At 42.3% G+C, this 72,089-nt stretch overlaps 1 protein-coding gene and 3 pseudogenes across 4 annotated transcripts; 3 read left to right on the top strand and 1 right to left on the bottom strand.

The window, feature by feature from the left end:
- Window positions 1-13,017: 13,017 nt before the first annotated feature.
- TMEM41B (transmembrane protein 41B) lies at window positions 13,018-51,750 on the bottom strand. 4 transcript variants are annotated; one of them, XM_053561358.1, is made up of 7 exons: window positions 51,429-51,750; window positions 33,460-33,577; window positions 29,722-29,850; window positions 23,399-23,492; window positions 22,379-22,483; window positions 19,104-19,242; window positions 13,018-15,280 (listed from the first exon to the last, which is right to left on the bottom strand). In XM_053561358.1, exons 1-7 carry the CDS (start codon window positions 51,547-51,549, stop codon window positions 15,111-15,113), a joined length of 876 nt encoding a protein of 291 aa, XP_053417333.1. In that variant the 5' UTR covers window positions 51,550-51,750; the 3' UTR covers window positions 13,018-15,110. The 4 variants fall into 4 exon arrangements, with proteins under 4 accessions (XP_053417333.1, XP_053417334.1, XP_053417335.1 ...); XM_053561359.1 differs by lacking the exon at window positions 22,379-22,483; XM_053561360.1 differs by lacking the exon at window positions 13,018-15,280 and having other exon boundaries at window positions 23,399-23,499.
- On the top strand, window positions 38,372-39,579 carry LOC128565101 (tubulin alpha-1C chain-like; annotated as a pseudogene).
- A 2,523-nt stretch (window positions 51,751-54,273) lies between the features above and the next one.
- Window positions 54,274-55,991, top strand: LOC128565102 (obg-like ATPase 1; annotated as a pseudogene).
- A 15,676-nt stretch (window positions 55,992-71,667) lies between these two features.
- Window positions 71,668-72,020, top strand: LOC128565104 (60S ribosomal protein L22-like 1; annotated as a pseudogene).
- Window positions 72,021-72,089: the final 69 nt, after the last annotated feature.

The raw sequence follows: 72,089 nt of genomic DNA, 5'->3' as shown, positions 1-72,089 counted from the left end.
AAGAAAAGAAAAATCTTTATACCTTTAATGGCACCTTTATTCCTGTTTTTTGAAGAAAAGGCTCTGCATTTTCTTTTTTTCTTGGCCAGGGCTGGGTTTGAACCTGCCACCTCTAGCATATGGGGCCAGTGCCCTACCCCTTTGAGCCACAGGTGCTGCCCTGCATTTCCATTTTGCATGGGGCCCTGCATGGTCTATAGATGGCCCTGACATTCTTTTCTGTATTGCGGAGGTTGAAAAGCTACAAAGTTTAAAAAACTGGCATTCTGGATGTAAAACAGGTTTCACAAATTAGAAGCACTTGCAAGAGATTTGAAAGAAAAAGAGCAACAGAGGCCATTTTCCTGCTACCTTTGGCAGCATTCCACGGGCACGTAGGGCTGTAGAGATACCAGTGTTGGTCTTCAGGTTTTGTGGATGACCTAATAGAGCTGCAATGGCGGAGATAGCAAGCAAACTCTGTCTATCAGGGCCCAAGAAGCAGTTGTAGCTGCTGTGGAAGCTTAGATCCTGTCCTGAGCACTGGATCTAAGATATAGTGGTGAGTTCTTGAACACAATTACTGAGACTCCAGTTTTCTAGGGGTCATTCTAGGATCTCCAGCCTGAAGTCTGCTTCTCCAAACTTTCTGGTGATTTTTGTAAACACCAAAGATTCCCTATATTAAGTCCTTTCCTGCTTAACATACCTGGAATGCATTTACACATACTATAATGTCACATACTATAATGGATTGTCCTTCTACCATATCACCATTAATAACAGTGAAACTAAGCTAGAGAGCATCTTAAAAAACTATGACATACTGGGCGGTGGCTGTGGCTCAAAGGAATAGGGCGCTGGCCCCATATACCACAGGTAGCGGGTTCAAACCAGACCCCAGCCAAAAATAAAAATTAGGGAAGTTAAAAAAAACAAAAAAACTATGAAACACAAGTTATTGAGTATGTACCAGGGGTGCAAAGAAAATATACACACATTTTAAGAGATGTTATCAATGTATTACTTTTCAAAGTTGAATTGAATTATGGTAGCAATGTGCAGTATGATGTTCTCAAGGAGTGCAAGGCCATATTGAAGTGGTATTTGAAATTTGAGAACATTATGGAAGTACAGTGACAATGGAGGCATGAGTATGCAACAGAACCTCCAACACACCTAACAATTGCATGCATTTGTGATAAGTTTGAGGGACATGATACTTTGTGATGTGCACAAGGGAAGACTCAGGAGGCCTCACACAATCAAGTCCTTTGATCAGCATGGCTCAAGCAGTAGTTCACCATAATCAGAAGTCTCTGCATGCTGATGATAACCACTTTGAGCACCTCTTTTAATTGCAGAAGCCAAATTTAACTTGTATTCATCTTTCATTATTGATATATTGAGAGTATTATAATTTTAATAGTTTCTTCCTTTCTTAAAATATGTATACTTTCTATTGGCAACTTCTGTATTCATAAAAAAAAATTGGGGGTGGGAGGCTGGGCACAGTGGCTCATGCCTATAATCCTAGCACTCTGGGAGGCTGAGGCCAGTGGATTGCCTGAGCTCACAAGTTCAAGATCAGCCTGAGCAAGAGGGAGACCCTGTCTGTAAAAATAGCTGGGTGTTGTGGCGGGTGCCTGTAGTCCAGCTACTTGGGAGGCCGAGGCAAGAGAATTGCTTGAGCCCAAGAGTTTGAGGTTGCTGTGAGCTGTGACATCACAGCACTCTACCCAGGGTGACAGTTGAGGCTCTGTCTCAACAACAACAAAATTTCTTTTTTTTTTTTTTTTTTATAGAGACAGAGTCTCACTGTACTGCCCTCGGGTAGAGTGCCATGGCGTCACATGGCTCACAGCAACCTCTAACTCTCAGGCTTACGCGATTCTCTTGCCTCAGCCTCCCGGGCAGCTGGGACTACAGACGCCCGCCACAACGCCCAGCTATTTTTTTTTTTTTTTGTTGTTGTTGTTGTTGCAGTTTGGCCGGGGCTGGGTTTGAACCCGCCACCCTCGGCATATGGGGCCGGCGCCCTACTCACTGAGCCACAGGCGCTGCCCAACAACAAAATTTCTCTTATGCATTCAGCCATTTCTCTTCTTCAGTCTCCCTTTTATTTACACATTTTCTTTTCTTTCTTTCTTCTTTTTTTTTTTGCAGTTTTTGGCCGGGGCTGAGTTTGAACCCACCACCTCCGGCATATGGGACCAGCGTCCTACCCCTTTGAGCCACAGGCACTGCCCTCTTCTTTTTTTTTATTGGTGTTAATTAGCTTAATTTACTCACCATAAATTTGCACATTCTCTTTTCATCTTGATCAGTAGTCTTGCCAAATATGTAAAACTTTTTTTTTATTGTTTGGGATTCACTGAGGGTACAAAGAATTAGGTTGCACTGATTGCATTTGTTAGATAAACTCCCTCTTTTTTTTTTTTTTTTGTAGAGACAGAGTCTCACTGTACCGCCCTCGGGTAGAGTGCCGTGGCGTCACACGGCTCACAGCAACCTCTTAACTCTTGGGCTTACGCGATTCTCCTGCCTCAGCCTCCCGAGCAGCTGGGACTACAGGCGCCCGCCACAACGCCCGGCTATTTTTTGGTTGCAGTTTGGCCGGGGCTGGGTTTGAACCCGCCATCCTCGGCATATGGGGCTGGCGCCCTACTCACTGAGCCACAGGCGCCGCCCGATAAACTCCCTCTTATACTTGTGTCCCACCCCCAAGAGGTGCACCATACACCGTGCCCCTCCATTCTCCCTCCTCCCCTCTCCCTGCTCCCCCATTCCCCTACTCCATCCATCCCTTGTATTAGCTTGTCTACTGCCTTCATATTAAAATTGAGTACATTGGGGAGGCATTGGTGGCTCAAAGGAGTAGGGTGCTGGCCCCATAGGCTGGAGGTGGCGAGTTCAAACCCAGTCCCGGCTGAAAAAAACTGCAAAAAAAATAAGTAAATAAAATTGAGTACAATTGGATTCTTACTTCTCCTTTTTTTTCTTGCAGTTTTGGGCTGGGGCCGGGTTTGAACCTGCCACCTTCGGTATATGGCACTGGCACCCTACTCCATGAGCCACAGGTGCTGCCCTGCTTTTCTGTTCTTATGATGTTTTACTAGGGTTTTTTTTTGTTGTTGTTTATTAATTTGAGTTCTCTATAGATCAGCGGTTCTCAACCTGTGGGTTGAGACCCACAGGAACTATATTAAAGGCTCGTGGCGTTAGGAAGATTGAGAACCACTGCTGTAGATCCTAGTTATCAAGACTTTGAACAATTCATAATATGCAAATATCTTTTCCTATTCTTTAAGGTTGTCTATTTGCTTTGGTTGTTGTCAAATATGTTAAACTTAGTCTTTTCAAAGTACCCACTTTTGTTAAATTTCTCTATTGCTTCTTTTGTTCTTCACTAATCCGTAATCATCTCTTTTATTGCCCTTTCTTTTTTTTATTTTGCTGCTTTAACTTGCTCTATTTCTGAGTTTTGCATTGAGTATTTATATAATTAGCTTTAGTTTTAACCAAATGTTTTTATTTTGAGATAATGTAGATTTATATGTATTTATAAGAAATAATACAGAGAAATCCCATGCACCCTTTACCCAGTTTTCAATGGTAATAACTTACAAAGCTATAGTACAATATAATAAGAGCTCACTGCAACCTCAGACTCCAGGGCTCAAGTGATCCTCCTGCCTCAGCTTCTGGAGTAGCTGCCACTTCAGGCACCCACCACCACATCTAGTTAATTTTTTCTACTTTTGGTGGGGTAATTTTTGCTTTTGTTCGGGATGCTCTCCAACTCCTGGTCTCAAATAATCTTCCTGCCTCGGCCCCCAAAGTGCTGGGATTACAGCTATGAGCCATTGTACACGGCTTAAAGCTGTGTTTTTTTGTTTTGTTTTGTTTTTTTTTCTTTTTTTTTGTAGAGACAGAGTCTCACTGTACCGCCCTCGGGTAGAGTGCTGTGGCATCACAGGGCTCACAGCAACCTCTTAACTCTTGGGCTTATGCGATTCTCTTGCCTCAGCCTCCCAAGCAGCTGGGACTACAGGCGCCCGCCACAACGCCCAGCTATTTTTTTTGTTGTTGCAGTTTGGCCGGGGCTGGGTTTAGAACCCGCCACCCTCGGCATATGGGGCCGGCGCCCTACTCACTGAGCCACAGGTGCCGCCCTTAAAGCTGTGTTTTCTATGCATGTATGAGTTAAATCCCCAAAATCATCCTAGAAAAAGTAATGAAATCACTAATAAAACGTAGTGCTACGTGCCCATAAGGTTCGTGTACAATTTAAAATAGTTTAAGGTAGTAATTGCACATGAACTTTAGGGACACCCTGTATACATTCATACACACACAGAAAAAGGGGAGAATAGAATAGCAGATACAATAATTATAAACATACCAGGTGTCACAATTAAGTTTGCAACTATTCAGCTACATAACTCACTGCTAAATATCACTATGATTACTTTCAAAGTACTCCCCTTAGGAAGCTATGCACCAACACCAGCGCCTGCCTAGTCCACCCTTGAAAGCAATTTTGGAACTCTTTTTCTGGAATGGCCATCAGAGCTATCATTCTACAACACACAAAAACAGGCAACAATAATGAATGCCACTCAGCAAGACACCACCATACCTCAACATGAACATAGCTGTGAGACACTGATATACCAAGGTTATAAAACCTTACTGAGTTGTGTGTACAATGCTGCCAATGTAGGCACACTGTGGCAAGTTCGCAAACTTGTCAGACCTTGTGAGACAACAGCTCAGATGCCCATTCCAGAAAAAGAGTTCCAAAATTGCTTTCAAGGGTGACTAGGCACTGGCATCAGTACATAGCTTCCCAAGGGGAGTACTTCAAAGGGGACCATAGTGATATTCAGCAATGAGATATGTAGCACTTGTTCTAGGATGAGTTTGCAAACTTAATTGTCACACCTTGTATGTTTATAATTATTGTATCTTCTACTTTATTCTCCCTTTTTCCTGTGTGGGTATGTATATATACAGGGTATCCATAAAGTTCATGTGCAATTACTATGTTAAACTATTTTAAATTGTACATGAACCTTATGGACAACTTGTGTGTGTGTGTGTTGCCACAGCACTATGTTTTATTAGGGATTTCATTATGGTTAAATTTCTAGGAATGATAAAGTCTTAGTTAGAGAACATAAATGATCACAAAGCTTCCTCAGATCTTTAGTGAACCACCAAGATCTTTGGTGGGACTGCTGCCTCATTCCAGATACAGATTATTATGAGGATACTGCATTGGCCTGGCAGGCTGGTAGGTGGAGTAATTCTCCTCCACCTGAATGTGAACTTTATGAAGGCCAGGAAACTGAAGAGCTGCTTACACATCATAATCCAAGAAACAGGTGAGGGGCATGTGTCCACAGGGCTTCTGACATTCCTGTCTAGGACCCAGGGCATCAGTTCAACTTGGTTCCACCTCAGGTCTGAGTGGTCCCAGTCATACCTGTGGATTCTTCTCCGTGAGCCGTCAGGGAGCTTCAGGTCTTCCATATGCTCATTACCCTTCTTGCCTGGGGCTGTTCTGTTCTTCAGGTGCTTTAGGGTAAGGAGGCCTTGTTAATTAACTATCTACTAGAGAAAGATAAACTATAGAACAGAAAGTAAGAGGAATAAACTCACATTATTGCCCCTTTAAAGAAAAGCTCACAGCACAACTGCTCTTTGATTAAATGCCTGGGATTCAACTCTGTTATCTTTAAGCCTGACTTGTTATCTCTTAAGAGTTTTCAGAGCCTTGGGTGGCGCCTGTGGCTCACTGAGTAGGGCACTGGCCCCATATACCAAGGGTCGCGGGTTCAAACCCAGCCCCGGCTGAACTGCAACAAAAAAATAGTCGGGCGTTGTGGCGGGCGTCTGTAGTCCCAGCTGCTCGGGAGGCTGAGGCAGGAGAATCGCCAAAGCCCAAGAGCTGGAGGTTGCTGTGAGTCCTGTGACATCATGGCACTCTACCGAGGGCGGTACAGTGAAACTCTGTCTCTACAAAAAAAAAAAAAAGAGTTTTCACAGCCTTGAAGAGTCCTAGGCAGGACAGCAGGACAAGCTCCTTCTCAGCTCTTACAGGACCAGATTCTGAGGACTCTGAAAAAGCTAGCATCACAGGAAAAAAAAAAAAAAAAAAAGAATAAAAAAAGCAAACACAGTCATGTCACAGTAATCTCTGGCATCAGTCAAGGGGGAAAAAGCCCTTTTTACCCTTTAAAAACTCTAAGCAGCTTTTCCTCAGCTGCAGTGCTACCCCTATCTTCTCAGCCATCTTCTTTCTCTTTTCTCCTTTGCTTTCTCGGGAAAGTCAAATAAACTTTTTACTATTAATACTTCCTATTCTAATCTTTGTATAGGAACTCTGCCCACCACGTGGGCCTCCCCACCACACACACACTCCCAATGCTTAGGACGGGGCCCAGCAACAGGTCTTTGGTAATGCAGGCTTCTTCACATTTTGCCCCACACATATGCAAAGGTCTGTTGTGCTGCTGAGTTGGGCCAAGTGCTCTGGTAATATACTTTTAATCTCCTATGATATTTTTATCTTTAAATCTATTTTGTCAGGCGTTAAGACTGCTACTCCAGGCTGGGGGCAGAGGCTCATGGCTATTAATCCTAGCACTCCAAGAGGGCAAGGTGGGTGGATTGCCTGAGCTCAGGAGATTAAAACCAGCCTGAGCAAGAGGGAAATTGTCTCTACTAAAAATAGAAAACGACCTGGTGTAGTGCTGGGAGCTTATAGTTCCAGCTACTCAGGAGGCTGAGGCAAGAGGATCGCTGGAGCCCAAAAGATAGAGATTCCTGTGAGCTATGATGATGCCATGGCATTCTACCCAGGGCTACAGAGTGTGATTCTGTCTCAAGAAAATAAAAAGGCTGGTGTCTCGTGCCTGTAATACTAGCACCCTGGGAGGCTGAGGCAGGTGGATAGCTTGAGCTCACGAATTCGAGACCAGCCCGAGCAAATACAAGACCCTGTCTATACTAAAAATAGAAAAACTGAGGCAAGAGGATTGCTTGAGCCCAAGAGTTGGAGGTTGCTTTGAGCTATGATGTCATAGCACTCTACCCAGGGAGACAGCTGAGACTCTGTCTCAAAAAAGAAAAGAGAAGATAAGAAAAAGGCCACAACTCCAGCCCTTCTGATTTATATGCCTGGCATTCCTTTTCAATCCTTTTATATGAAACTTTTGCTTAAGTATACATCTATCGTACTCCTTATTTCAATAATTATATATTTCATATTTTTATGTAGTTTTTTTTTCTCACACATTTCTTCGTTTATTTGTAGGATGAAACTTTATTTATTTTTGTTTTTTTATTTTTTTATCAAATCATAGCTGTATACATTGATATATTCATGGGGCATCATTCACTAGCTTCACAGGCCGTTTACCAAGTTTCACATATACCCTTGTAAGATGCACGGCAGGTGTAATCCTACCAATCCCCTTTTTATTTATTTATTTATTTATTTATTTATTATTATTTTTTTTTTTGTAGAGACAGAGTCTCACTGTACCGCCCTCGGGTAGAGTGCTGTGGCGTCACACGGCTCACAGCAACCACTAACTCTTGGGCTTACGTGATTCTCTTGCCTCAGCCTCCCGAGCAGCTGGGACTACAGGCGCCTGCCACAACACCCGGCTATCTTTTTGTTGCAGTTTGGCCGGGGCTGGGTTTGAACCCACCACCCTCGGCATATGGGACCGGCGCCCTACTCACTGAGCCACAGGTGCCGCCCCCAATCCCCTTTTTTATGTAGTTCTTTAATTTTTTTGTTCTTGCATCTTTTATCATCTTGAGTATATTTATGTTTATTTAAAAACCTTTCTGGTGATGCCTGTGGCTCAAAGGAGTAGGGCACCAGCCCCATATGCCAGAGGTGGTGGGTTCAAACCCAGCCCTGGCCAAAAACTGCAAAAAACAAAAAAAACCTTTCTGATCCAATAATTCTGCTTCAAGTGTTATATTTTGTTCAATTTGTTGTCTTTCTTCCATAGTGATTGTTTTTCCTGGTATCTAGTTATTTTGGTTTATAAGCTCATGTTCTGGTATTAGTTACTATGTCTATTTAGTATGTATTTAGGAGGGGCTGAAGACCAACCCTCGGAGCCTCTCTCAGAGAATTTACAGAGAAAGTTTAGAATAAGTCTCAGAGTAGAAATCCTCAGGCACCAAAGTTTTTTTTTTTTTTTTTTTTGTAGAGACAGAGTCTCACTTTATGGCCCTCAGTAGAGTGCCATGGCATCACACAGCTCACAGCAACCTCCAACTCCTGGGCTTAAGCGATTCTCTTGCCTCAGCCTCCCGAGTAGCTGGGACTACAGGCACCCGCCACAACACCCGGCTATTTTTTGGTTGCAGTTCAGCCGTGGCCGGGTATGAACCTGCCACCCTCGGTATATGGGGCCGGTGCCTTACTGACTGAGCCACAAGCGCCGCCCAGGCACCAAAGTTTTGATCATCTCTACCTTTGACTCCCATTTTTTTTTTGGCCGGGGCTGGGTTTGAACCCACCACCTCCGGCATATGGGACCGGCGCCCTACCCCTTGAGCCACAGGCGCAGCCCTTGACTCCCATTTTTTAGGCCACTCCTCTGGTCAGGAATTTACCTAAAAACTCCCATTGTAAGAGGCAGTCTTCTCAGTTTTTGATTCCCCATTCTTGGGTGGAGGAGGTGGGGAGAGAGAAGTGAACATTGAGGTTACTAGCACCTACATTCTTCAATTCCTTAGCCCAGTAGAGCTTTTTGTACTATTGTGGTGTAAAATTGGTAACACAAGTTCAATGCTAGAAGAAAAATTGAACTTTATTACTTTCTTTTTTATTTATTTATTTATTTTATTGGGGATTCATTGAGGGTACAATAAGCCAGGTTACACTGATTGCATTTGTTAGGTAAAGTCCCTCTTGCAATCATGTCTTTCCCCCAGAAGGTGTGGCACACACCAAGGCCCCACCCCCTCCTCCTTCCCTCTATTTTTCCTCCCCCCCATGACCTTAATTGTCATGAACTTTATTACTTTCTTTTTTTTTTTTTTTTTGTAGAGACAGAGTCTCACTTTATGGCCCTCGGTAGAGTGCTGTGGCCTCACACAGCTCACAGCAATCTCTAACTCCTGGGCTTAAGGGATTCTCTTGCCTCAGCCTCCCGAGTAGCTGGGACTACAGGCGCCCGCCACAACGCCCGCCTATTTTTTGGTTGCAGTTTGGCCGGGGCCGGGTTTAGAACCCGCCACCCTCGGTATATGGGGCCGGCGCCCCACCGACTGAGCCACAGGCGCCGCCCGAACTTTATTACTTTCAACCTGTTGTCTCAATGCTCTTTAGTTCCTCACCATGGTTGTAGCTACTAGTACTAGTGCATGTACACACAGTTACCTAGTTTCTATTGGGTTTTGTTCATTTCTCAGATCTATGCTTCTTTTTTGCTTCGATTCTACAGGGTTGATTTTAGAGAGGAAGTCAGCAAGGCTATGTTCATTCAAAATCTTTTTTTTTGAGACAGAGCCTCAAGCTGTCGCCCTGGGTAGAGTGCTGTGAAATCATAGCTCACAGCAACCTCCAACTTCTGGGCTCAAGCGATTCTCCTGCCTCCGCCTCCCAAGTAGCTGGGACTACAGGTGCCTGCCACAAGGCCCAGCTATTTTTTTTTTTTTTTTGGTTACAGCTGTCATTGTTGTTTGGTGGGCCCAGGCTGGATTCGAACCTGCCAGCTCAGGTGTATGTGGCTGGCACCTTAGACACTTGAGCCAGGTGCCGAGCTGAAAAAAAAAATTTTTTTGAGACAGTCTTACTATGTCGCCCTTAGTAGATTGCTGTGGCATCACAGCTCATAGCAACCTCAAACTCTTGGGCTTAAGTGATTCTCTTGCCTCAGCCTCCCAAGTAGCTGGGACTACGGGGGCCCGCCACACTGCCTGGCTATTATTTTTTGTTGTAGTTGTCATACTCCAGGTTAATGATAGACTGGGACTAGCCAGGATGCTAGCAATAAAGATGAAAGTAGTTGGATTCAGGCGTACTGGACGTACAATTAATAAATCTTGCTGTCTAGGTATGGTGGCTCACACCTATAGTCTCCCTTGCTTGGGATACTGAGATCCCAAGTATCCCAAGGATCACCTGAGCCTAGAAGTTTGAGGCTGCAGTAAGTCTTGACAGGCACCACTGCGCTCCAGGATTGGTGACAGAGCCAGACCCTACTAAAAAGTCTTGCTGATCACCGGTGCCTGTAGCTCAGTGGGTAGGGTGCCGGCCACATACACCAAGGCTGGTAAGGTTCCAACCCAGCCCCGGCCAGCTAAAGCAACAGTGACTACTGCAACAAAAAAACAGCGGGGCACGGTGGCACCTGTAGTCTCAACTACTTGGGAGGCTGAGGCAAGAGAATTGCTTAAGCCCAAGAGTTTGAGGTTGCTGTGAGCTGTGATGCCACGCACTCTACTGAGGGTAACATAATGAGACTCTGTTTCAAAAAAAAAAAAAGTCTTGCTGATTAATTGAATACTGGGCTGTGAAGAGGGAAATAAACGATGACTACTAGGTGTCTGGCATTAAAAACTAGACATACAGGGCGGCGCCTGTGGCTCAGTGAGTAGGGCGCCGGCCCCATATGCCGAGGGTGGCGGGTTCAAACCCAGCCCCGGCCAAACTGCAACCAAAAAATAGCCGGGCGTTGTGGCGGGCGCCTGTAGTCCCAGCTACTCGGGAGGCTGAGGCAAGAGAATCGCTTCAGCCCAGGAGTTGGAGGTTGCTGTGAGCTGTGTGACGCCACGGCACTCTACCCGAGGGCGGTACAGTGAGACTCTGTCTCTACAAAAAAAAAAAAAAAAATTAGACATACAAGTGGAGCCATTTCTTTTCTTTTTTTTTTTTTTTATAGTTTTGGCTGGGGCTAGGCTTAAACCCACCACCCCCGGTATATGGGGCTGGCACCCTACTCCTTGAGCCACAGGCACTGCCCAAGTGGAGCTATTTTAAAAATGAAAATTGAACTCAGGAGGCTGAGGCAGGAGGATCACTTGAGCCCCAGAGTCTGAGGTTACAGTGAGCTATGATGAACCCATTGCCCTGTATCCCTGGAAATAGAGCAAGATCCTGCTATCTCAAAAAACAAAAATAACCCCCTCAGAAGAAAGTCGGAGGTCTCTCCAGTTTAGAGTTGTTTCATTCTTTTCAGACAAAACATAGTACAATTCAGTGTTAAGGTAACTCCCAAATTAAGTGAATTCCTAGGCAGGGTCTTCTGCCACTCTTCCCACCCTCAGAACCAGGTCTCTCATCTTTTTCCCACATCAGAAAGGGGTTATCATTAGATGAGTTTCCTGTTTTATGCCTTATCTCAAGGCCTCTGCCACTGTTAAGGGGAAGAATATAGTGTAACTACCAAGGTTTCTGCTCACAGGAATCAACCATTCCAGTTTCTCTTGTTTTTATTTTGTTGCCATTTGGTTACCCTAAATCCATTCCCCCTTCCTATCAGCATTCCAATCTCTTTTTGCGTTAGTCTAGTGGGACTGTAATTGTGTCCTGCTCTTCCCTGGACGAGTGGCTGGCATGAGACCCCTGGTATGTTAAGGCTGAGAAAATGATGGTAAGATGAAGACAGCTGCACTTTAGTTTAGTAGCTTGATCTCCAACCTGCCACGAGGCCAGTGTTTCAGTCTTAGCCTTCAAAAGTGCCAATCAATACTGTTTTGCTTGAGTCACTTTTTGTAGGTAGCAATCAGTAATCTCCAACTGACAACAGCCACTTTATAGAGTACTGGGACACAAATGCAACCTGCTCCCGATACCCAGCTTCACAACCATGACAAAGGTGTTTCTGCCCCACCCCCTACTCAGGTAGCCCTTCCTTTTCCCAGAACCTTCCCCAAATATTTAAAGCCTCCTGTCTTATTTCTAAGCATACCTTCCCACACATTCACAGCTGAAGCTGATGCCCAAGGCTTGCTTTAGGCAGCACTTTGACCAAAAATGAGGAATGTGTTTATTCTCAATCTCCCAAAACCTTATTCACTGGGCCTCTGAACTCAATCTAGCTCTGCGAATCTGAACTGATGCCTACCTCCTTCATAACTCTTTAGAATTTTTCTTTTTTTTGAGACAAAGTTTGTCACCCTCAGTAGAGAGCCATGGCATCATAGCTCACAGCAACCTCAAACTCTTGGTTGCTCAAGCTATTCTCTTGCCTCGGCCTCCCTTGTAGCTGGGACTAGTCACCTGCCACAACGCGGTGTATGTATATGGTGTATATGGCCAGCTCTGTAACCACTGGGTAGGGGAACCAAGCCAACTTTTTTTTTCTTTTTGTAGAGACCATTTTACCTTATTGCCCTCAGTAGAGTGCCATGGCATCACACAGCTCACAGCAACCTCCAGCTCTTGGGCTTAGGCAATTCTCTTGCCTCACCCTCCCAAGTAGCTGGGACTACAGGCACCCGCCACAACGGCCAGCTATTTTTTTGTTGCAGTTTGGCCGGGGCTGGGTTTGAACCCTCCAGCCTCGATATATGGGGCGAGCACCCTACCCACTGAGCCACAGGCGCCGCCCTCTTTAAGAATTTTTATCTGGGGAGAGCAGAGAGAGAGAGGAGGAGGGAGGGGTGGGGAAAGGAAGAGCAGAGAGAGGGAAGGAGGGAGGGGGGTGGGGCCTTAGTGCCACACCTTTGGGGGCAAGACATGATTGCAGGAGGGACTTTACCCAACAAATGCAATCAGTGTAACCTAATTCTTTGTACCCTCAATGAATCCCCAATAATAAAAAAAAAAAGAATTTTTATCTGAAAATGATTAGTGTCTCATCCTGCTTATCATTCATTCAAGTTAGATTCATAAGGAAGTAAAGGTTTTAAAATTTTGTTTTTAGTGGTAAAAGTGTACATCAGAATTACAAGAGAATATACTTTTACTCAATGAAAGGCTTTTTTTTATTTTTTTAATGAAAGGCTTTTTAATGTAAGTATACCCATGAAATAAATCCCAAGTACAACATTTAAGTTTCTCCAGTACAATTTATTCTTATTCCATTTTAGTCTGCATTTAAGTGTTTTAGAAATATTAAACTCAAATGAACAGAGCTCCACAGAGACCATTAACTAAGAAGGGAACAGTCTCCCTTTCCTTCCACCACAGATACTTTATCCCTAGTGGTCAGTACTATATAAATGTCTTCAAGACACGGCTGAAGCTTGAATTTACATTTGGTATCAGTCCAAGTCTATGAATTTGTGCATAAAGGCCATCAACTGCGTTTAGGTACAGCCGCTGAAGGGTTCTTTTTCTGAGTCAATGATGATGAATCTGGAAAGACGAGCTATTTATTCTCTTGGGAAAAGAAAATATATCCCACCTAAAGTCGTAGCTACAGTTTTCTAACAAAAAAAATTAGCAAGGAAAAGAATCAATGGTAAGGACAGGAAAAATACTCTGAGAATAGAGTAAGTACTACATATATATACACACACACACACTGGAGTAAATAGTGAGGCTTCTCCTGAGTCCAAGCTTGCTCTTTTATTTTTTAAATTCTGATAAAAATTTACTCAATTACATTTTATACAGTAATATTTAGTGAATTTGTTCCAAAAGGCTATGTTTTAAGTTAATTTGTAAAAATAACAAAAGCTTCATCACTCAGTCTCTGGTCAATAAGAAAGAAAATCTTGCTAGAAATGACAATAAATAACTTTACACAAAAGGCCAGGTGACATAAGAATACTATAATAATCAATATATTTTCTTTGTATTTACAATAAACCCATTTGTTAATACTGTGATAGAAAAAATAATGAATCAGTCCACATTATGTAGTAGAAATAGGCTCTGAGGATGATTATATTTCTCACAATAAAAACATACAAAGATTTTTCACAGCTAAAGTACTTTTTAACATAATGACAATCTTGGAAAACTGACAATAGTACTTTAGATTGGGCTGTCATGGAATCAAGGAATCAGGGCATTTAATTAACCTGCAAAAAAGCAATTTACTTTTTCCAGAACTACTTAAATACAGTAGTTGCCATGTAAGAAATTAATTTTACTTTGTAAGTTAGAAAAAGTAAAAAGATTAAATAGGGAACTGCACTGATCAAAAGCAGCCCCAAACAAAAAATCGACCAATCAAAACAAAGAAAGGCATTCTTAGAGCTGTATCATGCATAAAAAGAATTGCATAATACATTCCTTAATGACCAAACTAATTAATAAATGAGGAAAATTTTACAATCATTGTAATAGACTATATTTAACTACTTATTACATATGTTGATACTGTTTGTTTCAAAACATAAAATAATCTAATATCTAAAAACTGCATATGGTGAGCATTTCCTTAGATCCCCTTTTGAGACATGAAAGGGCACTGTAACAAAGTATTATCTGAATATGAACTATTAACACCAAATATATGGTTATGTAATGCACATTTTGTAAATCCAAGGTGGAAATACTGTGAAAACTAGAAAAAAGGGATGAAAGACTGGCTAGATTTTATATTTCACACTAATTCATGATAAAATCTATAACAGAGAAACGTAAAAACAAAAAAAATTCACAAAACAGAGGTCTTGATATCCTTTCCATATACATGGTCTATTATGACCTTTAAATAAACCCATTAGCTCAAGGGTAAAAAGAGGAAGCAAATGTAAATCTCCTTTTAAGCTTCCGTTTTCCAGTTTTATGCTCTCAAAAAAGGCTAACATTAGCAAAAACAGCAATGCTACTTTAAAAAATCTAGAATTTTTAAGTATTTTAGATATTAGTAAGACATAAGAGAAAAAAAATTGGATGAATCAGCTGAATTTCCTACCATGCCACTATTATCTATAGCTACCCTTGATGTAATAATTTATAAGATGTCTATGGAAGATTTCTACTCTATTGATGGCACTTTTCATAGTACACCAATTTTTCATTTTTATTCCTTCTCCCCCTTGTATTTAAATGTATGATTTTATTATCTGAGAGGAAATTTTACTTTACAAGTTCCTTGTTTCAATTACTGGTGATTTAAAAAAGAAATGGATGCACCTGCTAATCCTGAGATGATGATGATGATAGCAAAAATAAAAATCAGATGATTTTTTTACTCAAATTTCTGCTTCAGTTTCTTTTGGAAGATGGCTGGCAAAATAGAAAGAACAGCCAAAATCATCAGAATAAATACTGAGTTCCAGGAAACGGCTTCCCCTGCTGTTGTAAGCTGGTACAATGTTGTTCCTGCCTTAATCGCTACAAAAGAGGGAGGTGCGACACCTAAAATAAAAAGCAAACAAGAACAGTAAAAAACCATCAATGATTTTTATATATATATAGAGAGAGAGAGAGAGAGAGAGACAGAATCTCACTTTGTTGCCCTGGGTAGAGTGCCATTGTGTCAGAGCTCACAGCAACCTTCAACTCTTGGGCTCAAGAGATCCTTTTGTTTCAGCCTCCCTAGTAGCTGGGACTATAGACACCCACCACCCACCCGGATTTTTTTTTTTTTTCTTAAGACAGAGTCTCACTTTGTCACCCTCGATAGAGTGCAGTAGCATCACAGCTCACGGTAGCCTCAAACTCTTAGGCTCAAGTGATTCTCTTGCCTCAGCCTCCCCAGTAGCTGGGACTACAAGTGTCTGCCACAATACCTGACTATTTTTTGTTGAGGTTGTCGTCATTGTTTAGCTGGCTCGGGCCGGGTTCGAACTCGCCAGTCTCAGTGCATATGGCTGGCGCCGTAACCACTATGCTACGGGCGCTGAGCCATATTTTTTTTTTTTTTTGAGACAGAGTCTTACTTTGTCATCCTTGGTACAGTGACATGGCACCATAGCTCACAGTGACATGGCACCATAGCTCACAGCAACCTCAAACTCGGGCTGAAGTGATTCTCCTGCCTCAGTCTCCCAAGTAGCTGGGACTACAGGTGCCTGTCACAAGGCCAAGTTATTTTTTAGAGACAAGGTCTTGCTCTTGCTCAGGCTGATCTCAGAATCTGTGAGCTCAGGCAATCCACCTACCTTGGCTTCCCAGAGTGCTAGGATTACAGGCGTGAGCCATTGTGCCTAGCACCACCAATTATTTTTAAAAATTAAAATTTTCTGTGTATGTAAAATGTCCTAAAATAAAACACCTACTTCCATTTTGGAAAAAAAAAAAAATTAAGAATTTAAAACCTGGCTTGGCGCCTGTAGCACAGTAGTTACAGCGCCAGCTACATACACCAAGGGTGGTGGGTTCGGCCGGGCCAACTAAACAACTGCAACAAAAAAGTGGCCGGGCATTGTGGCGGGTGCCTGTAGTCCCATACTTGGGAGGCTGAGGCAAGAGAATCGCTTAAGCCCAAGAGTTGGAGGTTGCTGTGACCTGTGATGCCACAGCCCTCTACCAAGGGTGACATAGTGAAGCTCTGTCTCCACACACACACAAAGATAATGAATTTAAAAATCCAAGGAAAGTATGCAGAGAGTAATTTTATAACATTTGTCAACAACCTTAAAAAAGAATGTGCTCCGATTTAGCAATTACTTTTTTTTTTTTTTTTTGCAAACTTCTTTATTTTTTCTGATTTAACAAGTTCAACTTTGGGGTATATAATGTATATGAGCAAAGATCTAGTTTCAAGGATGTTTATCAAAGTATTATAATAAAACTCTAGAAACAATCTCTAACTAGTCAACTGTAAGGTTGAGTAGGTTCTCATTCACCCTTGATGGAATACACTTAAAATATACACTGACATAGAAAGATATTCAAAATATTAACAAAAATATTTTTATATTTTTTATACCAGGGTGTTTATACCAGGATGCCCACAAAATTTCATTAAAAAATAAAACAAATTGGGCGGTGCCTGTGGCTCAGTGAGTAGGGCGCCGGCCCCATATGCCTAGGGTGGCGGGTTCAAACCCAGCCCCGGCCAAACTGCAACAAAAAAATAGCCGGGCGTTGTGGCGGGCGCCTGTAGTCCCAGCTGCTCGGGAGGCTGAGGCAAGAGAATCGCGTAAGCCCAAGAGTTAGAGGTTGCTGTGAGCCGTGTGACGCCACGGCACTCTACCCGAGGGCGGTACAGTGAGACTCTGTCTCTACAAAAAAATAAAATAAAATAAAATAAAACAAATTTTTTTATTATTATTTGAGACAGAGCCTCAAGCTGTCACCCTGGGTAGAGTGCCATGGCATCACAACTCACGGCAACCTCTAACTCCTGGGCTTAAGCGATTCTCCTGCCTCAGCCTCTCTAGTAGTTGCCCTCCACAATGCCCAGCTATTTTTTTTTTTTTTTTGGTTTAGTTATCATTGTTTGGCAGGCCCAGGCTGGATTCAAATCTGCCAGCTCTGGTGTATGTGGCTGGCGCCTTAGCCGCTTGAGCTACAGGGGCCGAGACATAGCAAATTTTAAAAAATTACTTCAGCTAAAGCTGACATTAACTAAATCTCTAGCTATTTCACCATGCTACAGGCACTGGGATAGGCACAAAATTTCTCTTCTGCTCTTCTCTTTCTCTTCTCACAAAAAAAGGGATAGACCCAAAAATTCTCTTCTGCTTCCATGAATATATTATTTCACAAAATTCAAGATTACCTAGGCTGATGAAATTAAGTTTGTCAACAAACATTTTTGCAGTAGCAATAAACAACTGATTTTGATTATTCTTTCAAAAACATCTATTCTCACAAGTATTAACTTAAGCTTTAATTTAATATTCAACACATGAGAAATCTGCTCATTTTGTTGCTATCTAAACAATTTTAATTGGAAAGTGAAGCAGAACACCCTAAGAACCAAACATTTCACAAAATATATAAATAAATCTTCATGTCCACTGATTGAATTTCAAAATTAAGAGTCAGTTCTTGAAAGCAAGAATATTTGTTGAAAATTAAAGTTTAAGGCTGGGTGTGGTGGCTCACGCCTGTGATCCCCTAGCACTCTGGGAGGCTCAGGCAAGTGGACCAGGAGTTCAAGATCACCCTTAGCAAGAGCAAGACCCTATCACTACTAAAAAAGAAAAAAAAATTAAAAAACTAGCTGGGCATTGTAGTGGACACCCTTTAGTCCTAGCCAGCTACTTAGAAGGCTGAGACAAGAGAATGGCCTGAGCCCAAGACTTTGAGATTACTGTGAGCTATGATGCCATGGCATTCTACCAAGGGTGACAAAGTGAGAGAGAGGAAGAAGGGAAGAAAATTAAAGTTTAATATTGTAATACTTGATTACAAGAGAAAATTATTCAAAAAATCCAATGTGATTTTTTTTCTCTACACTGAAAGAGACTGGAGCAAAAGTCCTGCTTAAACCTTTATTATTAAAACAATATCCAGGGGCCAGGCTTGATGGCTCATGCCTGTAATCCTGGCACTCTAGGAAGCCAAGGCAGGTGGATTGCCCTGAGCTCACAGGTTTGAGAACAGCCTGTGCAAAAGCGAGATCCCATCTCTAAAAACAGCCAGGCGTTGTAGCAGGCACCTGGGCCAGCTGCCTGGGAGGGTGAGGCAAGAGAATTGTTTGAGCCCAAGAGTCTGAGGTTGCTGTGAGCTGTGATGCTATAGCACTCTACTGAGGGCGACAAAGTGAGACTCTATCTCAAAAAAAAAAAGAAAAGAAAAAAAAGCCAAAAGGGGGCAGCACCTGTGGCTCAGTGGGTAGGGCACCAGCCCCATATACCGAGGGTGGCAGGTTCAAACCCAGCCCTGGCCAAACTGCAACAAAAGAATAGCCGGGCATTGTGGAAGGTGCCTATAGTCCCAACTACTCGGGAGGCTGAGGCAAGAGAATTGCTTAAGCCCAAGAGCTGGAGGTTGCTGTGAGCTGTGATGCCCCAGCACTCTACTGAGGGTGACAAAATGAGACTGTCTCTTAAAAAAAAAAAAGCAAAAAACAAAACCAAAACACACTATCCAGTAGAAAGTGCTCTTCCCTATACACAAAAGTAACCTAAATCAAAATCAGCCAACAAACATTTCTCAGCATCTATTCATATGGCCAGGCTTTGAGACCAAGAGTTCTACCGCAGAGAACTGCAGAGAGCATGCAATTTAGCCCCAACACTTAAATATGCAACAGTGAGCTCTAGCACACCATGAACCAGCTTACCTAGAAAAGTGCCAATAAAAAAAACTTTCAATGGTACATTTATCACAGGAGATGTGATATTAATAAACCAATTAGGCAGAAATGGTGTTATTCTCAAAAATATAATGTAGTTAATGAGATGTTCTCTATGACGTTCAACCTGTCATAAGAAAAAACAAATTAGTTATCACATAAGGCTAATCGTTGAAATAAGTTGCTTAATATATGCATAAAATGCCTTATTTCAAATTCTCATCCCTGGTTTTCAGAATTTATTCATGTATCAAACACTCATTACCAAAACTAAATGATTTGAGTTTTTTATAGCTCAATGTTTTGTTTTTTTTTTATTTTATTTTTGGCCGGGGCTGGGCTTGAACCCGCCACCTCCGGCATATGGGACCGGCGCCCTACCCGTTGAGCCACAGGCGCCGCCCAATAGCTCAATGTTTTTTGTTCATTTTTTTGTAGAGACAGAGTCTCACTGTACCGCCCTCGGGTAGAGTGCCATGGCGTTACATGGCTCACAGCAACCTCTAACTCTTGGGCTTACACGATTCTCTTGCCTCAGCCTCCCGAGCAGCTGGGACTACAGGCACCTGCCACAACGTCCGGCTATTTTTTGTTGCAGTTTGGCTGGGGCTGGGTTTGAACCCACTACCCTCAGCATATGGGGCCGGCGCCCCACTCACTGAGCCACAGGCACCACCCATAGCTCAATGTTAACACTATTAAAGATGTAATTTTAAGCCTAAAATGCCCAAATTAAACTTATATGGTGACTAATATAAGTTGGTTAAATAGCCAACTTTTAACTTTCTTATTTTAGAGATGGGGTTTCACTATGTTGCCCAGGTTAGAGTACAGTGGCCATTCACAGTTACAATCATTGCATACCATAGTCTCCCAACTCCTGGGACTACAGGCACATGCCACTGCAACCAGCTCTTGCCAACTTTTTAATCCCTTTAACTCCCTACAATGTAATGTACTAGTGTATCAGAATACATCTAACTCCATGTAAAATAGACTGGTATATTACAACAAATACAGGCCCCAATTAAAAATAATCTGTATGCTATTACAATATATATTACATGAATAAATTCACTGTTGATGAGACTGAACAAGTATATGGAAATATTTAGCTGATTAAATATAAGCACTGATGACATTTTATACTTCCTTTGAATAAGTTACTTATAGAAAATAGCTATGCCAAAGAAATATTTACATATAAAGCTATTTTAACATTTAGTACATATATGGAATAATGAAAAGAGCACTAGACTAGAGCTCTGAGCCAGGGGTGGAGAACCTGTGGGCTTCTGATTAAAGATCATTCTTTTCTTAAACACCAAAGGATTCAAGAAAAGATTCAACTTTCTGTGCTGCATCCCCCTCCCCCGCTTTTTTTAGAGACAGTCTCATTTTATCACCCTCGGTAGAGTGCCATGGCATCACAGCTCACACCAACCGCCAATGCCTGGGTTTAGGCGATTCTCTTGCCTCAGCCTTCCGAGTAGCTGGGACTACAGGTGCCTGCCACAACGCCCGGCTATTTTTTTGTTGCAGTTTGGTCGGGGCTGGGTTTGAACCCACCACCCTCGTGTATGGTGCCCGCGCCTTACCCACTGAGCCACAGGCGCCGCCCTGCACCCCTTCTAATAAAAGAATTTTTTTTTTTTTGGTAGAGAAGGGTCTCACTTTATGGCCCTCGGTAGAGTGCCATGGCCTCACACAGCTCACAGCAACCTCCAACTCCTGGGCTTAAGCGATTCTCTTGCCTCAGCCTCCCGAGTAGCTGGGACTACAGTAATAAAAGAATTTTTTAAGCAAAACTTGAATTTAATCAACAGGCTACACTTAAGGACCAGGAAGGATACAAGTTTCCTAAAGGCTGCAGGTTCTCTTGCTTTATAGTAAATGATCAAGATTTAGGGCAAAATACTTAATTTCTCTTAATTTCCTAATCTATAAAACAAAGAGGAAAGGCAGGATGATCTCTAAAATCCCTGTGAGATTTAGCAGTTTATTCTGATTCTTTGTAAAAACAGGATTCTCTTAACAATACTATGTTAGCCCTTTCTGTGTAGTAGTGCTTAAACACATATTTATCATTGCTAGTCTTTGCAGAGATCCTGATACTAACAGTTGTTCTCACTGATGAAATGCATTAAGACTTGGCTGATAATTTTTTCAGTGATCTATTGACAGTATGCTGCATCAGCACAAAATAGATGAGTGACCATTATGTGGATGCCTTTATACTGAGCTTTGACTTCACTGCTGATTGAACATAAGAAAAAGAATTAAAATTAACCTTAGAGGCATGAAAAATTTGTTTTGAATTTTTTTAAATTTCAGATTCATACGAGGGTACAAATGATTATGTTATATTGTTTGTGTTTGTTAGGTAAAGTCCAAATTGTACCTAGGTCCTTCACCCAGAAGGTGTGCCATATACACTTATATCATGTCTGTTAGGTGAAAGTAGACCCCTCCCTCCACTCCCTCCTGTATTTGAAATTATTAACATTCATATTTGCCAGCTCGGCATCTGTAGCATAGTGTTACAGCGCCAGCCACATACACCAAGGCTGTTGGGTTTGAACCTAGCCCAGGCCAGCTAAACAATGACAACTGCAACAAAAAATAGCCAGGTGTTGTGGCAGGTGCCTATAGTCCCAGCTACTTGGGAAGCTGACGCAAGAGAATCACTTAAGCTCAAGAGTTTGAGGTTGCTGTGAGCTGTGATGCCAAGGGTAGACTCTGTCCCAAAAATTCTAATAATTTGCCTACCACTTGATTTTATTTTGGCAACAAAGAAAAAAATTATATATATATATATATATATATATATATATATATATATATACACATACACACACACACACACACACACACATATATATATTTTGAGACAGTCACACTGGGTAGAGTGCCATGCTGTCATTGTAACTCACAGCAAACTCAAACTCTTGGGGTCAAGTGATCCTCTCGCCTGAACCTCCCAAGTAGCTGGGCATTCACTAAAACAGCCGGCTAGTTTTCTATTTTTTAGTAGAGAAAGGGTCCTGCTCTTGCTTAGACCAGTCTCCAACTCCTTAGCTCAAGCAATCCATCCACATTAGCCTCCCAGGGTGCTAGGATTACAGGTATGAGCCACCACACCCAGCCCATAATTTTTTTTTACCTGAGTTAACTTATGAGTTAATTTATATAGAGACTATACACCAGCCTATTTCTGAATTAACCAAAGAATTACATTACGTAATTTAAAAATACATGTTTACCTGCTGTGACCATTTTACTGCTTTCTCTGTTAGGTATTTGTACACAACTGGTCTCCCAACTAAATAGGACAGCATATAGCAGAAAGAGGCACCAAGTCCAGAACACTAGAAAATAAGAAGCTGTAAGCATTTTGAGTTTCTCCATCTTATCCACATAGATAGTTACCTAAGAAAAACTTCAACTACTTTACTTCTTTTGAGGGCGGGAAAGTTACTCTGCATGGCATCTCTTGTGTAGAGAACAAGGACCCACTTAATAAAAAGTCCTTTCAAATTGTAGCTCGAATGAGACCAGCTAAAACAAATTGGCACTTGGGACTACTCCCAGTGATTTACCCAAGTAATTAATGTTAGCCTTTTGCCTAAGAATAAAATTTCAGGAGGCAATTTTTTTTTCACTTGTTATGCTTGAAAACACCACCTCCAGCCCTGGGACTTCACTCATTATACGCTCTTGGACTACCCCAGCTACAAACACAACAGGAAAGAAAAGCTAAAAGAGAGCTTATAAATTCAACTAACTTTATTATTTTTTTTTTCAACTAACTTTATAATACCACTGTTCTAGAAAAAACAAACGAAGTATAATATATCCTTATGGAGGGACTTCAACAGATAATCACTTTACTTTTTTTTAGAGACAAGAGTCTCACTTGGTCGCCCTCAGTAGAGTGCTGTAACGTCACAGCTCACAGCAACCTCCAGCTCTTGGGCTTAAGTGATTCTCTTGCTCAGCCTCCCAAGTAGCTGGGACCACAGGCGCCCGCCACAACGCCTGGGCTATTTTTTTTGTTGCAGTTTGGCCAGGGCCAGGCCAGGTTTGAACCCACCACCCTAAGTATATGGGGCCAGTGCCCTACTCACTGAGGGACAGGCCCTGCCCTAATCACTTTACCATTAACTCCTCTTAAAATAATGAGCTCATGCTTATATAGACTAATGGGATTAAGATGCCATCATTATCCTCATCATCCCATTTAAAACTTTTTCCAGTCTTCTAATTTCACTTTATATACTTACCAAACAGACAAGAAATAAGGCTAGTGGAAAGGGATAAAGAAACCCTGAGAGTATACTGAGAAATATAGAGCCTGGAATAGCAAATGTTTGCAAGCTGGTAACTTCTAAGTTAAGGATTAAAACATAAATAAATGGAATTTAAAAAACCAAATCTAACATTTCAGAAAAAAGTTTAAACATAGAAATTATCACGAGATTATATCATATATCAATATTACAAATAAAATTATATTAACAGTTTAATATATAACTGCTCTCCTTTTTCATCTAGTTTCCATTTTAGTCATGTTTTCTTTTTTCGTAGAGACAGTTAGTTTCACTTTATGGCCCTTGGTAGAGTGCCATGGCATCATACAGCTTCACAGCAAGCTCCAACTCCTGGGCTTAAGTGATTCTCTTGCCTCAGCCTCCCGAGTAGCTGGGACTACAGGCGCCTGCCACAACGCCCAGCTATTTTTTGGTTGCAGTTCAGCTGGGGCCAGGCCTGAACCCGCCACCCTCGGTATATGGGGCCAGCGCCTTACAAACTGAGCCACAGGCGCCGCCCCATGTTTTCATTTCAATCTTTTCCTTCTTCCTCCTGTATTCTTTCATCTTCAACTACCTGCTCTTTCACAGGATCCCTCAGATGCTTCTAAATTTAAAATAAATATAACTTTTCTTTTCTTCTTTTTTAAAATTGAGACACAGTCTCACTTTGTCACCCTCTGTACAGTGCCGTAGCATCATAGCTCACAGCAACCTCTAACTCTTGGGCTCAAGTGATTGTCTTGCCTCAGCCTCCCAAGTAGCTGGTGGAACTACAGGCAGCCACCACAACGCCCAGCTATTTTTTTTGTTGTTGTTTGTTTGCATGCCTGGGCCGGGTTGGAACCTCACCAGCCCTGGTACATGTGGCCGGTGCCCCAAATCTAAGTTTTCTTAACCAGGGTATTGTACTGATTACTGTCCCTAATTTTCACTTTCTCACAGGAGATTCCCGCCTTGTTCTGTACAATCTCATTTATCCATCTATCATTCTACTCAAACTTCTTCATAGCCAAAATTAATGACATTTTCTTAGTAATCTTCTTTTGGTGATTACTACACAAATTAGTGAGGATTAGACCTCATCCTGTATGAAACTCAGCTTCAGTGAAGCTATGTATCTAAGTTCTGTTCTACACTTGCTCTGTCTATAAGGATCTTACTGTATTTTTACCTATCATTCCTGTTATTCCAGTTGGAAACAATTCTGCTTTTGAATACTCAAAGCATTAGATCTGTACTTCACATATAATTAGCACTTAATTAAAATATGGCTCACAATGTACTTCTATTTATCAGCACTGTACTTGTAAAACCAAAACTTTGATATATATCCTAAGATACTCTTTCTTATTTGCTTACTGCATTTAAAAGTAAGTATTTTTCTTGTTTTGAGACACAGTCTCACTGTGTCCCCCTGGGTAAGATGCCGTGACATTGTAACTCACAGAAACCTCAAGGTCCTGGGCTCAAGTTATCCTCTTGCCTCAGTTTTTCTATTTTTACTAGAGATGGGATCTCCCTCTTGCTCAGGCTGGTCTCAAACTCCTGAACTCAGGTGATCCACCTGCCTCAGGCTCCCAGAGTACTAGGATTACAGGCATGAGCCACTGAGCCCAGACAAAAAATTAAGTACCTTTTTAACATTGACAGCTTAAGAGTCAAAAGCATATACAGAAAATTTGGCTTTGATGATTATCTTTTTTTTTTTTTTAATGCCATAGAAATTTATTTATTTATTATTATTATTTTTTTTTGTAGAGACAGAGTCTCACTGTCCTGCCCTCAGGTAGCGTGCTATGGCTCACACGGCTCACAGCAACCTCTAACTCTTGGGCTTACGTGATTCTCTTGCCTCAGCCTCCCAAGCAGCTGGGACTACAGGCGCCCGCCACAACGCCCGGCTATTTTTTTGTTGCAATTTGGCTGGGGCTGGGTTTGAACCCACCACCCTCGGCATATGGGGCCGGCGCCCTACTCACTGAGCCACAGGCGCCGCCCTGATGATTATCTTATAAATAATTTAAAACATTACTGTGAAATCATTACTAAGTAACCGTTAACTTTTTTTTCTTTTTTGAGACAGAGTCTCACTTTGTTGCCCTCATTAGAGTACCATAGCATCACAGCTCACAGCAACCTTCACTTAGGCTCAAGTGATTCTCTTGCCTCAGCCACCCAAGTAGCTGGGACTATAGATGCTTGCCACAACACCTGGCTCTATGTTTTAGAGATCAGGTCTGGCTCTGGCAATCCACCCTCCTTGGCCTCCCAAGAGTGCTAGAATTACAGACGTGAGCTACCACACCAGCCTAGTAATTGTTAACTGTTAACAAGTAATTGTTACGGGCGGCGCCTGTGGCTCAGTGAGCAGGACGCCAGCCCCATATACCGAGGGTGGCGGGTTCAAACCCAGCCCGGGCCAAACTGCAACAGAAAAAAAAATAGCTGGGCATTGTGGCGGGCGCCTGTAGTCCCAGCTATTTGGGAGGCTGAGGCAGGAGAATCGCCTAAGCCCAGGAGTTGGAGGTTGCTGTGAGCTGGATGCCACGGCACTCTACCGAGGGCAATAAAATGAAACTCTGTCTCTACAAAAAAAAAAAAAAAAAACCAAGTAATTGTTACACTAACAATGTCTGATAAAATCTGAATTGACAATATTAATAATTTAAAATTTTTAACCAAAATGTATTTTATAATAACCTATTCCTGTACTTTCAATTTACCTTCTGCAAGATAGGTAAATTTTTTTTTTTTTAAGGCAGTTTCTTTTCTACTAAAGTTCACATGGATATTAAGACAATGAGCCTACCAAATTACTATCACATAGATTAACAAGATTAATTTAGTTTAAGTGGGCTAATTGGCCAGATGAGTGGACATCCCTTTATTCTTTGCCATGTAACTCTCCCAAACCTGAGACACAAACTGGGACAAAAAAAGATGACTTTCTGAAGTAGATAGAAATTATAGGTCTCTTTTACAAGATATTCACAAAAATCTATTGTAAAAGACGAATGAAAAAGATGAACCAGCTTTGTGTCTTATTTGGGGAAAATATTTCAATTTATGATTAAAGTACAAATATTATAAAGGCAAAATAACCTGTGAGCTTAACACAGGTTTTCAGACAGGTGACAAAATGGAATTAATGGGAAAAGGAAGCAATTATGGATTTCTCAAAAACAGCGTTATGAACAATTGAATTACTTTACAAATAGCTGCCCCAAACTGCCTGTCGAAAAGACAGGTACATAATAATTATCCCCTAAATTTTCCCCAAATTTGAATTTTTTTTTTTTTTTGTAGAGACAGAGTTTCACTTTATGGCCCTCGGTAGAGTGCCGTGGCCTCACACAGCTCACAGCAACCTCCAACTCCTGGGCTTAAGTGATTCTCTTGCCTCAGCCTCCCAAGTAGCTGGGACTACAGGCGCCCGCCACAACACCCGGCTATTTTTTTGTTGTTGTTGCAGTCCGGCCGGGATTGAAACAGCCACCCTCAGTATATGGGGCCGGCACCTTACCGACTGAGCCACAGGCGCTGTCCTCAAATTTGAATTTTTTATAATAAATAGGGAGGATAATGATAAAGTACTTACATAAAGCACACAACCTAAAAACAAATGCATCTTCCCCATGTGAGTAGAGAGGTCACATTTCTTTTCTTTTCTTTTTTTTTTTTTTTGAGACAGAGCCTCAGCTGTCTGGCTAAGTGCCATGGCATCAGAACTCACAGCAACCTTGAACTCCTGGGCTTAAGCAATTCTCTTGCCTCAGCCTACCAAGTAGCTGGGACCACAGGTGCCCAACACAACGCCCGACTATTTTGTGGTTGCAGCCGTCATTGTTGTTTGTCCGGCCTGGGCTGGATTCAAATCTGCCAGCTCAGGTGTATGTGGCTGGTGCCTTAGCTGCTTGAGCCACAGGCACTGAGCCAAGCCGCTTGAGCCACAGGCACCAAGCCAAGAGGTCATGTTTCTATGAGCAAGAAAAGCTCTTGTAAAACATACCTGTCACTAAACTACTTATGCCAGGAATAATTTTTTCCAATTGTTTATGTATACACTAAAAATATTTGCATAAGGAGGTTAACTACAGAGACATGCATAATATCTTATCCAATATAAATCTAAGAAAAGAAATGCTATCAAGTTTTATAGGAAAACAGAATTTTAGTTGAAAAGCCCAACAAACCAAAAGAAATTCAGGAAATAAAAACAGCAAGAATACAAATACCATACCAGGTGCAGTGGCTCACACCTATAATCCCAACACTTTGGAAGGCCGAACAGGTTGACTGCTAAGCTCAGGTGTTTGAGACTAGCCTGAGCCAGAGCGAGATGAGACCCTATCTCTTAAAAAAAATCGCCAGGTGCGGGCAGTGCCTGTGGCTCAAAGGAGTAGGGCGCCAGACCCATATGCCGGAGGTGATGGGCTCAAACCCAGACCTGGCCAAAAACTGCAAAAAAAAAAAAATCTCCAGTTGCCTGTAGTCCCAGCTACTTGGGAGGTTGAGACAAGAGGATCACTTGAGCCCAAGAGTTTGAGGTTACTATGAGTTATGGTGCCATGCCACCCTACCCAGGGTGACAGAGTGAAACTCTGTCTCAAAAATAAATTAATTAATTAATTAATAAAAAAAATAAAAATTAAAAAAATAAAGAATACAAATACCTTGACAGAATTAATAAATTAACTAATTTGCCTTTTAAAATTAAAAGCTAGTGGTGGGACATGCCTATCATCCCAGCTACTTGGGAGGCTGAGGGGGGAGAATCACCTAAGCAGAGCATTCAGGGTTGTGGTGAGCTATGGCACCACTGCATTCCACCATGGATGACAGAGCAAGTCCCCGTCTCTTAAATACATACAAAAACCGTTTTTAAAAGGATAATAAATTATCTTCACAACATCAAGAGGTAATATCCTTTATTAACTGGGAAGATGTGGAAAACAGGTTGTATAAGAATAAAAGATACATAATTTCATGAGAACAAAAAATAAAGAGAACAGAATAAAGCTATTTCTCTGACTAGTTAAAATATAACACCCATTTCTATAAAACAAAGGAACATACTGAATATAGCAAGAACTATAACGCCTGTGGCTCAGTGAGTAGGGCACCAGCCCCATATGCCGAGGGTGGCGGGTTCAAACCCAGCCCCGGCCAAACTGCAACAACAAAAAAAAAATAGCCGGGCGTTGTGGCGGGCGCCTGTCGTCCCAGCTGCTCGGGAGGCTGAGACAAGAGAATCGCGTAAGCCGAAGAGTTAGAGGTTGCTGTGAGCCGTGTGACGCCACGGCACTCTACCAGAGGTACAGTGAGACTCTGTCTCTACGAGAAAAAAAAAGAGTAAGACCCTGTCTCTACTAAAAATAGAAAAACTAGCTGGGCATTGTGGCGGGCGCCTATAGTCCGAGCTACTCTGGAGGCTGAGGCAAGAGAATTGCCTGAGCCCAAGAGTTTGAGGTTGCTGTGAGCTGTGACACCACAGCACTCTCCTAAGGGTGACAAAGTGAGACTTGGTCTCAAAAAAACATTCATTTCTTTGAATGGCCAATTATCTTTTCAAAAAATAATTCAATGGAAGAAAAAAATAATGCACAAAGGAGATTTATAACACATTTATAAAAGAAAAAAATTAAAAGTTAATTATACCTTTAAACCTAAGAGAACACTTTTAAAAATACTCAAAATAATTATTTAGATTAAAATAATCAGTTAACAGGCGGCATCTGTGGCTCAGTGAGCAGGGCGCCGGCCCCATATACCGAGGGTGGTGGGTTCAAACCCAGCCCCGGCCAAACTGCAACAAAAAGATAGCCGGGCGTTGTGGCGAGCGCCTGTAGTCCCAGCTACTCGGGAGGCTGAGGCAGGAGAATCGCCTAAGCCCAGGAGTTGGAGGTTGCTGTGGGCTGTGTGATGCCACGGCACTCTACGGAGGGCAATAAAGTGAAATGTCCCTACAAAAAATAAAAAATAAAAAATAATCAGTTAACAAACTTATAAATAAAATGGATAAACATCTTGAATAATGTGGAAGAAAAGAAAAGTATATAAATGAAATATACAGAACATAAAACATCTGTTAATAAATATTCAGAAGTAAATATAATTGAGTTGGGAAGACAGGATTAAAGTGAGATTTTTTTCCATTTTAATTTTTCAGTATTTTTAAAATATTGTTACATTAACAAATTTTAAGAGGAAAAATAGTTATGCATACTCAAACAGCAGACTTTTAAACCTTTTCTTGAAAAAAAATTAGAAAACATTTTCATTTAAAAGGATACAAAATATATGTAGCAAAGTAAGCTACAAGTACTTGAACATAAAAGGTGTCCTTGTATTTGGATAAAACTTTTCCTAAAGCCTTGGCATCATCCATATCTCTGGGAACCTTCATATTTACTCTTTCTTCTCTAAAGAAATAAAGTGAAAAATTTTAAAACAGAATTTTTCCAAGATAACTAATATTTACGTCAAGTTCAAATCATGAAGTTTTATCCAAAATGATTTGAAGACTTGGTCTGTAATACATCAAGTCCATATTAGCGATTTTTAGCTCAAAAGTCTACAATTTATTTTTTCAATAACAAATTTAATATAATTTAATATAATCCATATATATGTGATTCATAATATAATTTAATATAATTCATGATATGTGATTCATATATGAAAGTTCAGGATGACCCAAACTAAAGATTAAAGGCATTTGCTCCAACATTGGTATAAATTTTAAACATGAGAAATGAACCTCTGATGTTAGAATATTAAAAACATATACACCATCATTTTGGGTAACCCTCATGATAAATTAAAGACAATAACAGTTTACAATGGAAATTATATAAAAACTATAATGAATTCACAGTTCATTCCTTTTCTCAAATGAATTCACAGTTCATACCTTTTCTCAAATACCTTTTCTCACAGTTCATACCTTTTCTCAAAATTAAGAAAAAACTTAAACACTTTTCCCTTTCTATTAAATTTTACTTTACTTGGCACTTTGTTTGGAACTGATTTCTTGTTTATGAAAACATCAAATAATTTTTGTATATTACACTCATTTGTTTCCATGCTAAAATTTAATTCATTCTGCAGAACAACAATAGGGTGCTGCTTTCTTAAGTCCTATAAAAATACCTGGCACAGTAAAATAGCTATGCATTTATAAAATGTAAGAACTAAAAAAGACTCTCAAGGTATGTGAATGCACGGGCATGCATAAGTGTGTGCGCGTGCGCACACACACACACAGATAAGCAGAATACAAAAGCTTTGTAAACAACATTATTTTATTATTCTCAGAGCAAACCGGCAGCAAAGACAGTCTATTCTTTCCCTCTTTCAGTCAGCTCTTTATTGCCTACTCCTTCATCAAAACCAGAAAGAATCTAAATTCAATTATACTAAGATTAACAATATAACATGCTACCCCTCTCTAAGGCATTTATGTGGATGTAAGAAATCAAAATATTAAACTAAAAACAATTAAGTTTAACTATGAACATTCTCATACCTTGAAATCACATTTCACAGTTATCTATTATCACACCGGGCTATAAGTCTAACTTCATTTTAGTCATCCTTTAGTAATCTACAATTATTATCAGGATGGCATTACTATGGTTTAATAGTCCTGAGAAATTCTGCCCTCCTAAAATATGTTCCAGGTCCACAATCTCTTCCCTAAAATTAAAAATATTCTGGCCAGGTATGGTGGCTCACGCCTATAATTTTGAGAGTTTAAGGACAACTGCTTGAGGCTGGGAGTTTAAGACCAGCTCAGGCAAGAGCCAGACACCATCTCTACAATGAAAGAAAAGGAAAGGAAAAATGAAAGGAAAAGGGAAAGGAAAGGGAAAGGGAAGAGAAGGGGAAGGGAAGGAAGAGAGAAAGAAGGAGAGAGAGAAAGAGAGAGAGAGAGGAAGGAAGGAAGAGAGGAAGAGAAGGAGGGAGGGAGGGAGGGAGGAAGGAAGGGAGGGAGGGAGTGAGGGAGGAAGGAAGGAAGGAAATGAATGTAGTGGTGTACACCTGTAGTCCCAGCTACTTGGGAGGCTAAGGCAAAAGTCTGAGCCCAGGAGTTTGAGGTTGCAGTGAGCTATGATGCTGTCAGTGCACTCTAGCCAAGGAGACAGGGCAAGACCCTGTCCCAAACAATAAATAAGTAAGTATGATAAAAATTCTGAAAACCAGAAGTTCTTTAGTTTGTTAGCAAAAATTGACCCACATTTATGTAGTCTTTTATCATGTTTAGTGCCTCTATGCAGATTTCTCACTAAAAATACTAATGTATTTGATTACGGGATGCTACCTGCTAGAAGTATCACATAATATATAGGGTACGTTCCTTGAGCTTTCCAAAAGAGAAAAATTTTTGAATTCTGAAATACATTCTATACCAAAGTTTTAGCTAAGAAATTGTCAATACATACTTGATACACAGTTTTTAAAAGATCAATTTAATGGGGCAGCGCCTGTGGCTCAAAGGGTTAGGGTGCCGGCCCCATATGCCAGAGGTGGTGGGTTCAAACCCAGCCCTGGCCAAAAACTACAAAAAAAAAAACAAACAAACAAAAAAAAGATCAATTTAATGGTAAAAGTACCTATTCAGACTATGTGATTGTCATAAAACTGGGAAAAGAAAAATAGCTAAGAGATGAACGTGGTATGTAAGTAAATAGGTGAATAGAAACAGGTAAAAATTGTTTTTAATTAATTAATTAATTTTTTTGACACAGAGTCTCACTTTGTCACCCTTAGTAGGGTGCCGTAGCATCACAGCTCACAGCAACCTCAAACTCTTGGGCTTAAGCAATTCTCTTGCCTCAGCCTTCCGAGTATCTGGGACTACAGGCGCCTGCCACAATGCCCTGGAATTTTTAGAGATGAGGTCTTGCTCTGGTTCAGGCTGGTCTCTGAACTCCTGAGCTCTAGGCAATTCACCCTCCTCGGCCTCCCAGAGTGCTAGAAATACAGGCATGAGCCATTGCACCCAGCCTTCAGAAGCAGGTGAAAATTTGATCACAAACAAGGAAAACGAGGAAAGAGAAAAATAGGAACAGAAAAAGAGGAAAAGCAGAGAATACTACTATGTCTCATTCAAACTGCAAGTCAGTATCTATTACGGACTGTAAACAATGCACTTGGTCCCTGCTAACATTAAAAACTAAAAAGAACTTCGCAGCACCCCTAGTTCAGTGGGTAGAGGGCAGGCCACATGCACCAGGGCTGGTGGGTTTGAAACCAGACCCGGCCTGCTAGGCTGTTATGGCGGGCGCTTGTAGTCCCAGTTACTCAGGATGCTAAGGCAAGAGAATCACTTAAGCCCAAAAGTTTGAGGTTGCTGTGAGCTGTGACACCGCTGCACTCAACCCAGGGCAACAAAGTGAGACTCTGTTTCAAAAAAAAAACCCACACACAAAACTAAAATGAACATAAAATATCATCTGTTTCATGAAACTTTAGCTTTTTTTTCCCTTTTATTTCTGTTTTTTTGAGGCAGAGTCTTGCTCTGTTGCCTGGGCCTCTGCCCAGCTCACGGAAACCTCCAACTCCTGGGCTCAAGCAATCCTCTGTTCTCTGCCTCTGAAGAAGCTGGGGTTAGGGCAGTGCCTGTGGCTCAAGGAGTAGGGCGCCAGTCTCATATCCCGGAGGTGGCGGGTTCAAACCTAGCCCTGGCCAAAAACCACACACACACACACACACACACACACACACACACAAAACCCCCCCCACACACACACACAAAAAGAAGCTGGGGTTATAAAAGCCCACCAAAACACCCAGCTAGTTTTTCTATTTTTAGTAGAGACAGTGTCTTGGTCTTGCTCAGGTTTGTTTCAAACTCCTGAGCTCAAGTAATCTAACCGCCTGAGCCTCCCAGAGGCTCCACACCCAACCAAAAAAATATATTTCTTATTATAGTTATATTTTTAAAAATTTTTGAAAGACATTAAAATTTTAACTTTTAATCCACCTTCCTCTTATAAGTTTCTAGACACTCCTCTCATCATACTTACTCACTAAGCTGAGGAAAATTTTTATACACCAAAAACATAATAAAAGCTGCAGACAAGAAAATGGACACCAATATAAGGAGTGACATTCTTGCTGATCCAGCTTCTGCCCGGGCTTTTTCTGAAGGGAAAAAAAAAAAAAAAAGGGATAATTAAGATAAATATAAAGGAAAACAATATTCCAAGCCAGTAAATAATTTCCCTAAGTGCTTTCCTCCTAGAAAGCTGTTCACACTTTTTCCAAAACACTGTGACATGAAGTACTAAGTAGTATTTGCAGTTGACTAATTGGACATGCTAGTTTTGGGAGAATATATACATTTTTTTTTTGTAGTTTTATTTTTTTGGCCAGGGCTGGGTTTGAACCCGCCACCTCTGGCATATGGGGCCAGCGCCCTACTCCGTTGAGCCACAAGAGCTGCCCTGGAGAATATATACATTTTAGAAGCATGGAAAATTCCAGAAGACTAGAATTTATAGCACTGATGTGTCGATAAGCCAAAAGGGTAGGGAGGGGTGGAAACATTGTTCTAATGCAATCACTGACTCTCAATTTTTTATCTCTATACGAGGAGCTGACAGCATACAGAGAATGGCCTTTTTGGAAATATGAGATAATCTGACAATTACTTCACCTGTCTTAAGAACACAGATATTCACAAGTGCAACTAGAGAATGTTATACTTTCTCTTTATACCAAAGCCTTTGGAATATAAAGTTGAAGCTCAAATGTTTTGAGTGGCTCTCTGTCTGTGATTCCCAGAATAGGAGAACACTTGCATTTCCTCTTCAGGTAATCTCAATGTTACCTTAAAAATTATATGAAAGAGGGCGGCGCCTGTGGCTCAGTGAGTAGGGCACCAGCCCCATATACCGATGGTGGTGGGTTCAAACCCAGCCCCGGCCAAACTACAACAACAAAAAAATAGCCGGGCGTTGTGGCGTGCACCTGTAGTCCCAGCTGCTCGGGAGGCTGAGGCAAGAGAATCATATAAGCCCAAGAGCTGGAGGTTGCTGTGAGCCCTGTGACGCCATGGCACTCTACCGAGGGCAGTAAAGTGAAACTCTGTCTCTACAAAAAAAAAAAAAAAAAAATTACATGAAAGAGGCTCAGCGCCTATAGCTCAGTGAGTAGGGCGCTGGCCACATACACCAAAGCTGGCGGGTTTGAGCCCAGCACAGGCCTCCTAAACAACAATGATAATTGTAATAAAAAAATAGCCAGTGGCGGGCGCCTATAGTCCCAGCTACTCGGGAGGCTGAGGCAAGAGAATTGCTTAAGCCCAGGAGTTGGAGGTTGCTGTGAGCTGTGTGATGCCACGGCTCTACCGAGGGCTATAAAGTGAGACTCTGTCTCTACAAAAAAAAAAAAAAAAAATAGCCAGGCATGGTGGAGGGCACCTGTAGTCTCAGCTACTTGGGAGGCTGAGGCAAGAGAATTGCTTAAGCCCAAGAGTTTGAGGTTGCTGTGAGCTGTGATGCCACAGCACTCTGCTGACTGTGACATAGTGAGACTCTGTCTCCAAAAAAAAAAAAAATTATAGGAAAGATAAAAGTGGGCTCGGCACCTGTAGCACAGTGGTTAAGGCACCAGCCACATACACTGAGGGTGGCAAGTTCGAACTCAGCCTGGACCAGCTAAACAACAATGATAACTGTAACAAAAGATAGCTGGGCATTGTGGCAGGCTGTGGTAGCCTCCCACCTACTTGGGAGGCTGAGGCAAGAGAATCAATTGAGCCCAGGAGTTTGAGGTTGCTGTGAGCTATGACGTCACGGCACGCTACCAAGGGTGACATAGTGAGACTCTGTGTTAAGCGGAAAAAAAAAAAAAAAAGAGAAAGATAAAAGTGGAACAAGATCCAGAGCTAAGCAAGCACAAGAATGAGCAGGGCTGTTCTGCCTGGAAGCAGTCCACAACGGGGAGAGCAGGACAGCTTAACCCAGTGCTCACTAGGGAAGAGGTACGAGTGGGAGACGCAATTTTTATTGCCTGCATCTACCATTATCCCGGATATACACTGAGAACACTCAGAAGATTTAATATTATGTATACTATAAGCAGGATTTTATTACTTTTTTGTTCCCTAAGAATCCATCACTGTACTAACCCTCTATCGACTACTGTCCATTTGGCTTTCATATAAGCTTTTAACGAAGTATCCTTAACTGTCTATACTTAGAAAATTCTTCTCCATCAGTTTATAGAGATGTATGAGATAGGTGTCATTGCCTGCTCTACCTCCATCTTCCTTCCCTGAGAACTTTCTCTTGTCCTTCAAATGGGCCAGTTTCAGTAACTGTATTCAATGTAGGTCCAAAGCTGGACACTTGACCCAAGTAAAAACAATTCATTACTGGCTGACCAGATTTTCTCTTGAAAACTTGAACTAAGAAAAAGAAAATTGTTTATCAAGGAGTAGTGGTTCTTGGGGCTAAAATGTCAAACAGTAGAGGCCACAATCAATAACATGGTAAGCCAAAGACATGTACCAGAAAAGACAAGAGAGGTTGGAACAGAAACCCAAAGAAGCAGAAATGGGACATGGAGCTAACCTACTTGTTTTTTTTATTTGTCTTTTGAGACACAATCTCACTCTGTTGCCCTGAGTGGAGTGACATGGTGTCATAACTCACAGCAACCTCAAACTCTTGGACTTGAACAATCTTCTTGCCTCAGCCTCCCAAGTAGCTGGGATTATAGGTGCCCAGTTAGTTTTTCTATTTTTAGTAGAGACAGGGTCTCAAACTCAAACTCAAACTCCTGAGCTCAGGCAATCAGTTCATCTCAGCCTCCCAAAGTGCTAGGATTACCAGGGTGAGCCACTGCACCTGGCCTAACTTACTTGTTCCCCCCCCACCCCCAACTCCAAGTAACACCTGGAAACCTAACTTACTTGTTGATTGCTAACTAACTTTCCACTTCCCTCAAAGCCTGGCTATATTTCATTTCTTGCTCATGGATGCCAGTAAGATGATCTCTCTCTTTTTCTTTTTGAGACAGTCTCATGTTGCCATCAGTAGAGTACCGTGGCATCACAGCTCACAGCAACCTCAAACTCTTGGGCTTAAAGCAATTCTCTTGCCTCAGCCTTCCCAGTAGCTGGGACTACAAGGCACCCACCACAATGCCCAGCTATTTTTTTGTTGTAGTTGTCATTGTTGTTTTAGCAGGCCTGGGCCAGGTTTGAACCTGACAGCCCCGGTGTATGTGGCTGATGCCCTAACCATGGAGCTACGGGAGTGGAGCTTATAGTCTTACAACGACCTTCCTCATTTTTTGTGCTGTTTTAAACTGACTTTTATGCCTTTTTTTTTGAGACAGAATCTCACTCCGTTTGCCCTGGGTAGAGTGAGGTGATGTCACAGCAACTTGAAAGCCTTGGGCTCAAGCAATCCTCTTGCCTCAGCCTCCCCAATTAGCTGGGACTACAGGTGCCCACCACAATGCCCAGCTATTTTTTTTTTTTTTTTTCAGAGACAGGGTCTTGCTCTTGCTCAGGCAAGCAATCCATTTGCCTTGGCCTCCTGAGTACTAGGGTTACAGGCGTGAGCCACTGTGCCCAGCCTGATTTTTATTCCTTTCAACTAAAGTCTTTTTTTTTTTTTTTTAATTGCAGTTGTCACTGTTGTTTAGCAGGCCCGGGCTGGGCTGGAACCTACCAGCCTCAGTGTACGTGGCCAGCATCCTACACACTGACCTATGGGCACCAAGCCCAAAGTCTTTACTAAATAAAATATAAACTTCATTGTACCCTTCGTCTCATTATGGCATTTTTACATGTAATTGATTTTGCTAGATTTTGTTAGATTTGGCCAAATTCTATGCCGAACACAGAGCAAAAGAAACTATCTTGCCCTTGTTACTCAAAACATGTTCTGTGGACTACACGAATAAGCATCACCAGGGAGCCTGTTAGAGATGCAGATTCTCAGGCTCCATTTCAGACCTACTAAAAGTCTGTATTTTGAAAAGATACTCAGGTGATCTGCATGCACATGAAAGCTTCAGAAGAATATGGTCCACCCTATTTTACAGGTGAGTAAATGAACGTCCCAAAGAAGTTACACTACCTTAAAAAAAAAAAACAAAACAAAATCCTGGACTCTATGCCTGTAGCACAGTGATTACAGCACCAGCCACATGCACCGATGCTGGTAGGTTCGAGCCCAGGCCAGGCCAGCTAAACAACAATGACCAACTGTAACAAAAAATAGCCAGGCATTGTGGTGGGCACCTGTAGTCCCAGCTACTTGGGAGGCTGAGGCAAGAGAATCGCTTAAGCCCAAGAGTTTGAGGTTGCTGTGATCTGTGACACCATAGCACTCTACCAAGGGTAACACAGTGAGACTCCGTCTCAAAAAAAAAAAAAAAATCCTGGCTTGGTGGCTGTGGCGCCACACACACCTGAGCTGGTGGGTTCGAATCCAGGCTGGGCCTGCCAAACAACAATGACGGCTGCAACCAAAAAATAGCCGGGTGTGTGTGTGGCGGGCGCCTGTAGTCCCAGCTACTTGGGAGGCAGAGGCAGGAGAATGGCTTACCTGGGAGTTGGAGGTTGCTGTGAGCTATGATGCCACCGCACTCTACCCAGGGGGACAGCTTGAGGCTGTCTCAAAAAAATAAAATAAAATCCTGAGCCTGACAAAAAAAATTCTGAACCTGGTACAAGGGTGTATATCTGTAATTCCAGCTACTTTGGAGGTTGAGGTGGGAGGATCTTTTGAGCCCAGCAGTCTGAACCAAGACTGGGCAATACAGTAAGACCTCGTCTCTGAAAGGAACCAAATACTGTGAAGTGTAGCACCAAAGTGCTTTAATCTCTACTTAAGATCTCTCCCTCGGACTCCTTGGTAGTCTGTTAATGGGAGACACTGTTGTCCCTTCACCTCACGCAGCACCGCAGAGCCCTGTAAGTCCCCATCACGTGTGAGTGCATCCCAACCTGTGTTGGCCAAGCTGGTGTTCAGATTGGCAATGCCTGCTGACAGCTCTACTGCCTGGAACATGGCATCCAGCCCAATGGCCAGATGCCAAGTGACAAGACTATTGGGGAAGGAGATGACTCCTTCAACACCTTCTTCAGTGAGACGGGCGCCAGCAAACAGTACCCAGGCAGTGTTTATAGACTTGGCACTGACAGTCATTGATGAAGTTTTTACACTGGTACCTACTGCTAGCTTTTCCACCCTAAGCAGCTCATCACAAGCAAGGAAGATGCTGCCAGTAACTATTTCCGTGGACACTACACTACTGGCAAGATCAATGACCAAATTCACAAGCTGGCCAACCAGTGCAGTCTTCAGAACTTCTTGGTTTTCCACAGCTTTGAGGAGGGAACTGGTTCTGGTTCACCTCTCTGCTGATGGAATGCCTCTCTGTTGATTATGGTAGGAAGTACAAGCTGGAGTTCTCCATTTACCCAGCCCTCCTTCCCCCATTTCCACAGCTATAGCTGAGCACTACAACTCCATCCTCACCACCCTCACCACCCTAGAGTACTGGTTGTGCCTTCACGGTGGACAATGAAGGCATCTATGACATCTGTTATAGAAACCCTGTAGGTTAGGCATCCAACCTACACTGAACCGCCTTATTAACCAGATTGTCTTCTCCATCACTGCTTCCCTTAATTTGATGGAGCCCTAAATGTTGACTTGACAGAATTCCAGACAAACGTGGTGCCCTATCCCTACATCCACTTCCCTCCAGCCACATATGCCCCGTGATCCCTGCTGAGAAAGCCTACCATGAAGAGCTTACTGTAGCAGAGATTATCAATGCTTGCTTTGAGCCAGCCAACCAAATGATGAAATGTGACCTTTGCCACAGTAAAAACATAGCTTGCCACCTGTTGTACTGTGGTGATGTGGTTCCCAAAGATGTCCATGCTGTTAAGTGCCACCATCAAGACCAAGCACGGCATTCAGTTTGTGGATTGGTGTCCCACTAGCTTCCAGGTTGGCATCAATTACCCTCCTCCCACTTTGTTCACTGGTCCATGAGTGAGAGGATGGAAGAAGGAGTTTTCCCAGGCTCATCAGGATATGGCTGCCCTTGAAAAGGATTATGAGGTTGGAGCAAATAGTGCTGAGGGAGAAGATGAGGGTGAGGAGTATTAACCTGTTTGCTACAATTTTACACTTCCTTATTTCTGTTCTGTGAAATTGTCCATTGTGGCTCTAAATTGTCAATAAAAGTGATATTTTAAATGTCAATCTGGCATCTCTGTCACAGTAAATACTTGACCTACTTAATTAAGAACAGTTGGGGATCTATCTGGCTGGCAGATGAACCACCTGATTATTATTTGAACAACATTCAAGGGATTATTTTGTGCCCTGTATTCTGTTAACTGGTTTATCTGTTTAATTTAGACCTGAATTGATGAATCTGATAAAAATCATTTCTGAGGGTGGCACCTGTGGCTCAAAGGAGTAGGGCACCAGCACCATATACCAGAGGTGACAAGTTCAAACCCGGCCCTAGCCAAAAACTGCAAAAAAAAAAATCATTTCTGAATAAACGACACAAACAACGGCACCCTTGGCATACATCAGGTCAAAATGTGGACCAGGAGAGCACAGGCCTCAGTAACGGCTGTGGTGTTGCTCAGCATGCACCCAGCTCTCTGTACCTTGGCCAGATCTTCACCAGGTACCACAGTGGGAAAGGATAATTGAGCCAACAGGCCAACAGACTCAGATAGGTGGGGCCAGTGCTTCTTGAACTAAAATGTATGCAAATCACTTGTGAATATTAAAACACAATTTTTAATTCTGTAGGTCTGAGCTACAGCTTTACATACAACATTTTAGAACAAACTCTCAGGCTCAGCACAGCGGTTAGGGCACTGGCCACATACACCAGGGCTGGCGGGTTCAAACCTGGCCTGGGCCTGCTAAATAACAATGACAATTACAACAAAAAATAGCTGGGAGTTTTGATGGGCACCTGTAGACCCAGCTATGGGGAGCCTGAGGCAAGAGAACCACTTCAAGCCCAAGAGTTTGGGGTTGCTGTGAGCTGTGTGATGCCACAGTACTCTACTGAGGGTGACACAGTGAGATTCTTGTCTCAAAAAAAAAAGAAAAGAAAATAGAATAAACTCCCAAATCATGCTCTTGGTCTGCTGTGACCATATGTATGCACAGTAGAGAGTTAAGTATCAGCTAGCAAATGTTGAAGCCCAAATTCAAGTAATCCAGCCACACTGCCAGAACTGTTGCTATCAAGTCTTTAACATCAGAGTCACATGGAAGCATCTGGGAATCCTGCTGATGTATTCCATGCTTAGCCATGCTCTACAATGGCAAATAAGATGGGTATGTGCTAAAGGTGTTACTGCTTGGAATCAATGGAGAGACAAAATTACAAAAAGAAAAAATATCCATTTATATTTATCCTATAATTTCTGTGGAAACAAGAATTGCTTAGATTAGTGCTTTGATACATTAAATATGAATTAGTTTTACCTATTCTAAAGTAGGTTTTTTATTAAGGTTTTTCAAATTTTAATTGTAGTATTTCTTTTTTTTTTTAGAGACAGAATAGCTGGGACTATAGGTGCCCACCATAACACCTGGCTATTTTTTTGTTGCAGTTTGGCTGGAGCCGGGTTCAAACCCACCACCCTCAGTATATGGGGCTGGTGCCCTACCCATTGAGCCATAGGCACTGCCCCAAATTGTAGTATTTAAAAAATAAAGTTTAAAAATTATCTTTTAATTTTCTGTAACCTAAACTATTAATCAGTCTAACCTTCCAACCAATGCCTATTATTTATTCTTTTCTTTCTGCAGTCAAACTTTGTCAACCAAACAGTCCCTGTTATTCTATGTTTCATCTTTTTTTTTCTTTTTTAAGACAGAGTCTCATTATGTCACCCTCATTAGAGTGCTGGGGCATCACAGCTCACAGCAACCTCAAACTCTTGGGCTTAAGTAATTCTCTTGCCTCAGCCTCCCAAGGAGCTGGGACGACAGGTGCCCGCCATAACGCCAGGCTATTTTTTTTTGTTGTAGTTGTCACTGCTGTTTAGCAGGCCTGGACCAGGTTTGAACCTGCCAGCCCTGCTGTATTTAGCCAGCACCCTAGCCACTGAGCTAGGGGCGCAGAGTTTATGTGTCATCTTAACCTCAAAAAGAAGATTTAGCCAGGCATGGTGGGCTCACACCTGTAATCCTAGCACTCTGGGAGGCCAAGGCAGGTGGACTGCCTGAGCAAGAGCAAGACCTTGTCTCTAAAAACTAGCCAGGCATGTGGCAGGCACCTGCAGTTCCAGCTACTTGAGAGGCTGAGGCAAGAGAATCTCTTGAGCCTAGGAGTTTAAGGTTGCTGTGAGCTATGATGCCACAGCACTCTACCAAATGTGACAAAGTAAGACCACCTCTCAAAAAAAAAAAAAAAACAGAGAGAAATTCGATCATATCATACGTCTATAATTTGCTGCAGAACGCCTGAGATCACAAAATGTACAGAAGATGACTTCAATGTAGTAATAAACCAGACATGTCTATTTTCTTAATAGTCTGCATCATTAATGCAACAATGTACTAATAAGTATCCTTTGTTTTGGTAAAGAATTAAAAACACACTTTAAACATCTGAGGTCAAATATGAAAAGTCGCTGCAGACTCTTATAGTAAGAAATGCCTAACTGCCCACTACATTTTGCCTTGGTTATAATGTAATTCAATGTATATCTTGAGGAGTCTTAGTAAATTATATTCATTTTCCCTAAAAAAAGAAAAGTAAAAGAGTAATTAACCAAAAGTTACAAAAATATTCGAGTGGATTACTATCAAACCCGGCCCCGGCCAAACTATAACAAGAAATAGCTGGGCATTGTGGCAGGCGCCTGTGGTCCCAGTTACTCAGGAGGCTGAGGCAAGAGAATCACCTGAGCCCAGGAGTTGGAGGTTGCTGTGAGCTATGACGCCACAGCACTCTACCGAGGGGGATAAAATGAGACTCTGTCTCTACCAAAAAAAAAAAAAAAAAAAATGCAAAAAAAATACCAAAAAAAAAATTTTGGTTTCTTTCTTTCTTTCTTTTTTTTTTTTAAAGACAGGTTCTTACCCTGTGGCTTAGGCTAGAGCAGTGGTTCTCAACCTTCCTAAGGCTGTGATGTATTTTCATTGTTACAAAGGGGTCACAACCCACAGGTTGAGAACCACTGGGCTAGAGTGTAGCAATGTCATCATAGCTCACTACAACCTCAAATTCCTGCGCTTACATGATTCTGTTGCATCCCAAGTAGCTGGGACTATAGGTGTACACCACCACACCCAGTTTATTTTTCTATTTTTTATAGAGATAAGGCCTCATTCTTGCTCAGGATGGTCTCAAACTCCTGGCCTCAAGTGGTTCTCCCACCTCAGCCTCCCAAAAAGTGCTGGGATTACAGGCATAAGGCACTGGGCCTGGTCTTCTCAAAAGGGTTTCATACGAAAGAGTAAGTGAAAAAGGAGTAAAAAAAAGAGAGAGAGAGAAGAAAAATGAAAGAGTAAGAAGAGAATTAAGGAGCTAGCAGCAGGACTTTAAAGTTAAATTATGGTTTTTCAGAGTGGATTTATCTCTATTGTATTTTTTATTTTATATTTATTTATTTATTTATTTAGAGACAAGAGTCTCACTTTGTCACCCTTGGTAAAGTACCGTGATGTTACAGCTCACAGCAACCAAAAACTCTTGGGCTCAAGTGAGTCTCTTGACTCAGCCTCCCAAATAGCTGGGACTATAGGCGCCCACCACAACGTCTGACTATTTTTAGAGATGAGGTCTTGCTCTGGATCAGGCAATCCACCCACCTCGGCCTCCCAGAGGGCTAGGATTACAGGTTGAGCCACCATGCCTGGCCTTTATGCCTATTGTAAATTACAGAAAAGGTGATTGTAAGAGGGAAAAATTGAAGATTTGGTTAAATGAAGAGAATTCAGAAAGAAAGATCTAGAAGGAAGAGTGCTGGCATTTAATGAAAAGGGGCAAAGCAAGACAGTTTTGTGGACAGGTTTGAGGTAGAGATTATGGACCTCAATAAAGCAGGAGGCAGTGTCATTGGCTATGAGCAAAAGGTAAAATTTTAATTTGAAGAGACCTGAAATAGCCCCTTTGGAAAGTGCTATGAAAGGATTACTGTCTGCCAGTAATAACCCTAACTGAAATTAGAAAACCATGTGAATTTAGACCAAGAGAGGATGAGTCTTATTTTCTCTAACAGTACTTTGACTTGGGAGAAGATTAGAAAAGTAGATAATGGGATGATTCTGACTAGGAATTAGTATAACTGCAGATTTGGAGGTTAATGAATATATAGTACCCATGTGAGCAGCTATAAATGCTAAATGGCACATGTGTCTAATGCAGGCATAGGAAGGCACAGTATAAATGTGTATGCTGTACATTTAGATGTAGAATTATCATACAAACAAGATTTACAACCTATCTATGTTTAGAACTCTAAATGAATTACATGCTAACCTCTGAGTTTATCAGGATTATAATCAAGGCTTATTACTAATATTCTCTGTTTACTACTTTATGTGAAAGGAAGCAGAACCTCAAAATTAAATGTCCCTGTTTCACTGAGTTTTAAAAAGTTATTTTAAATTTTTTTAGCGAAAGGGCCTTGGCTCTGTGGCCCAGACTGGGTATATGAGGTTTTACCGCTTCAGACATGAACCAATGCACCCAGCCTGAATCCTTATCATTTGTTTTCTTGTATTACTGTTGAACACAATGCTTACAAACACTTAACTAATTTTAGAAAGTGAGGAAAACAGGTATCAAGTGAAATACAGAGGTTAATTTTGTTCAAATGTCTATATATTTCATCACCCAACTGTAAGCAATTGCTACTGACAACAAGTAGCAATTAGACAGGAAAACTCAGGGCAGTTAAGTACAATATTCTGTAGTCAGGTTAAACACTGTCTGACACCTTTCTTCCATCTGACTTCTGACCTAGAACTTCTGAATTCATAATATGAAGAAAAACACTATAGTTTAATTTTAGACCTAGCATACTAATTACCTTATTTCATTTTTAATTTAAGAGGACTATATTACCTGTTTAATTCTTTAAAAATATACTTCGCGGGCCGCGCCTGTGGCTCAGTCGATAAGGCGCCGGCCCCATATACCGCAGGTGACGGGTTCAAACCTGGCCCCAGCCAAACTGCAACCAAAAAATAGCCGGGCGTTGTGGCGGGCGCCTGTAGTCCCAGCTACTCGGGAGGCTGAGGCAAGAGAATCGTTTAAGCCCAGGAGTTGGAGGTTGCTGTGAGCTGTGTGAGGCCACGGCACTCTACCGAGGGCCATAAAGTGAGACTCTGTCTCTACTAAAAAAAAAAAAAAATATATATATATATATATATATACTTCGCTACAAGGCTGGGGCATGATAGCTCAAGTCTGTACCTAATCCTAGCACTTTGGAAGGCTAGATTGCTTGAGGCCAGGAATTTGAGACCACTCAAGAGCAACAGCCAAGACCCCATATTGCTAAAACCTGTAATGGTGTGTCCGTGCAGCAGTCCCACCTACTCAGGAGACTGAGGCAGGAGAATTGCCTGAATCGAAGCATTCCAGGTTGTGGTGAGCTATAATGATGCCATGGTACTCCAGCCAGGGAAGCAAGAGTCAAATTCTGTCTCAAAAAAAAAAAAAAAAGTGTGTGTGTGTGTGTGTGTGTGTGTGTATATCAGGTGTGATGGCTCACGCCTGTAATCCTAGCACTCTGGGAGGTCAACGCCAGTAGATTACTTGAGCTCATGAGTTCGAGACCAGTCTGAGCAAGAGCAAGATCCTATCTCTACTAAAAATAGGAAAACTTAAAAATAGCCGGATGCCGTGGCAGGTGCCTGTAGCCCGAGTTACTTGGGAGGCTGAGGCAAGAGAATCGTCTAAGCCCAGGAGTTAGAGGTTGCTGTGAGCTGTGTGATGCCACGGCACTTTACTGAGGGCAATAAAGAGAGACTCTCTCTCTACCAAAAAATAAAATAAATTAAAAAAGAAATAGGAAAACTGAGGCAAGAGGATCATTTGAGCCCAAGAGTTGGAGGTTGCTGAGAGCTACAATGCCACAGCACTCTACCCAGGGTGGCAGCTTGAAACTGTCTAAAAAATATATCTATATCTATATAGATATAGATATACACACACATACACAGAGAACCAGAGCAAGATAGGTTAGAAAGGCTGTTAACTCTTTTCATATCTTTTAATCTTCAACTAAATTTCCACCTGTTTCATCAATGTTGTGAAGGGGCACAGTCCACTGCACCCTTGTTAGGTGAATCAGTCTCGTTTGTGCTCCTTGTGGCACGAGGCTATGACAAGGAACATTTCCAGTACTTGGGCTGCAGTTGCGCCTTAAAGGAAAGAATGTGCCGGAGACCCTCGCCAAGTCATAGCTGGAGACAGAGCATTTGCCTGGGGCAACAGACTGTTGCACTTAATCCCCTACCTCTATTTACACAATAACTTTCAGTTAGTCATATAGGGAAGTAGGCAAACAGAACAGACGACCCAGCCCTTCATGGTTCATCTCCATTGTTGTTTATCTCCAAACAAGATATTCTTGGTTTAGAAAGGTGTGTACGTACTTTACTGTATTAACGCAGATAAGGAATCTTTACCTTTTGTCTTCCTTGTTCTTGGATTATTTTTATCTGATGATTTGGGGTATATAAGAAAGTGAATAAAGACAGCTAATTGCTGCTGTGCCCAAGCGAGCACCAGCCATCCCTTAATAAATCATTCATTTCCTTTGTAGTGCTTGCCTCCAAGTCTCTGACTAGGCCAGTGAACAGCAACAAGGTTGCTTTTCACCAGCCCAGTAATCTGGCCTTTCCATAAACTCAAAGTCCGTTTTAATTCTGCTATTTCTTCGGGCAGGGTGGGATATGGTGGCAGTATCTTCAGGATCAGATTTCTTTCATAAATTGATTTGCTTACTTAATGTTAGTTTTATCTTAAAGTTTAGTTCTCCTTGAAGCTCTAAGTAAGCTAAATGCTTTCTTGTTAATTTTTTTTTCTTTTTGAGACAGAGTCTCACTATGCCACCCTGCCCTCGGTAGAGTGCTGTGGTGTCACAGGACTTGCTAACCAGTCTAAGTTAATGGTGGCATAAGCTTACTAAAAGCAAAGATTGAACAAAACATCTGGTACCTAATAGATAATAGACAACCTTAAGCAGCTCCATATTTGAGTAAATCGCCTGAACAGTAGTACAGTAGAACCTCCATAGTTAACCACCTCCTTAAGTTGATTTAACTTTACTTTAACTGTGACATGCATCACAGTTGTGGACCTGTAGTCCCAGCTATTCCAGAAGCTGAGGCAGAAGGATCTCTAGAAGTTTGAGGTTACATTGAGCTGTGAAGATACCATTGCACTCAAGTCCAAGTGAAAAAGCAAGACTATCTCAAAAAATATATACATATATAAAATAAAAACAACCACACACAAAAAGAAAGCATGTTTATAGGCAGCAGAAGCACCAGGACTCCTGATCTTATAAAACATTCATTCTCTAAAGCTTACGACCCTGCAATCCTGCTGCTATCCAGCCCATATACCATCACTATTACCTATCCACTTTCAGAAAGATCCTCCCATTTACTGAAGGATAAGATCAAATTTGTCATAAACTTCTTCACAATCCTAAAAGATTTCATTATTCTGATCTATCATGTCTCAAAATTCTTAAAACTTTCATTTCTGTTCAACTTTAGCCACCTTCTTCCAAGGCTAGCTACTAAATTCTTACATCACCTGGAACTACTCTACCTTGGACATTTCAAATTCTAATATTCCATTCTTTGATCACCTTTTTAATCCATGATCTTACTTTCTCCATTTTCTCCCTTTTGTTAGACTCTTCACTTCTCTTCCTTCCATGCCAGACCTTGGACTCCAAAATGTATCTTCTGAACCAGCACCTTAGACTGAAATCTTTATCCTTCCTTTATAGCTATCAAACCCAAAAATCAGTGATACAAGTTCACTTTCTTCATTCCTACACCATGTTAAGTACAAATAAAGAAAAGGTCAAGTGACCCACCACACATCACTAGGAAAACTGACTTAACCCAATTTCTACCCCCTTTTCTGGGTAAGAAACATAAATCAATCTGAGCCAATCAGGTTATTTTTATCCTCTGGCAACAGAGACAGGTTCAGGGATGGATCTGATGCAATCTATTCAGTGAATATCAAGACTTCCATTGGTAATGCTAGGACAGTCTCAAAATTAACAAGGAAGGCTCGGTGCCCCAGCACAGTGGTTACGGTGCCAGCCACATACACCGAGGGTGGTGGGATCGAACCCGCCCTGGGCCAACTAAACAACTGCAACAAAAAAATAGCCAGGTGTTGTGGAGGGTGCCTAAGTCCTAGCTACTTGGAAGGCTGAGGCAAGAGAATCACTTAAGGCCAAGAGTTTGAGGTTACTGTGACCTGTGATGCCAAAGCACTCTACCGAGGGCGACACACTGAAACTCTGTCTCAGAAAGAAAAAAAAAAAATTAACAAGGAAGCACTTAGCTTACTTAGAGCTTCAAGGAGAACTAAACTTTAAGGTAAAACTAACATTAAGTAAGCAAATCAGTTTATGAAAGAAATCTGATCCTGAAGATAATGAGCTACTAGTTCCAGCCTGAAGCCCCTATTTCATCTCTTGATTTTTTAACTTTTTAACTTACATGAAAACAATAAACTCCCTTTCAGTAAGGAACCAAATTGGGTTTTCTACCGATTGCAGGCAAAAAGAAAAAAAAATTCTTATATATAACATTTAGGTTGAGATTGGTATCAACTAATCATACTAATATTTTGGTTGATGTCCAGATGCCAAATCTATTCTTGGATCCCATTTATCAGTAATTAGAGCATTCTTCTTCCTCTAAGCCAGTATCTTGCTCATAGTAGATGCTTGAGAAGTATTTGTTGAAGCAAATTAACAAAGCAGGATCCAGAACAGAAATCTGAGAGTGATTTATTACTCAAAGCCAAACAAAACTATCTTCCAGCTGGGCACTGCGGCTCTGGGAGGCTGAAGTGGGTAGATGCCTTGAGCTCCAGAGCTGGAGACCAGAATGAGAAAGGGTGAGACCCCATTTCCACTAAAAATAGAAAAACTAGCCCGGCGTCTGTAGTCGCAGCTACTAGGGAGGCTGAGGCAAGAAAATCTCTTGAGCCAAACCAAGAGTTTGAGGTTGCTGTAAGCTATGATGCCATTGCACACTACCCAGGGCAACAGAGACTCTGTCTCAAAAAACAACAAAAACCAAAAATTGTCCTCTAACACCAATAAAACCAACTTGGAGGGTGTTTCTCAAACATTTTTGACTGTGTTCCACAGTAAGCAATGTATTCTATATCTGGTACACACAAAATCTACATAACTGAAAAAAAAAATATTTCAAAACACAATACCTGCTCCCTACTCTGACAGTTTCTGTCTCTTCTACATCCAAGTACTCGTTTGATTACTAATCAAATTGATTTCACACCCTTCACATAGATCATGACCCATATACTGAGAAAAACAGTCCTAGGAGTTCTCTTAAATTAAAATGAAGAGGCTGGGAGTGACAGCACCCCTGCAATCCTAGCACTTTGGGAGGCTGAGGCAGGACTGCTTGAGGCTAGCAGTTCAAAACCAGCCCAGGCAAGAAAGCAAGACCCCCGTTCCTACCAAAAATTTAATAATTAGCTGGGTATGGTGGTAGGCACCTGCAGTCCTAGCTACTCAGGAAGCTGAGACGGGAGGATTGTTAAAGCCCAGGAATTCAGGGTTGTAGTGAGCTGTGATCATGCCACTACAGAGGAGGACTACAGAGCCCCCCCTCTCCAAGTAAGAAAAAAACATTAATATATGACTGCTAATTCAAACCAAATGATAATCTTTAGAGATGCTTTATCTGAAAAACATTCTTTCAAGAAGCCTAGACCTTAGAGATTATTGACACCCTCAGTAAGATAGTCTTAAAAAAAAATGTTCTTTTAATTTAGAACAGATTTATATTTTAACAATTCACTTACGTTTTTGAAGTTACATGAAATTATTTGGCTCTACGTTCTACAAATGGGAAAAATGCCCAAATACATAAAGTTTAAAGAGCCAAATTAGAATGTTGGAGACATACTATATCATTTAAAAGTACATTCCCATTTCTGCTGTACACTTTTTTCTTTTTCTGCCCTTGGACATCTAAGTGCTATACCCTCTTAAAAGACCTCCTTTTGAGCTGCATATAACTTAATGTCCATCTGTTAGCATCACTTCAAGTTTATGAGTTTAAAAAGCATTTACAGAGCTTAACCATTTCAGCTGTTGAAAAGGAATGAACTAGGGCAGCGCCGGTGCTCAGTGGGTAGGGTGCCAGCCCCATATACAGACGGTGGCAGGTTTGAACCTGGCCCAGCCAAACTGTACCAAAAAAATAGGCGATGTGGTGGGCCCCTGTGGTCCCAGCTATGTGGGAGGCTGAGGCAAGAGAATTGCCTAAGCCCAAGAGCTGGAGATTGCTGTGACTTGTGACACCACGACACTCTACCAAGAGCAACGAAGTGAGACTCTGTCTCTTAAAAAAAAAAAAAAAGGAATGAACTATCAATTCCATGCCAAGACAGAATTCAAAACTTTATTTATTTGAGACAGAGCCTCAAGCTGTCACCCTGGGTAGAGTACTATGGCATCACAGCTCACAGCAACCTCCAACTCCTGGGCTCAAGCAATTCTCCTGCCTCCACCTCCCAAGTAGCTGGGACTACAGGCACCTGCCACAACATCCGGCTATTTGTTGTTGTTGTTGTTGTTGTTGCAGCAGCGTTGGCGGGCCCAGGCTGGATTCAAACCCTCCAGCTCAGGTGTATGTGGCTGGCACCTTTGAAATTTGAGCCACAGGCGCCAAGCCAAAAATTTATCTTTTTATTTTTATTTATTTATTTTCAGACAGTCTCACTTTGTCACCCTTGGTAGAATGCCATGGCATCACAGCTCACAGTAACCTCAAACTCTTGGGCTCAAGCGATTCTCTTGCCTCAGCCTCCCCAATAGCTGGGACTATAAGGCACCTGCCACCATGCCTGGCTATTTTTGGAGACGAGGTCTTGCTCTGGCTCAGGCTGGTCTCAAACTAGTTAGCTCAGGCGATCCACCCACCTCGACCTCCCAGAGTGGCTTGAGCCACCGCCCCCGGCAGAATTCAAGACTTTAGTTTCCAAAGCCAAATTTCCTTTTCCCTTAAAACGATATTTAGAGCCTAAAGAAATACTATGATGGTGTAATAGGGGAAAGGTTTTAGATTAGAATGAGTGATCTTAGCTATAACAATAATTGCTAACATTTATTCAGCCATCACTTTATACAATTCAAGCATTACATTAAATCTTTTATACGATTTATCCCTCGCACCAACCTATTAAATAGGTACTATTATTATCCTCATTTTACAGTTCAGAGTTTTTTTAAGTTAAAAGTTCAAGGTCACAAGTAAATACTAGTACAGCAGGGACTCAAGCCCCGGCACCTGGCAAAATTAAGTCCTTGCTCTTAATTACTACAGTAGTAATCTGACTTCATGACTGCAGAAGTCATATATCCATTATAGGCCTCAGTTTCTTCATCTGCAAAAACAACGCAACGAATGCTAAATTTCCTTCTAGCTCTGCCTAGCTTCCTTATTATCAACCTTACAATCTCCCTGAGCAACAAGCCAGCGTCATTCTTCTTTTAACCGAATTCAACTACAAAAGCATTTACAACGCACCTACTAGGTGTTTGGCCTGTGCTGCGCAAGGGCCCAAGCACAACTCCCCCATTCTCTCTGCTCCCTTTCAGTCGCCAGCGGACCCCCTCTCTCCCTGCAACCCCCTAAGACCTGCTGGAGTTACTCTGGAGACCCTCCCAGCACGCTAGTGCCCCTTAGCCAGGCCCAGCGTGGTCCCCAGATCCACTCACCCTTCAGATGGTCTCCATCGCCCGACGCCACGAGACCTCGCGTCCCTGATGCCCTGTCCCCTGCGGAGGTCGTATGGAGTGCCCCTGTCTGCGATCGTTCTGCGATTCTGCCTTTTGCCATGGCTGCTGCAGGGAAGGTGAAGGGAGCGGTGCGGTGCCGCGCCCCCTTAACAACAAAACTCTGCCACGGGCTACTTACAACACCAAAACACCACCGCCAGAGCCACTTCCGGCGCGACCACCCCACATAAGAAGGCCTCAACCCCGCGCGCAAAGTGACGCGTGGTAGAGCTCCGCAGAACCCACTCGGACTAAGGCCCTCCCCCTGCCACCCCCGAGGCTCGCGCGCTCACACCCGCCCAGTAACCGCGAGACAAGTCAGGGTCTCGGCCCGCCCCTTTTAGTGCCCCGCCCCGTCCTTCCTGGCGCGTGCGGGAAGCATGCGCAGTCGCGGCACTCCAGTCGCCCCGCGGAGGATCGCGGACTCAGATTCTTAGTGCGCAGCCTTAATTATCCGGAAGTGCGATCTCGGAGACTTCAAACCCTTTGTCCCGGTTGCCGGAAGTGCCTGCTACTGATTAGTTGGCGGTTCGCGGAAGACGCCGATTCATCCATTCCATTAAACATCATTTCCACTTTTGTTTGGAAACTAAAAAGTGCTCGATCTGAAGATGGTGGAAAACATATGGTAAAAAATACCGAATTTCAGGAAATAAGGCTTAGAGAGGGGCTATAATAATCTATGACGGGCACAGTATGGCAGAAATGAGTTTAGAATCTGGGTTTGCTTGTTCCCAAAAGCTGTTCCTTTCCTTTCACTAGTAAACCCAGTCAGTTCGTTACACTTCATTTTTCTTTTTGCTGAACCCAAACCTGAACCTTTTTTTTTTTTAAACAGTCTCGCGGTTTCCTCGCGTCATCATAGCCCACTGCAACCTCAAACTCCTAAGCTCAGTTACTTTCTCTATTCCTATCCCAACGTTCAGCTTACGCTCATTAGTGAGTGTATTGGAATTCCCCCTTGAAAGCAACTTGGTAGCGTATATAAAAGCATTCTGATTGTTCTTGTCCAGTAATTACATTTCTAGGAAACTATTCATGAGAATAAACAGAGGAGTTGTTTGCTAGTATAATGGCAAAAATGTGGAAGCAATCTAAAAACCCAACACTAAAGAAAAATGGTTAGGTAAATTATGGGAGACCCATTCATTGGAACTCTCTTTGGTATACACCCTTTGCCTCTTCCTATTAAGGCCCTCAATAACCACTCTTAAAAGGTGGATCCCCATTTTATTTCCTTCGTAGTTTTCTTTTCTTTTGTTTTTTTCTTTTAAGAAAGAGTCTCCATCTGTCGCCCTGACTGGAGAGCTGTGGTGCAATCATAGCTCACTGCAACTTCTAATGCCTGGGCTTATGGGATCTTCCCACTTAAGCTCCCCAAATAGCTGGGACTACAGGTTTGAGCCACTACAACAGCCCATAGCCATTAAAAACAATAATTATGTGGATTATTTGTTTACTTGTTTATTGTCTTCTTCCATGTCTAAAATGTAAACCTTAAGGCAAGGGCCTTGTGTTGTCATCTTTTTTTTTTTGGTAAAGGAATGGGGTCCCCTATTTTGCCCAGACTGGACTCGAACTTCTGGGCATACCACCATAGTTTCTTGGGCTTTATCTTTTTCTTCATCACTTTATTCCCAGCAGCTAACAGAGTACCAACACCTAAGTGGAAATTCAGTAAATTGGTTGAATAAATTTTCACTCATAAAAAATTACATTTGTGGCCTGGCATGGTGGCTCATGCCTATAATCCTAGCACTCTGGAGCCACATCCAGGCAGATGGATTTCCCTTGAGCTCGGGAGTTAAAGAACAGCCTGAGCAAGAGCAAGACCCCCCCCCCTACTAAAAATGGAAAAATTAGCCAGGGATTGTTGACTGGCACCTTAGTCCCACCTACTCAGGAGGCTAAGGCAAGAGGTTCACTTCGAACCTCTGAGTTTAAGGTTGCTACTAGGTAGGCTGACTCCATGGCCCTCTAGCCTGAGCAGCAGAGTGAGACTCTGTTTACCAAAAAAAAAAAAAAAAATAAGAGAAGCCTGGCGTTGTGGCAGGTACCTGTAGTCCCAGCTACTGGGAGGCTGACGCAAGAGAATCGCTTCAGCCCAAGAGTCTGAGATTGCTGTGAGCTATGACACCACAGTACTCTATCAAGGGTGACAAAATGAGACTCTATCTCAATAAATAAATAATTAATTAAAAAAATAAAATTATGAAAAGACTAATAATGTGGACAATGCTTATGGAAAAACATTTCAAGACACAATTATAAAAAACAAATATTAGAGGAAATACATAAGCAAGTAAATATCTTTAGGGTAGATCTTGAGTAATACTCAAAACTACTTAGAAAACATTTGATATATTCTACTACATAAAAAATAAAAAGTTATTGCCAGGCACGGTGGCTCACACCTGTAATCCTAGCACTCTGGGAGACGCAGGCAAGTGGATTGCCTGAGCTCACAGGTTCAAGACCACCCTGAACAAGAGTGAGATCCCTGTCTTTAAAAATCGTTGGGTGTTGTGGCAGTCACCTGTAGTCCCAGTTACTTGAGAGGCTGAGGCAAGAGAATCGCTTCAGCCCAAGAGTCTGAGATTGCTGTGAGCTATGACAACATATCACTCTACAGAGGGCGACAAAGTAAGACTCTGTCTCCAACAATAAAAATAAAATTGGCCGCCGTAGTGCGTGCTGCTTGGCAGAGGGGCCAGGCCTGCCCTCTCTCCTCCTTCTCACCTGCCGCTGTGGGTAGGACCTGTCTCTGCTGCCGCCGTTGGGACCCTGTGTCATCACCCGCCCCAGCATAATGCCCCCTAAAAGCGGAGGTGATGGAATTAAACCACCCCCAATAATTGGAAGATTTGAAACTTCACTGAAAATTGGTATTGTTGGATTGCCAAATGTTGGGAAATCTACTTTTCTCAATGTATTAACCAATAGTCAGGCTTCAGCAGAAAGCTTTCCCTTCTGCACTATTGATCCTAATGAGGGCAGAGTACCTGTGCCAGATGAAGGGTTTGACTTCTTTGCCAATACCACAAACCAGCAAGTAAAATGCCTGCCTTTCTAAATGAAGTGGATGTTGCTGGTCTTGTGAAAGGAGCTCACAGTGGACAGGGCCTGAGAAATGCTTTTTTATCTCATATAAGTGCTGGTGATGGGATCTTTCATCTAACACGTGCTTTTGTCGCTGATGATATCACACATGTTGAAGGAAGTGTAGATCCTGTTCGAGATATAGAAATAATACACGAAGAGCTTCAGCTTATAAACGAGGAAATGATTGGGCCCATTATAGACAAACTAGGAAAGGAGGCTGTGAGAGGGGAAGATAAAAATCTAAGACCTGAATATGACATAATGTGCAAAGTCAAATCCTGGGTTATGGATCAGAAGAAACCTGTTCACTTCTATCATGACTGGAATGACCATGAGATTGAAGTATTGAATAAACAATTGTTTTTGTTTTGTTTTGTTTTGGTTAATCTTTCTGAAAAGACTACATCAGAAAGAAAAGCAAATGGTTGATAAAAATTAGAGTGGGTGGATAAGTATGACCCAGGTGCCTTGATCATTCTTTTTAGTGGGGCCTTAGAACTCAAGTTGCAAAAATTGAGTGCTGAGAAAAGACAGAAGTATCTGGAAGTGAACATGACACAAAGTGCTTTAGATCATTAAGCACAAAGATCATTAAGGCTGGGTCTGCAGCACTCCAATACTTTTTTACTGCAGGCCCTGATGTATGGACCATCAGGCAAGGGACAAAGTCTCCTCAGGCTGCAGGAAATATTCACATAGATTTTGAAAAGAGATTCATTGTGGATAAAGTAATGAAATATGAAGAGTTTATCTTTATTTTTAAATTTTTTTTTGAGACAGAGTCTCACTATGCCCCCCTCGGTAGAGTGCTATGAAGTCACAGCCCACAGCAACCTCCAGATCTTGGGCTTAGGTGATTCTCTTGCCTCACCCTCCCAAGGAGCTGGAACTACAGGCGCCCATCACAACGCCTGGCTATTTTTGTTGTTGTTGTAGTTGTCGTTGTTTAGGAGGCCCAGGCTGGGTTCAAACCTGCTAGCCCGGTTGCCATGTGGCCAGTGCCCTAACTGCTGACTTATGGGTGCTGTGCCAAAATATGAAGATTTTTATTTATTTATTTTATTTATTATTATTTTTTTTTTTTGTAGAGACAGAGTCTCACTTTATGGACTTCGGTAGAGTGCCGTGGCCTCACACAGCTCACAGCAACCTCCAATTCCGGGGCTTAAGCAATTCCCTTGCCTCAGCCTCCCGAGTAGCTGGGACTACAGGCACCCGCCACAACACCCGGCTATTTTTTGGTTGCAGTTTGCAAAATATGAAGATTTTCAAAGAGGAAGGTACTGAAAATGCAGTCAAGGCTGCTGGAAAGTACAGACAACAGGCAGAAATTACATTGTTGAAGATGGAGATATTATCTTCTTCAAATTTAATACACCTCAACAACAAAAGAAGAAATAGATTTTAGTTATTACTTATAAGAAGGTACAACTTCCAAAAGGCATATGATTTTTTTTAATTAAAATTTCTGAAAACTGAAGGGGCAAATAAAGTCGGGGAAATGGGAATCTTTTACAAACACATTATTTTTGTTTTAAAATTAAAATATTATGTACCTCCAGTGACATGCAAGTTCACTAAATGTGAACAGCTTTGCTTTTCATGTGATTAAGACCCTACTCCATGGGCGGTGCCTATCGCTCACTGAGTAGGGCGTGGGCCCAATATAACAAGGGTGGCAGGTTCAAACCCAGACCCAGCCAAACTGCAAGAAAAAAAATAGCTGGGCATTGTGGTGGGTGCCTGTAGTCCCAGCTACTCAGGAGGCTGAGGCAAGAGAATTGCCTAAGCCCAAGAGCTGGAGGTTGCTGTGAGCTGTAACGCCACAGCACTCTACCGAGGACAACAGACTGAGACTCTATCCCTCTCTAAAAAAAAAAAAAAGAGAGACCCTAGTCCAAATACTCCATTACTCTCCATCATGTATGCCTAGCCTGACACGTTTGACAGTGAAGACAATGTGGCTTGCTCCTTTTTGAATCTACAGATAATGCATGTTTTACAGTACTCCAGATGTCTATATTCAAAAAAACATTTGACAAAAAACAAGAAAAAAAAGTTACAACAAAAATAAACTCTAGAGGGCAGCGCCTGTGGCTCAGTGAGCAGGGCGCCAGCCCCGTATACCGATGGTGGTGGATTCAAACCCAGCCCCGGCCAAACTGCAACAACAACAACAAAAAAAATAGCCGGGTGTTGTGGCAGGCGCCTGTCGTCCCAGCTACTGGGGAGGCTGAGGCAAGAGAATCGCCTAAACCCAGAAGTTGGAGGTTGCTGTGAGCTGTGATGTCATAGCACTCTACCAAGGGTGATCAAGTGAGATTCTGTCTCTAAAAATAAATAAATAAATAAATAAATTCTAGAAACAAACTACTGAAAAAATATTTGCCACATAAATAAGAATTACTACAAGTCAGTAAGAAAATCACATCTCTTGGGCGGCGCCTGTGGCTCAAAGTGGTAGGGCGCCGGTCCCATATGCCGAAGGTGGCAGGTTCAAACCCAGCCCCGGCCAAAACCCACAAAAAAAAAAAAAAGAAAATCACATCTCAACAGAAAAATAGGCAAATAATATGAATGGTTGATTCTTTTTTTTTGTTTTGAGACAGAGTCTCAAGCTGTCACCCTGGGTAGAGTGCCATGGCCTCATAGCTCACAGCAACCTCCATCTCTTGGGCTCAAGTGATCCTCCTGCCTCAGTTTTTCTATTTTTATTTATTCATTCATTTATTTTTAGATAGAGTCTTACTTTGTCACCCTCAGTAGAGTGCCATGGCCTCATAGCTCACAGCAACCTCAAACTCTTGGACTCTGGTGGCACCTGTAGCTCAGTAAATAGGGCACTGGCCATGTACACCGAGGCTGGTGGGTTCGAACTCAGCCCAGGCCAGCTAAACAACAATGACAACTGCAACAAAAAAACAGCCAGGTGTTGTGGTGGGCGCCTGTAGTCCCAGCTACTTGGAAGACTGAGACAAGAGAATCGCTTGAGCTTAAGGGTTTGAGGTTGCTGTGAGCTGTAACGCCATAGCACTCTACGGAGGGCGATATAATGAGACTCTGTATCAAAAAAAAAAAAACAAAACCTCTTGGCTCAATAATTCTTTTACTTATTTATTTACTTATTTTTTGTGATTTTTGGCCAGGGCTGGGTTTGAACCCGCCACCTCCAGCATATGGGACCAGTGCCCTACTCCTTGAGCCACAGGCACCACCCGGCTCAACAATTCTTTTGCCTCAGCCTGTCCACTAGCTGGGACTACAGGTGCCTGCCACAACACCCAGGTATTTTTCAGAGCTGGGATCTCACTCTTGCTCAGACTGGTCTTGAACTCATGAGCTCAGGCAATCCACCCTCCTCGGCCTCCCAGAGTGCTAGGATTACAGGCGTGAGCCACCTTGCCCAATCTGAAACTGCTCTTATGATGGTCACCACTGAGCTTATTTTTGTTGGATTTAGGGGTTAGTTTCTAGTCATTTACCACCTCTTTGAGTTGCTCAGTACATTAACTGTTCTATCCTTCATGGTTTCCATAATAATTCTCTGATGCTTTGTAAACTCTTCTGAAGGAAACGTCCTCACTACTTAAATGCTGGTATTTCCCCCAAGGTATCCACTTGCTTCTCATTCTACAACTTTTTCTGGATAATCCTTACCAAGACTACAACAACCACTTATACATATTAACACAGCTGACAATAAATGTTTATTTCAAGTGCCATTATGATACATACAAGCTTATTAGACATTTGCACCAAGGTATACCATAACTACCTGAAACTCATCCAAATGTCAGCTTTTTACCTCTCAAACTTTACTCCCTGTAGTAAGTCTTCAAAGATGGCCCTACCAGCCTCCCTTTTGCTCAGGCTAGAATCATAAAAATTCTTTTTTTTTTTTGTGGTTTTTGGCCAAGGCTGGCTTTGAACCCACCACCTCCAGCATATGAGCCACAGGCGCCGCCCGAATCATAAAAGTTCTTATTTAACATTCATTAAATTCAACTTGTTGGGCTGAGCCCATAGCTCAGTGGGTAGGGCACCGGCCACCTATACCCAGGCTGGCAGGTTTGAAACTGGTCCGTGCCAGCTAAACAGCAATGACAACTACAACAAAAAAATAGCCAGGTGATGTGGTGTGCCCCCGTAGTCCCAGCTACTTGGAAGGCTGAGGCAAGAGAATCGCTTAAGTCCAAGAGTTTGAGGTCACTGTGAGCTGTGATGCCATGGCATTCTACCAAGCGGGACATAGTGAGACTGTCTCAAAAAAAATAATAAATAAAAAATAAAATAAAATAAAATAAATTCAATTTGTTGAATGAATTAATTCATTCTTATCCTTTGAGAAAATAAAATAATTTTTTTCTGAGGTATGTGACCTCTTTTAAATTATTTATCAGGCCCAAGCCCACTGTGGTAGCGCATGCCTATAGTCCTAGCTACTCAGGAGGCCGAAGCAGAAGGATCATGTGAGCCCAAGAGTTTAAGCCGTGAGCTACGATTATACCACTGCACTCCAGCCTAGGCCACTAGAGTGAGACTCTGTCTCTAAAAAAAATTACCAGGCCAGCTCGGGGCCTATAGCTCAAGCAGCTAAGGCACCAGCCACATATACCAGAGCTGGCGGGTTCAAATCCGGCCCAGGTCTGCCAAACAGTGACAACTACAACCAAAAAATAGCCAGCCGATGCAGTGGGCACCTGTAGTCCCAGCTACTCGGGAGACTGAGGCAAGAGAATCGCTTAAGCCCAAGAGTTTGAAGTTACTGTGAGCTGTGACGCCATGGCACTCTACCCAGGGTGATAGCCTGAGGCTTTGTCTCAAATTAAAAAAAAAATTATCAGGCCAGAGAGATATTAAAATGAGGCAGTATCCTGTCCTACTCCTCCCTTTTCAGCTATATATTCATCTCTTTAAACTGTTCACTATTGCCAGAAGTAACTATAAATTAACCTAATAATGCCATACCAGGTACCAGACACTGTAGCCCACGCTCACAGGGGTCCTCAAAGTTTTTAAACGGGGGGCCAGTTCACTGTCCCTCAGACCATTGGAGGGCCGGACTATAGTTTAAAAAAAAAAAACTATGAACAAATTCCTATGCACACTTCACATATCTTATTTTGAAGTAAAAAAACAAAATGGGAACAAATACAATCAAACCACCACATGTGGCCCGCAGGCCGCAGTTTGAGGACCCCTGCGATAGCTTAACAATGTATAGCCAATCACTATTCAATGTTATTTCTGTAAACCAATGAGAATTCCTGACAGACAACTTCGTATGAGCCCAGTATCTGTCCCCCTTTTTTGCCTTTATTTATTTATTTTTGAGACAGTCTCACTTTTTCGTCCTCCGTAGAGTGCTATGGCATCACAGTTCACAGCAACCACAAACTATTGGTCTCAAGCCATTTTCTTCACTCAGACTCCCAAGTAGCGGGGACTACAGGCATCCGCCACAACCCCTGACTATTTTTAGAGATGGGGGTCTTTCTCTAGCTCAGGCTGGTCTCCAACTCAGGAGTTCAGGCAATCTATACACCTTGACCTCCCAGAGTGCTAGGATTACAGGCATGAGCCACCATGCCTGGCCTGCTTTCTTGTCCTTAAAAACTAGGTAAAGAGGCTCGGCAGTAGCACAGTGGTTATGGTCCTACCCACATGCACCGAAGCTGGGGGGTTTTGAACCCAGCCTGGGTCAGCTAAACAACAATGACAATTGTAAGAAAAAATAGCCAGGTGCAGTAGTCCCAGCTACTTGGGAGGCTGAGGCAAAAGAATCGCCTACGCCCAGGAGTTGGAGGTTGCTGTGAGCTGTGTGACGCCATGGCACTGTACTGAGGGCAACATAGTGAGACTCTGTCTCAAAAAAGAAAACAAAACTAGGCCAACAGAGCTCACATCCAAAGTTACTTGGGTCTGAGTCTAACTCTTTAAATTATATTTTGTGTCTCAGCCTCTTTTAGGTTGGTGCCATCAATACCATCACACCTACATCCATTCAAAAATACCAAGTCCAGGCAGGTCTCCACCTTGTTTGGTTTTTTTTCCCCTCCACTATACCAATGAGGAGGTCTCTATCTTTTTACTCTTCAATTACAGCTTATGATTTCTCACTCACCTCTAATCAATTCTCCATATTATGGGTAGAGTGGTCTCTAAGAGATAATCTTGAAGTCCTTCATGACCTGACATACATGCAAATGATCTAGCTGACTCTAAATCCAATGTGAATAAACAAATAAATGAATAAAGGAAACAATTCTGAACCACGTGTAGTACCCTGAACATGCCATACTCCTTTATGCATCTAACTTGCAATAGTTAACCTCCTGCCTTAAATGTCTTCTCCCCATTATTTCCCTATGATCAACTACGCTTATCTTTGAAGAATTGGTTTAAGGGTAACACTGTGACAGGTACTTCCTTCCCTGGATTATGATTATTTTAATAATGATCTAATTATATTTTAATTTCTTTTTTTTGAGAGAGAGCATCAAGCTGTCACCCTGGGTAGAGTGCCAGGGCATCATAGCTCACAGCAACCTCCAACTCCTGGGCTTAAGTGATTCTCTTGCCTCTGCCTCCCAAGTAGCAGGGACTACAGGCGCCCGCCACAACGCCTGCCTATTTTGGGGTTGCAGCCGTCATTGTTGTTTGGCGGGCCCCCAGCTGGTTTTGAACCCACCAGCTCAGGTGTATGTGGCTGGTGCCTTAGACGCTTGAGCCACAGGTGCTGAACCTATATTTTAATTTCTTTCTTTTTTTTTTTTTTGTAGAGACAGAGTCTCACTGTACCGCCTTCGGGTAGAGTGCCGCGGCGTCACATGGCTCACAGCAACCTCTAACTCTTGGGCTAACGCGATTCTCTTGCCTCAGCCTCCCGAGCAGCTGGGACTACAGGCGCCCACCACAACGCCCGGCTATTTTTTGGTTGCAGTTTGGCCGGGGCTGGGTTTGAACTTGTCACCCTCGGCATATGGGGCTGGCGCCCTACTCACTGAGCCACAGGCGCCGCCCCTATATTTTAATTTCTTATTATCTGCCACCAAACTATAAGCACCCTTTGGTGATCCAGCACAGTGTTTTCTCAACATGTTTTTATACAATGCATATGATCATTAAATGTAATGTGTAAATTACATCATTAAATGTAATGTTTGCTCAGCAGACAGCAAAGTCTGATGTTGAAAATACTAATAGATTTTTTGTTTGTTTGTTTGTTTTGAGACAGAGTCTTACTTTGCCACCCTTGGTTGAGTGCTATGCAGCTGACAGCAACCTCAGACTCTTGGACTGAAGCGATTCTCTTGCCTCAGCCTCCCCGGTAGCTGGGACTACAGGCACTGGGCACAATGCCCAGCTATTTTTAGAGATGGAGTCTCCCTCTTGTTCAGGCTGGTCTTGAATTCATGAGCTCAGATGATCCACCTGCCAGGGCCTCCCAGAGAGCTAGGATTACAGGCATGAGCTACCACACCTGGACTTAATACTGATAGTTTTTGAAAAAACAGACTAAGGATGGTAGACCTATACTATCAGATATGAAAAGTATTATAAAGCTATAATAATTAAAACAGGGGTATTGGGGCAAGAAAGAAATGGGTAAATAAATGAGATCAAATACACCCATGTAATTAAGGGGCTAATAAATAACAAAACGGAGCATTTTAAATCGGGGGAAAAGATGATTTAATAAATGGTGCTGGGATAAGATTCTATCATATACTATGTATAAAAATAATTATCACATGGTGTTAAAGCCAAAAATTTAACAAGCAAACTGTGAAAGGACTAGATTGATAGTTTTATTATCTTAGAGTAAAAAGAATTTTCTTAGTGTAATCTATAGGGAAACCTCTGATTACTCCATGTGCAAACTTAAAACAGAATTTATCACTTTAACACAGACCCAAAAGGAAATCCATGCCACAAAATAATAATAAACAATTGGCATTCACTGAATTGTTTGAAAAGAGACAGCTAATAAATCCCTTTATGCAGTTCTGTTCTTCCTGCTTATTGTCAGCTCCTCCTTTCTTCTCTTTCCTAATCTCTAGAGCAAACACAGTTCTTTTCTGTTTTTGGCCTGGGCCAGGTTTGAACCCACCACCTCTGGTATATGGGGCCAGTGCCCTACTCCTTGAGCCACAGGTACCGCCCTTCTTTTCTGCTTTTAATCTTGGCCCACAGGCCTGAAGGCCTGGACTTTGGAAACCATATAAAAATATTTGTCTAATAAAAATTGAGAAACTGTTTTTAGAATCTAAAATTAATATTGGAATAGGAAGAACATTTATTAAAGTATATGATACCTAATTTTTTTTTTTTTTTTTGTAGAGACAGAGTCTCACTGTACCGCCCTCGGGTAGAGTGCCGTGGCGTCACACGGCTCACAGCAACCTCTAACTCTTGGGCTTCCGCGATTCTCTTGCCTCAGCCTCCCAAGCAGCTGGGACTACAGGCGCCCGCCACAACGCCCGGCTATTTTTTTGTTGCAGTTTGGCCGGGGCTGGGTTTGAACCCGCCACCCTCGGCATATGGGGCCGGCGCCCTACTCACTGAGCCACAGGCACCGCCCATAATACCTAATTTTAAGAAAAAATTGCTTAATTTAAATTATAGATTGTTGAATAGTCACAAACTCAATGTGGGAACTGAAAAATCAAGAAATAAAACATTACCAATATTTCAGAAGCCCTCCAAACTTCCAAGTCACTTTTTACTCTCCCTCAAAGAAACCACTGGACAAGCCTTTTAAAATGTAATACAGGCTGGGTCTGGTGGCTCATGCCTGTCATCCTGGCAGTCTGGGAGGCAGAGGCAGGTGAATTGCCTAAGCTCAGGAGCTAGAGACCAGCCTGAGCAAGAGTGAGACCCTATCTCTAAAAAGTAGCCGAGCATTGTGGCAGACACCTATAGTCTCAGCTATTTGGGAGGCTGAAGCAAAAGGATCACTTGAGGCCAAGAGTTTGAGGTTGCTATAACCTATGATGCCACAGCACTCTATGACAAAGTGAGACTCTGTTTCAAAAAAAAAAAAAAAGAAAGAAAATGAAATACAAAGGTGAAGACCCTACACTGCAGGCAGTCCCTGGGTTAAGAATGAGATAGGTTCTGCAGGCTTGTTCTTAAGTTGAATTTGTATGTAAGTTTGAACAGGTACATGTATCTGTTACCTGAAATAGCCTCCGTTCATAAGTGCAAGTCGTGCATCAATTGCATGTTTGTAACTTGGGGACTGCCTGTATCTAATTAAAGACTTAATATAAAACTTCTATAATTTTAGTCAAGACAGTATAGAGCCACACACACTGGCACTTACCTATAGTCCCAGCTACTTGGAAGGCTGAGGCAGGAGGATTGCTTGAGCCCAAGAGTTCAAGTCCTGTCTGGGCACATAGCCAGATCTTGTCTCTAAAAAAAAAAGTGCGACACTACCAGGGGTCCTCAAACTACGGCCCGCGGACCTCATGAGGCAGTGTGATTGTATTTGCTCCCGTTTTGTTTTTTCACTTCAAAATAAGATACGTGAAGTGTGCATAGGAATTTGTTCATAGTTGTTTTTTTTGTTTGTTTGTTTGTTTTTTGTAGAGACAGAGTTTCACTTTATGGCCCTTGGTAGAGTGCCATGGCATCATACAGCTCACAGCAACCTCCAACTCCTGGGCTTAAGCGATTCTCTTGCCTCAGCCTCCCGAGTAGCTGGGACTACAGGCATCCACCACAACGCCCGGCTATTTTTTGGTTGCAGTTCGGCCGGGGCCAGGTTTGAACCCACCACCCTTGGTATATGGGGCCGGCGCCCTATGGACTGACCCACAGGCGCCGCCCCATAGTTGTGTTTTGTTTTTTTTTTTAAACTATAGTCCGGTCGTCCAATGGTCTGAGGGACAATGAACTGGCCCCCCCTGTTTAAAAAGCTTGAGGACCCCTGCCATAGACAATTAGACTAGTGGAATGAATACAAAGTCCAGAAATAGATCCATATTCTATTCTGCCAAATTATTTTTTTTAACTTTTTTTTTTTTTTTGCAGTTTTTGGCCAGGGCTGGGTTTGAACCCACCACCTCTGACATACGGGGCCAGCACCCTACTCCTTTGAGCCACAGGAACCACTCCTGCCAAATTATTTTTAACAAAGCAATTCAATGGGAAAAGTCTTTTCAACTAGTTATGGTATAACAACAACTGTAAATCAAAAAAAGAGAAAATGAATCTCAACCCCTACCTCACAATATTGACAAAAAATTAATTTGAGTTAGATCATAGTCCTGCAAGGTGTGGTGGTTCATGCCTGTAATCCTAGCATTCTGGGAGACGAGGCAGGTGGATTGCTTGAGCTCAGGAGTTCGAGACCAGCTTGAGCAAGAGGAAGACACCACATAGTCTTTACTTTTCTATTGCTTAATAGAAAAACTAGCTGGGCATTGTGGTGGGTGCCTGTAGTTGAAGCTACTTGGGAGACTGAGGCAAGAGGATCGATTGAACCCAAAAGTTTGAGGTTGCTGTGAGCTGTCTCTACTAAGCAAAGTGAGTGACACTCTATTCCGCCCCCTCAAAAAAAAAGAAAAGAAAAGAGATCATAGACCTAAATGTAATAGCTAATACAATAATGTTTCTAGAGAAAAAACAACTTTGCAATCTTGAGATAAGGACCCAGAAAGCACCGGTCACGAAAGGGAGAAAAATTGACATATTAGACTGCATTAAAATTTAAAATTTCTTTTCATCTAAAAGAGTGAATAGGCTCAGCACGGTGTCTCACACCTATAATCCTAGTGCTATTGGAGGCCAAGGCGGGTGGATTGCCTGAGCTCAGGAGTCAAGAACAGCCTGAGCCAGAGTGAGATCTCTTTAAAAAAATATAGCCAGGCATTGTGGTGGGTGCCTGTAGTCCCAGCTACTTGGGAAGCTGAGGCAAGAGAATTGCTTAAGCCCAAGAGTTTGAGGTTGCTGTGAGCTGTGACACCACTGCACTCTACCGAGAGTGACAAAGTCAGACTGTGTCTCAAAAAAAAAGAGAGTGAATAGACACAGACTAGAGGAAAATATTTGCAATGTATACATCTGACCATTGACTTGTATCCAGAATATATAAAGTATTATTAGAAAGTATAAACAATTTAAAAATGAGCAAAAGATTTGAATAGGCACTTCACAAAGGAAGACATGAATGGCCACAAAGAACATGAAAAATTATCCAACATCATTGGTTACCAGGAAAAGCACAGTGAGATACTATTCCACACCCATAAGAATGGCCAAAGTCTCACAATCTTTTTTTTTTTCCCTTGAAACTGAGTCTCAGGGCAGCGCCTGTGGCTCAAGGGGTAGGGTGCCGGCCCCATATACGGAGGGTGGCGGGTCTGAACCCAGTGGCCCTGGTCAAACTGCAACAAAAAAGCCCAGTGTTGTGCAGGCGCCTGTAGTCCCAGCTACTTGGGAGGCTGAGGGAGGACAATCCTTTAAGCCCAAGGGTTGGAGGTTGCTCTGAGCTGTGACTCCACAGCACTCTACCGAGGGCAACAAAGTGAGACTCTGTCTCTAAAAAAAAAAAGAGAGAGACTGTCTCTCTCTGAGAATTGCCCTTAGTAGAGTGCTGTGGTGTCATAATTCACAGCAACCTCAAACTCTTGGGCTCCAGTGGTCCTCTTGCCTCAGTTTTTCATATTTGGTAGAGATGGGGGAGGGGGTCTCACTCTTCTCAGGCTGGTCTCCAACTCCTGAGCTTAAACAATAAGCCTGCCTCGGCCTCCCAGAGTGCTAGGATTACAGGTGTGAGCCACCACACCTAGTTAAATTCTAAAAATCTTATAATGTTGGAAATGATGTTCAACTCTCTGAATGCTTATACATTGCTAATGGAATTATAAAAAGATACAACCACTTTGAAAAACTATCTCTTTCTAGGGCGGCGCCTGTGGCTCAAGGAGTAGGGCGCCGGTCCCATATGCCAGAGGTGGCAGGTTCAAACCTAGCCCTGGCCAAAATAAAAAAAAAAAAAAAAAAAGAAAAACTATCTCTTTCTTAAAAAGATAAATATATATTTATGCTATAGTCCAGCAATTCCATTTCTAGGGTATTTATCCAAGAGAAGTGAAAATGTATGTCCACAAAGAGCCTGTTTATAAGCATATCGATATAGGCTTTATTAAGAGCTCTAACCTGGAAATAACTAAAATGTCCATCAACAAGGGAATGAAGGTTCCGCGCCTATGGCTCAAGCAGCTAAGGCGCCAGCCACATACACCTGAGCTGGCGGGTTCAAATCCAGCTCAGGCATGCCAAACAACAATGATGGCTGCAAAAAAAAAAAATAGTCAGGCGTTGTGGCGGGCTCCTTTGGTCTCAGCTACTTGGGAGGTAGAGGCAGGAGAATCGCTCAAGCCCAGGAGTTGGAGGTTGCTGTGAGCTATGATGCCATGGCCCTCTACCTAGGGCGACAACTTGAGGCTCTGTCTCCAAAAAAACAAAACAAAACAAAAACAAGGGAATGAATAGGGCCCCGCGCAGTGGCTCATATCTATAATCCTAGAGGCCAAGGTGGGTGGATTGCCTGAGCTCAGGAATTCAAGACCAGCCTGAGTCAGGTAGGCTCAGTGCCCTTAGTTCAGTGGATAGGGTGCCAGCCACATACACCGAAGCTGGTGGGTTCCAGCCCGGCCCAGGCCTGCTAAACAACAATGACAACTACAACCAAAAAAATAGCTGGGCGTTGTGGCAGGTGCCTGTAGTTCCAGCTACTTGGGAGGCTGAAGCAAGAGAATCACTTAAGCCCAAGAGCTTGAGGTTGCTGGGAGCTGTGAAGCCACGGCACTCTACCCAGGGAGACAGCTTGAGACTCTGTCTCAAAAAAAAAAAAAAAGTAATAATAAAAATAGCCAGGTGGTGTGGCGGGCACCTGTAGTCCCAGCTACTCAGGAGACTGAGACAAGAGAATCACTTAAACCCAAGAGTCTGAGGTTGCTGTGAGCTAAGATCCCATGACACTTTACCGAGGGTGACAAAGTGAGACTCTGTCTCAAACAAAGCCAAGGGAATGAATAACCAATTGTTGTTTACTCACACATTGAAATAATACTCAACAATGAAAAGGACCAACTAAAATAAATAAATAAATAAAAAGAAAAGGACCAAACTTCAGATACCTGTGACAACATGGATAAATCTCAAAAACATGCTTAGTGAAAAAAGCTTTACACAAAAGAGGACATATTTACTTATTTTATTTATTTATTTATTTTTTTGAGACAGAGCCTCAAGCTGTTGCCCTGGGTGGAGTGCCATGGCATCACAGCTCACAGCAACCTCTAACTCCTGGGCTCCAGCGATTCTCCTGCCTCGGCCTCCCAAGTAGCTGGGACTACAGGCGCCTGCCCCAGTGCCCAGCTATTTTTTGGTTATAGCCATCATTGTTGTTTGGTGGGCCCAGGCTGGATTCGAACCTGCCAGCTCAGGTGTATGTGGCTGGCGCCTTAGCTGTTTGAGCCATAGGCGCCGAGCCTATTTTATTTATTTATTTTGAAACAGAGTCTCATTATGTCACCCTCAGTAGAGTGCCGTGGCATCACAGGTCCGAGCAACCTCAAACTCTTGGGCTTCAGAAATTCTCTTGCCTCAGCCTCCCAAGTAGCTGGGACTACAGGCACCTGCCACAATGCTCAGCTATTGTTTGTTGCACTTGTCGTTGTTGTTTAGCTGGCCCAGGCTGGATTCAAATCTGCCGGCCTCAGTGTATGTGGCTGGCACTGTAACTACTGGGCTAAAGGCACCCAGCCAACAAAAGAGTACATATTATATGGTTCCATTTATATGAGATTCTAATACAGGAGTTTCAAGAAATGCTATTAAGAGATAAAAATTAATGTGCCAATCAGTTGCATACGCTAAATTTACATTGAAAAAAAATAATATATGTGCATATGTCTTTATATGCCTGCAATATCACTGAAAAGATTATAAAGAAACTTTTAACAGTGGAGATCTTCAGGGAGAAAAACTGACAGTAGGAGAACAAAGAGATTTTACTTTTTTTTTTTTGGAGACAGATTTTACTTTTTTTTTTTTCTGTTGCCCTGGGATACAGTGCTATGGCGTCATAGCTCACAGCAACCTCAAGGTCTTGGACTTGAGCAATCCTCTTGCCTCAGCTTCCTGAGTAGCTGGGGCTATAGGCATGTGCCACTCAGCCTACCTAGTTTTTATTTTCTCCTTTTTAAAATTTTTTTGTTTGAGATTCATTGAGGGTGCAAAGAATTAGTTTACATTGATTGCATTTGTTAGATACAGTCCCTCTTACAATTGTGTACTGCCTGCAAGAGGTGTGCCATACACCATGACTGACGAGTTTTTCTATTTTTAGGGTCTTGCTCTTACTCAGGCTGGTTTCTACCTCCTGAGCTCACGCAATCCACCCACAGTGACCTCTTAGAGTGCTAGGATTACAGGTGTGAGCCACATGCCTGGCTTGGGATTTTGCTTTTTGGATGTTACATTAATAATATATTTAACCAATTACAACAAATTTGTAAGCACTATAGAACAAATCAAAATGAAAATATGTCAAAAATGTAAATTATTGGGCCAGTGTGGTGGCTCACAGCTGTAATCCTAGCACTCTTGGAGGCTGAGACCAGTGGATCACAAGAGTTTGAGACCAGTCTGAGCAAGAACAAGACCCTGTCTCTAAAATAGCTGGGCATGGTGGCAGGTGCCTGTAGTCCCAGCTACTTGGGAGGCTGAAGCAAGAGAATCACTTGAACCCAGGAGTTTGAGGTTGCTGTGAGATATGACACCATGGTAATCTATCAAGGGTGACAAAGTGAGACTCTGTCTCAAAAAATAAAGGCTTGGCACCCGTAGCACAGTGGTTACCGTGCCAGCCAGGGTGTGGGCTCGGGCCAGCTAAACAACGATGACAACTGCAACAAAAGAAATTTAGCCAAGCATTGTGGCAGGCGCCTGTAGTCCCAGCTACTTGGGAGGCTGAGGCAAGAGAATTTCTTAAGCCCAAGAGTTTGAGGTTGCTGTGAGCTGTGATGCTACAGCACTCTACATAGGGCATCAGTGAGACTCTGTCTCAAAAATATAAATAAATAAATAAATTGTATTTTTTAAAGTTTTTACATTCACAGTTGGAATAAAAGGATTAAAAGTAAAAAAGAGTTTTGAATGTTTGTAATGTTAGTATGTATATAATTTTTCTTGTATTTCTTTAATTTATATCATATCTAGTCTTACCTACTCTTTGACTAGGGAAATTTAGTGAAAACAGCTTTCCTTGTCTATGAGCAGGAAATATAACCCTAAGCTTTGCATTCCCAGGTAAGGGAACCTCCACTCTGAAGTGGGAATGGAAACCGTTTGGAGACAGAAAAGAAGAGCAGATTCTCAGGGAGCCAAAGAAAAAGGATATTGTATACAATAACTAAGAAAATGCCATGAATGCTATGTTGAACAGTTTGATGAGAATATTTCAGATTGTATATGAAACCAGCACATTGTACCCCTTGATTGCACAAATGTACACAGCTATGATTTAACAATAAAAAAAAAAAAAAGAAAGAAAAAAGATGTTGTCCTAAAAATAGATCAGAATGTGGTGGCTGGGATCTGGCATTCTGAACTAATTTTTAAGTCTCAGTGTTCAGGCAGCTGTTTGACAAGGCAAACAGAAGCATATGGGACCAGGTCCCTGGAAACCAGCTGGTGGAGCTGGAAAAAAGAAGCAGGCTATGAATGCAGGTAGGCGGGGCAGGCACCTTGAAATACTGGCACAGCAGTGAGCTCTGTCCCCAGACTGTGTAGGAAAGGCCTGGTTTCCAATCATGGGCAGCCAGCCAGGCCAAACCCTCTGGGCTGACTTCCCTCATGTGCCAAAAGAATGCAGGCAGCTCAGATGCCCTTTTAGTTTGTGCTGGGTGGAGTCCAATGGTTCAGGCTTTGAGGCTTGGCCTTCTGGCCTATTTCTCTCAATGCTGCTATTTGCCTAGGCTAGTAAATGAGTCTGGTCTTTGCCTTGCCTGGTCTCTAAAGAGTCAAGATCATGTGAACAAAACCTAATATGGTAACTTGTTTAAAAGAACATCTTTATTTAAAAAATTATGTTTTTCATAGAACATATCACCAATCATCATAACCCTATTGACATATTTGCATGCACTTGTTTTATGGTGCCTTCCAAATTGGAATGTCCTCCAAGAGGACAAGGGAATTTTCCTACAACATTCACTGCTGTTTTCTCAAAGCTCAGTAGAGTACCTAGCACAAACAATTGCTCAGATCTTTGTTGAATTACAAAAATAATTATTGCCAAAAATTGTCACAAAAAGATCAAATAATAAAGTTCAAAAGTAAAAATTAAGAGTCCTTGTCAGGGGTGGCGCCTGTGGCTCAAGGAGTTGGGCGCCAGCCCTATACACCGGAGGTGTGGGGTTCAAACCCAGCTGCGGCCAAAAACTGCAAAAAAAAAAAAAAAAGAGTCCTTGTCCAAATCTCTGGTCTAATTCTACTCCCCTAAAATATCCATTACAATCTTTTTGGCACCAGGGACTCATGTTTCATGGACGACAATTTTTCCACAAACAGGGTGGGGGTGGGAATGGTGGATGTTGGCATAGGGGAGGGTGGGCTGGAGGGGGTCAGGGGCTGGCAGGCACTAGATTCTCCCAAAGAGTACACAAGCTAGATCCCTCGGATGCACAGTTCACAGTAGGGTTTGTGCTCTGATGAGTATCTAATGCCCCTGCTGACGTGACAAGAGGTGGAGCTCAGGCAGGGATGCAAGCACTGGGGAGCAGCTGATACACAAATGATGCCCCACTCCCTCCCTCCTGCTATGTAGCAGGTTTCTATCTGCAGCCTGGAGGTTGGGGACTGAGACTTTACAATGTTTTTTGTATACAATATTAATCCTAGAACAAGCTGTCTTGTTTACGTCTGTGTATCCTACGCAGAGTGCAATGGTTGGTACACATTGAAGTATTTGATAACAACTATTTGAAAATACTGAATGAGTTGTAAGCAGTCTTAAGGTTGGGGTAAGGTACTCTCTGGTCACTCAGCCTTCAAGATGGCGCCTGAAGACAAGAAGCCCAAGGGGTCAACCCAGAAATTTAATTTGGACCTTACTCATCCAGTAGAAGATGGAATTTCTGATTCTGGAAATTTTTAGCAGTTTCTAAAGTCAATGGAAAAACTGCAAATCTTGGGAATGTTGTTCACATTGAACACTTCAAAAATAAAATCGTAGTTGTTTCTGAGAAACAGTTCTCTAAAAGGTACTTGAAATACTTTACCAAGAAATACCCTAAGAAGAAAAATCTTCATTATTGGCTTCAAGTGGTTGCATCTGGTAAGGAGACTTATGAACTTCGTTACTTCCAGATTAGTCACGATGAAGATGGATCAGAGTCTGAGGACTAGGGGAAGCCTTTTTTTACAGGGCTTTGTTTGCTGATAACACAAATGAAGCATACACAAGAAAGAAACATC

Source organism: Nycticebus coucang, chromosome 14 (genome assembly GCF_027406575.1).
Source record: "Nycticebus coucang isolate mNycCou1 chromosome 14, mNycCou1.pri, whole genome shotgun sequence".
NCBI classification, from domain to species: domain Eukaryota; kingdom Metazoa; phylum Chordata; class Mammalia; order Primates; family Lorisidae; genus Nycticebus; species Nycticebus coucang.
Note: the sequence above shows the minus strand (reverse complement) of the source record. Positions and strands in the feature narration are given on the sequence as shown.

Coding starts and splice junctions, on each gene's coding strand:
- TMEM41B (XM_053561358.1), bottom strand. CDS start 51,549: ATGGCAAAAGGCAGAATCGCAGAACGATCGCAGACAGGGGCACTCCAT. Junction 29,851..33,459: donor AATTTTCCTCAGCTTAGTGA/GTAAGTATGATG, acceptor TTATTTCTTTAG/AGAAGAAAGAGTAAATATGA. Junction 22,484..23,398: donor CCTTATTTCTTGTCTGTTTG/GTAAGTATATAA, acceptor CTTATTTTCTAG/TGTTCTGGACTTGGTGCCTC.